This window comes from Pleurodeles waltl, chromosome 2_2 (genome assembly GCF_031143425.1).
Source record: "Pleurodeles waltl isolate 20211129_DDA chromosome 2_2, aPleWal1.hap1.20221129, whole genome shotgun sequence".
In the NCBI taxonomy this organism is placed as follows: Eukaryota; Metazoa; Chordata; class Amphibia; order Caudata; family Salamandridae; genus Pleurodeles; species Pleurodeles waltl.
In genome coordinates, this window is record NC_090439.1 from 251,332,510 (window position 1) to 251,404,598 (window position 72,089).

A 72,089-nucleotide genomic window follows, 5' to 3' on the forward strand; every position below is an offset into this window, starting at 1 on the left:
GGTATGTGACGCCCATTATATCATTACTGACATGGCAGCCAAATTTCCAGGCAATACTCATGACTCCTACATTTTTAGGCACAGTGGGATACACCAACGCCTGGAACGTGGAGAGTTTGGAGACGGATACCTCCTAGGTAGAGCTGAATACACCTTGAAGACATGCACACAGGTCAATGTGCAAACCACCCACGCCTTGCTAACATTGTACGTTTTGTGCCAAACAGGTGACAGTGCATATGCACTACGTCCATGGATACTAACTCCGTACTTAACACCCAGCAATGATTGCGAGAGGCGATACAACAGTGCACATAAGAGGACCAGGAACATGATAGAACGTACCTTTGGACTGCTGAAAGCAAGGTTCAGATGCCTCCACCGAAGTGGAGGTGCCCTCCAGTATACTCCAATAACAGCTTTCAAAATAGTTGTTGCATGCGCTATACTGCACAACATTGCCACCCGACGTGGGCTACCCCTCACCCCTGAAGACCCAGATTCTGAGGATGAAGAGCAAGAGCAACCACATCGCCATCATGGGGATAGAAGCATCGCAAATCAAGGCAGACTGAGACGGGAACACATTGCAAACCAATACTTTGGAAGGTACGTGCCAACTTTTACCATACTCACCAATGTAACACACCAAGAGTCCATGTGTTAAGTGGAAAGAACAAGTGATTTAATAAGTGCAAATAACCAAACTATGTACAATAGGAACAGTTCAGGGACTTCAATAGTCCACCTGGCATGGGACACATTGGCATCATGTGCCCCAAACCCAAGGACAGTGTGGAGCTCACACCCTACGGCGGGCTCGGCCAGCCTGGCTGGTACTAGGGGGGTCAGCAGTGCCCTGCCTTGTGCTTCCACTACGTAGCACCCTGGTGTCACCGGCAGAGACACTGCTGACAGTGGAGCCCTCCTTACTGTCCTGTGGCGTGTCGCCTGTGCCCCTGGCCACCTGCTGTGCCTCCATGAGGTCCATTGCATGGCTGAGACGGCCCAGTCCCCGTGCCACATCACCAGCAAAGTGGCCCATGTCCACCTGGAGGCTGACTGTGAGCCTAGACAGCCCTGTTGTGTTCACAGCCAGCCTAACTATAGAGGAGGCCATCCTGTCCAGGCGTTGCAGCAGCTGGCGGTCCCTGTGCCGTGCACTGTCACTCTGCGTTAGCAGTCCTGCCACTAGTTGGCGCATAGACAGTGCAAGGTCACCCGTGTTGGTACTGATCACCTGCAACTCCGAATGTACCTGCTGCATACTGATGGCATGATAGCGTTCAAAGCGCTGCAATACCCCACTAATCCTCCTTAATTGTTGGTTTTGCAGGCGCTGACCCCGTAGCAGTTGGGCCTCGGTTGGTGATGTGGAGGCATGCCCTGACTCTGCCTGCCGCTCTGTTGTTGATATTCTACATCGCCTGCGAAGCGATGGAGGTCCTGTATTGTCTGCCATGGCACTCTGGCTCGTACCTGGTGCAGGCTCACACACCACTGGTGCAACAGGTGTTTACTGAGAGGGCATGGTGTCGGTGGTGCAGGTAGCAGTGGTGGCTGGTCCTGTTGTCTCCTGTGTGTGCTGGCTGACCATTGGCCCCTGGCTGCTTGGGCTGGTGGGGGTGTCTTGTGGGAGACCTGTGGGACATAGGGAACACACTGTCAGTGTCTACTATCTGTTATCAACTTCCTAATAAACTATTGCCTATGAACTGCCTACTTGACTACATTGCCCATAATGCATCATTCTGGTGTTTGCTACTCTGAAATGGAGCTATCTTGGTTGTGCATGCCCCTGTGTACAAGGTGGGTAGGGGTATGGCATTGATGAGGGTACATGCATGTCACATGGTACTCACCGGTTGATGGTCCTGGCTCAGAGGTGTCCAGATCTCCCATCCCACTTACAGCCTCAGGCTCTAGGGTCTCTTCTACCCTTTCCTCCAGGGGTGTGGGTGGTGGTACCGTCGATAGTCCCCCTCCTGTGCCTCTCATCTCCCGGAGCCGCTCTGCCGCCCTCTCCTTGGTCCGGGACCGCAGGTCATACCACCTTTTCTTCAGTTCCTCCACACTCCGGTGGCTGACCCCCAGGGAGTTGACCTTGTCCTGGATCTCCTGCCAAATTATTTTCTTCTCTGTGTCTGGCACGGTGAGGGCTGCCCTGCCAAACAGCTCGTCATGGTGCTGATAGCACTCATCAGTCAGCACCTCCAACTCCTTTTCAGCAAACTTTAGCTTCCTTTTCCTAGGATTGTCAGCCATGGTTGCAGGAGCTCTGTTTGTTAGCTGTGCTGAAGTTGAAATGGGTGTGGTCCTCCCTCCTCCCAGGTGTATTGGTAAACTTTGTGGCTGTGATGTCATCATCATGTGCCAGGAAGTGTTTTCCTGAGTGTTCTGAAGTGTTTTCCAGAGTGTTCTGCAGCACCTGCATTCAATTTTTAGCACAGTCGCTATTTATCTATCTGCGGTGCGACTCCGTGTGCGAGTCGCAAATTGTCCTCGCACTTTCTGCCTGCATTGCAGTTAGCGAGTCGGAAATTGTGAGTCACAAAGAATCGCAATTTGCGAGTCGCTATTTTTTACCTACCTACATCTGGCCCCATGTGTGTTATGACCTACATCACTCAGAAATAGCATGGTGGCAAGACCATGTTGTGAAAACTGCCTGAGAGCTGGTGTCGGAGATTCATTGACTTTTCACACAACCATCTGAAGGTTAGTTGTCGACTACATGTGTACACTATTGATTGTTGCGGAGCACAATATGGCTCCTAGCAGTGCTATAGGCACATGGGCCCTTAATTATTAGGAAAATTACGGAGTGCGTCGCTGCGGCAAAATTGGAAGCACCATACTCTGTCATGATCACAATTCAATTGAATATGGAATATCCCTGTGTTGCCCCCTGTGCTGGCGTTAAATTTAGCTGCCAGCACCAACGCAGCCATCCTTGCACCATTGTGCCAGGATGCCTGCACTGAGTGGTGTGATTTTTAATGAGTGGGAAGGTGTCCCTTCCTGCACATAAACAATCACTACTGGATATTTGGCGCAGCTGTGTGCAGAAGAATGCAGCACACACAGAAGTGCCAAAGCATATTTGATAAATGATTGTTTATATACAGGAGAGGAGACCTTCCCGCACATAAACAATAATTTCTGGCATTTTGCTATTTTTTATGTGTGCTGCACAGTGGAGCACACATAGAAAAAGCTAAAAACAAACAGGAATGAAAGTATTCCTCCTCATTGCTGCATGCTAACGCCACCCCTGGGTTAGCGTTAGCTCTTGGTGCTGCCACAGGTTCACTAAAACTCGTAAATCTGAGGCAGCGTCAAGCTGCCAGGGGTCTTGCTGTGTGTATAACTTGGCGCTGAGCCACAAATAATGTCTTGATGCCACCTTGGAAATACGGCACATGGCAAGGCACCCCCAGTGTCACTTTTTGTGCTAGGGGCTCATATGTATACCCACTGATATCTGAAGGGTACTGAGTCACCTGTGGTGTATGTCTCCTACATAAGCCTCCTTGAGACCTCTGCAGATATCACCCACTTCTGTACAGTCTTGTTAATAACTGTTAGCTATGTGTAGCACACCGTGATGACAATGATGTTGTGACAAAGTCTTTGTAATCGTGAAACATCATAAACAACAGTTTAGGAACAACACAGACGTGCCCCCAGCAAGCGTAACCATGCTTGCCAGAACAACAAATGCCTTTATCTGTGTGTCTTAACCATGCATGAGATAACCTACACAAATGCATGGTGAAGGCACAGAAAATGGCAAAGTGGATCAGGAGTGGACGTGGTGAGGTAAGTGGGGCGGGGGCAGGTTTGGAGGCTAGTTGTTAGTGGTAGGGGTGGATTGAGGGATTGGGTCAGGTGGGTGAGTCAGCATATTAGGGTAAGGGGATTTTGCGCAGTTATTGTTTTTGGATTCATCGGTGGAGGGTGGAGTAAGTGCTTGGGGTGGGTGCGGATTGGGCTGAATGTTAATTTTAGGACCGGAGGTGTGGGGCCTTAGGTATTTTAGGGTAGGGGGTTGTGATATTTTTATTTTTGAGGCTTGAGGGTGAGGTGGTATGAGGGCTTGGGGTGGTTGGGGGTGGTATGATAGAACAACAAATGCTGTTCCCACACATACCTTCACTAGCCATGCTTTTTCAATGTAAAATCATTGTAAAGGCATGCATGATGAAGGCATGCATGGTAACAATGTGGTCGTTGTTACGACCATGTTGTTAAGGCATGTGTGGTTACAGCAAGCATGGTTCAACATGTATTCTTCGTTAACAGGCATGCTACATACATGAACAGCTGCCCTGAAACCTGTCATAGTAGACACCAATGGATTACTGGCCACCCATATCAATTCCCATGTCACACAATTCCATGACAGCACACGTTGCCCCTTGAAGTACATGCCAGCCATTCTCACTGCACATCATTCCAACATACAAGATGTCACCATCCATTCTCCAATGATATCAGGTCATTGGTCAGCAAAAACCATCTTACATTGCATTCCACACTTCACACTGACTCACACCAAACCCAGGACTTGCACTCATAACGCACAAGATGACACTTTCTAGCTACATCAGGGTATTTAAATTGGGCGACCTCTCCGACGGTGTAGGAAGCAGGTCCACCTGCAAAACATGGATTGAAAACATTGGTTAGTGTAATCTGTACATTTCCATTAATGGACAACATTGTTTACTGTTAACTAGTTAGGCTGAGTGAGCACGTCATTCTAGTGGTAGAGCAGAGCAACTAACCAACATCTGAGATCATTCACTCACACATACTCTCAGATAATGTATACCCACACACCTACAAACCATCATTGTACCTGACACTCCTGTGGTGCTTCTCAGTGCTCTATTGCTAAATGGCATTGTCATGCAGGTGTTTGTTATCTCAACACCTGCATGACCATATGGGACTGCTTGACACAGTTTCTGTCCTGTTGCGACACCAATAGCATTTGAGACTGCCTCAGATGTTGTTGTCATCTACCTCGTAGTCATAGTACACTGACATACTACTATCCAGGGGTTGTTTGGGCATGTCAAGGTGTTGAGGAGTGATGTTATACATCCTTCAGTGACCTAAGTAATCTGTGTGTGCTATCACAAGGCACACACATAAGCAGTAATGCAATGGGAGAATACTTATGTGAAGATAATTGTACGTACCTGCACTTTGACTGATTGTATTCATGGATGTATTGGCAGTATTGCATGTCCAGGCACTGTTGCCATGGTATACTATCATGTGTCCAGGGAGGGATCTGAACATGGGCATAGTACATGCCTCAACAGTGAAACACTTGCTCTGTGGTCAAAGGATGCATTTGCTGGTGGAGGTAACTGAATGATGCACCAGTGAAGGAGCAGATGCAGGCAGACCCATACTGTCAGTGAGAAGGGGCAGGCCTGTGGAACTGCCTCTGCACATATGTGTGGTATTAGTCATAGTATATGGTGTATGTGATACAAAAGGAATTTGAACAGGGAAGTGCTAATAGTCTGGGTCCAGTGCATGGTGAAGCTCCCTTACATGGCATTGGCCAATGACACAAAGGGGTCAATAGAGCAACAGGGGTGCTGCAGAAATTGCATCAATACTGTCCCTTTGGCCCTCAGTGCAACCTTTACCCCACCATGTGTGCGCATCATGAGAATTGAGGTACAGCATGATTCAAGTAGGGCCCAAATGCATCAGTTTATGTGTAGGTAAATCATGTACTCAGCAGAAGTTGCAACAGATCCTCACATCTTCTGCTGAGTACATTGGGGGCCCATCTCATACATTTCATCCACCCAAATCACACCTGCTCTCAGAAGCCGTTCAGAGTGCTGGTAATATTATAGTAAGGGATTTCTCAGCTTACTCAGTAGCAAATATATATACCACCCAAACAGGCTTTGGGACAGCCTTCCATACATGGTGCCCTATGCATGCATCATAACACTTTCTAATGGTGGTGCTGGGAAAAAGGTACATGTGGCCAGCATCGGCTAAATTTCTGTACACCTCACTTGTAGGTCTGAGGTGGGGCAGAGACTCATCATACAGGTAGCATACGACATGTCCACATCCTCATGCATTACATGCAACATTCAACAGTATCTGCAACTGTCATGGACATGCAAAACTACAAACTATACATGGTAAGGTGAGACTTACCAACTGGTCCACAAATCTGAATTCCAAGATGATCCAGCAGATCCTGCTCCCTTCTCACCAAATCTGCTCATTTGTGTTTAAGCTGGTGGTTGTTCCTGCCACTGCCGAAAAGTCTGTTGAGGTGGTGGAGCACCTTGCCCCACCGCGGTCGCCGTGCCTCTGTGGGGTAGCCGAGGATCACATGGCCACTAAGTTCCAGCATAAATGGGAGGTAGTGCTGCACCAACCAGATGAACCCCCCAGCTCATCCGCAGACATATGGGGCAACCTCTCTTTACCACTCATACTGCTAGTGCAGTTCACCCAATAAACTATTTTGAAAACACCTAACTCCGACCCAACTACCCCCAAATGCCCCAACAACTATTCTACCTGAGACAAACACCCCACATTACAGACATAGAAACAATACTAAAACACTACAAAAGACAAGTTTAAAGACAAGCAAAGACAAAAACTACAAGAAACAGCAGAAAAACACTACTAACGCTCCCTCCAAAAATTAGAATTCCATCAACCACACCAGCACCACACACCCTCCTAGAGCCACAGACAAATAGACTGTAAATGAAAGTGAAAGTTAACTCACTGTACACTGTTTGAAGACAGGATGTCCTGTTACATCACTTCCTGGGCCTGTGTGTCACGTTTCTAGTCATGCGTAATTTTCTGACGCATTACGGTCATGCGTTGTATTTTCTCACCATTACCATGAAAAGGTCTATGGGCGTGCGAAAGACGCACAGGGGCTATGTGTCTATTAGCTTAGGGGTATTGTATGGCATATGCGTATGCGTGAAAATTTTTAACGCATGACAACATTGTGTGGATTTTTGCATTTCATGCCTTGAGTAAATCCTAAGTGACTTCACATGTTACACGGGGTGTGCAACAATGAGGTATATGTGGTATGGCAACATGTGGGTGAATTTCCAGTACTGTCATTACGGTGACAAAGGTATGTTGGATCTATGGGTTAGTTTGTGAGTCTGCTGCATGCGATTACTTAATACCTAATGCACATGTGTATGTATAGCTACACTGTGTCCACAGACAATTTGGCACATGTGTGCTATGTGTATATACATGCATACTTAAACTAATTTGGGGGTGGACTATATTGTTATGTCTGAGATATAGATGTATACATGCCAACAACACCAAACGTGTTTGGTGGCCTATGTCCAACACACGGTTACAACCATGAAAGTTTCTACACACAGTACTCAGTGGACTTGGACTGCATCACGTCAACCCTGCCAATTTGCCTGTGTATGTGTGTCCCCTCTGTGGTGTGTTGTTGGATTTCCCTTTATGTTGCTCTGCTACATGTGTGCCATTTGTGCCCCCATGCACTGTAGTTGCAGGAGATGTCATGTACACATGTGTTGGGGAAGACTGGTATCTGCTGTGTGTGTACATGGACATGTGTTTTGTGATTTCTATCACATATGATGACAGTGGAGTGTTCATGGGATGTGAAACCTTACATTACTATCTTCCTGCATGGACACATGTTGCAATTCAACAAATGCATGTATTGTCACATCAGTTGCTACCTATGTTTCCGTATGTTGAAACACATGTGAAGCTCATTTCTGACAGTCACTGATCTAGTCATACCTATGCCCTCACTTTTGTGCTAGGTTGCCTTTTGCTCTCAATACTTACTTATTTCCACGCCAGTGGAACATGTGTGCTGACATATGTGGCATATGTGTGCATGCCATCAACTAGTTACCCACATTTGTCCACATCATATTTGTATTGACTGTCACAAACAATGGCATACCACTGTGTTACAGTGTTGCAGTGTTGGCAAATCTGCCAGCCTACTCGTCATCACAACAGTGTGAGTTTCTATAGCTACACCTACCCATGGTTGCATGTGAAGGGAAAAGTCAAAGAAAGCCCCAGTTTAATCACCCCTCTGTGCACATGCATCAGGCCCCTGACAATGTAATACATTCAAGTAGCTGGAGCAGTGGTGTGTGGGTTCATTGAGCAGGGACCCAGTGCCTTCATGTTTGCTACTCAGAAATACTATGCACGCTCCCCAGCAGAGAGACAAATGCACAATTGTGGTCATACAGTCCAGGATCTCACATTTACCTCTGCCGTACTTGACGTCAGCTTTCCCCTCTCATGAACAACACTCAGATCTTGCACATTTGGGACATGTGACAAGTTTTGATATCCTTAGCAGTTTCCTTGGGCATCTTTTTAGGTGTGTATCTCTGTTGTGACTTTAATATTGGAAACGTGCCAGGGTACAAATGGTGCTGTCTGTCACAGCCTCCTGTCATGATGGCATGTGATGGGCAAATACCATAGTATGCTAGTGGCCAACATGACTGGGTGATGTACTGACCTTGCCACCCGCTCTGTACATATGTGAAATGTTGACATGTAGATATTGATGTGTTGTACAGTCAGTGTTGGTCTGTGTGTCCCTTCTCCATGTATTCCTGAACTTCTGGTGAAGCATGTATTGTCAGCTACATTGCTCCCATTCTTTAGTCTGTTTGTACTTTGTGCACATCTTCTACTGCAACTTTGTCTATTCATACATGGGCATAATGCAGAATGTGACTAGTGTACATAGAAGATGTGTACATCTCCTTCTCCTGTCTACTTGATAGGGATGGTTCCAATTACGGTATTTGTGAGTTGTCATGAGTTCCACACACACATGACATCACTCCTGCCACACCCCTTGTGTTGTCTCCACTTCACCTCCAGTGTTGTATTTGCAAATATCTGTGGGCGTCTGGAAGCAGTCCATCCAGAACATCCATTGTACATGTGTTTGCATTTCTTCCAGCACGACACAACCTAGATTACTCTTACTTACTGATATTGAGGTGTCGCATCATCTCAGTGCTGGAGAGTTCATTTGCCATTTGCAACATATATATAGAAAATACACCCATCCATCAGCATGCACATGTTTGCCTAGATTTGCTCTAGCCATGTGTCAAGACAACAGATTTCTGTGACAAGTGTGCATCTTATGTACAAAGTGAATATTTGCAACTCTGCCTACATTCAACCCAGGTGAATATGTGGTGGAGCATTGTCCAGAATAATACATGGATAGTGACTATGGTCATGTGTTTGGATAGTGATTCTGCACCCATAACTGGTTATGCAGTCAAGGCAACCCATGGTGCACTCCACAGCCAACATGTGTGTGCCATATGTGAGGGAGAGTCCACCATTTGTCAGGATTGTGCACATTGGCAGTTCCGGGACACAAGCCCATGGACACACTGTGCAGACTCAGCATCGGTTATTGGTTACAATCCATGGGCATTTACTGAGGGACCACAGTTCACAATGATGTTCCACTCTTGGCACAAATGTACCATGCAGGCTATGCTACTGTCACCATGAGTTGCAACAGTGTTCTGTTCCTATATAACTTGATATCCATTTGTTTACAGCCCCTACCTTATGTGTGCCCCCCTTGCATTCATCCTGTTATGCATGGTGTTGCTGAGGTAGATTGGCTAGGTATTAGCACCTTGCCCACTTGACAGGACAATGTATGTGGTGGTGCATGGAACTAGACCGTCAGGAGTCACATGCCCGCAAATTGTGTGTCACTGATATTTGAGATGGTGGCAGTAGACCCACTTATGTCACAAATGTTGTTCCTACCTTACTGGTCACCTTTATGTTACACACCTGCTCACTGAGGTTGAGGCACATTCCAATGGAGTATGTAGTGCAGAATGAGTAGACTAAGGAGATTCAGGTGCAAAGTGATTCATTTGTGCTATTTACACTGTGATGTTTAAAGTATAGTGATTATGTGTAGAAGTTCTTCACAATGCGGAGTCTCCTACGAACTTCTGTGCAGTATTCATTTGTTCCCCTTCCAAATTATCTGCTCCATCATCAGCCTCATCCTCGCTGGGTACATAATCTTGTTAATCCCAGGGGATATTTGTTTCGACACAAATGTTGTGCAGGATTGCACATGCCAGTATGGTCTTGCAAACAAGTGGTGGCGCATACAAGAGGCTTCCTCCTGACAGGACCAGGCACCTGAACCTGGATTTCAGGGGAGCCCAAATAACCTATCCACCACATTGCGAGTTTTCCTCTGTCCCTCATTGTAGGCCTGCTGTTCTACCATTGTGAGATAGACAAAGGGGGTCATCACCCACGGCTGTATGCCGTACCCTTGGTCAGCTTCAAAAGATATAGAGGATATGTGTTGGTAAATGTTGATAGCGGTTTAGAACATCCCAAAGAAGTTGTACTTTTTAATTGGAGTGGTGACACAGACTTGTTTGGGGTGAAGTGTATGTTCCTGTTCTTGTGAAATGGATTCTTTGGACTGTGTTGATGGACATGACATTGGTTAGTGGCTCAAGGGCCTGGGAAGTTTTTATATTGTTCCCAAAAGTGATAGTTATGAGTTTGGTACATGTGTTGTGTAGTCCATATTTGAAGCTTGTTCTATTCTTACATGGCACATACCACTTCCTAGCAGCACAATGGTCTCAGATGTTGATACAGCATAGTTTCCCTACAAAGCCAGACTGTGCCACCCACATTACCATGTGACACTATGCATGCAGTGTGACACTTAGAGACCCTTTGTTGCAGATGATGGCTGTGCCAGCCATCAAGTGTACGGGAACGTGTGTCCCACATTGGTAGGAGGGTGTAATTTGGTACAGTAGTATCTCCTAGCTTCAATTACATGATTTCTGACAGACACTTCCTAGATATGCACAGTGCAGGCTTTGGGAGGGGGCACAACTTTAAGGCACATGGGTCCCTTAGTATGGTGCATGTAAGGCCAGGTATCTCCACTATACTCCTACCACATCCTACTATGTCATCCTTGAATGTTAGTGTTTTTTCATAGACTCAACACCATGGTGGACCATTTCTAGTAGTTGCAACAGACATGGGGGGTCATTACAACCCTGGCGGACGGTGTTAAAAGTGCGGTAATACCGCAAACAGGCCGGCGGACAAAAAAAGGGAATTATGACCGTGGCGGAAACCGCCAACAAAGACAGCCACTTTAACACACCGCCCGCCATGGCGGTACAGACAAACAGTGCGGCGGTCACCGCAAACAGACAGGCGGAAGACAATGTACCGCCCATAGTATCACAAACGGCCAATCCGCCACCATTTCCGGGACAGATTCACTGTGGATAAAAACACGGCGGAAACAGTTTCTGCAATGGGAAAACGCTTACCTGAACACATCCCACGAGGAAGGAGGACTCCATGGATCCGGAATTACATATCCTACCGGCCCTTGTATCCCTACTCATCTACGAAGAGCAACGCCGGTGCCGGCGAAGACAACGGTGAGTACTGTACCTATGACATAGAGGAGGGGGGAGGCAAAAGTCAGGGGGACACACAGGCAACACCCCCACCCTCACCAAACATCACAGTAACAACCCACAACCCCCCCGGAAGAATGCAAAGAAAAAACTAAATCAGTTCAAACATTCTAATGTTTCAATATACATGTCTCAAATATATACTGATATATTATAAAATCATTCAAAAGTATATACATTACGAGAAGTAGCGCAGATAAGCACATATCAATGTCCTTGCACCACTAGTCCAAAAATGCATGGGCGAGGCCCACACAAGATACCTGTCCACAAACGGAGAGAACACTGCCGGGCATCAGAGAGAAATACAACAGGAACCTAAGGGGGAATGGAAGGGGGGCACCTCAGCCAGCTCCATGCCCATTGATGTATCCTGGGGAGTGCAAAGCCACAGTCTCTCAAGTCTCTACAGTGGGTGGGTTGCCCACTGTTCAATCCTGGGGAGTGCAAAGCCACAGTCTCTCAAGTCTCTACAGTGGGTGGGTTGCCCACTGTACCATCCTGGGGAGTGCAAAGCCACAGTCTCTCAAGTCTCTACAGTGGGTGTGTTGCCCACTGTTCAATCCTGGGGAGTGCAAAGCCACAGTCCCTCAAGTCTCTACAGTGGGTGGGTTGCCCACTGTACCATCCTGGGGAGTGAAAAGCCACAGTCTCTCAAGTCTCTACAGTGGGTGGGTTGCCCACTGTTCAATCCTGGGGAGTGCAAAGCCACAGTCTCTCAAGTCTCTACAGTGGGTGTTTTGCCCACTGTTCCATCCTGGGGAGTGCAAAGCCACAGTCTCTCAAGTAGATAATAGCCACCACTGGTTCTGGAGGGGGACTGGTGCCCCAACTGGATTAGTCTCCCCGTGACAGTTCCTGTCGCATCACTGTCCCAGCTGCACATGGGATAACGATGCTTGATGTGGCGGTCTTTTCCTTCTTCAGCGGTGCATGCCCTCTTCAGCGGTGCTTAGCCATAGCGGTCTCTGGACTATTCAGCGGTGCTTTGCCATGGCGGGTCTCTGGACTGTTCAGCAGTGCTTTGCCATGGGGGTCTCTGGACTGTTCAGCTGTGCTTTGCCATGGCGGTCTCTGGACTGTTCAGCGGTGCTTTGGCTTGGCGGTCTCTGGACTGTTCAGCGGTGCTTTGCCATGGCGGTCTCTGGACTGTTAAGCGGTGCTTTGCCATGGCGGTCTCTGGACTGGGCATTGGTGTGTGGCATGACAGTCCCTCATTGCCCAGCGGGGCCCTCCTGGGCAATGACTCCGGCGGAGGCGGTGGTCTCCTGACCAGTGATGATACTTGGGCCCTCCTGGGCAATGACTCCGGCGGTGGCGGTGGTCTCCTGACCAGTGACGATACTTGGGCCCTCCTGGGCAATGACTCCGGTGGTGGCTGTGGTTTCCTGACCAGTGACGATACTTGGGCCCTCCTGGGCACTGACTGGACAGCAAACCTGATTTGGTGCCTCAGTGCTTAGTGCTTTGTGGACAGGGATGCTGTAGGGTTCCTGTTGCACCTATTTAGACCTCAATGCAGGATCAGTAGATTCTCCTGGGATCCTTTGGACTACTGGCAAGGGATTCATGTAGGGGGCCCTCGTACATACTTCTGTGGTTGGGTTCCCAAAAGGGGCCTGGTTACTGAAGTCCTGGATATTGCTTCAGCATTCACTGAATATTAACTATTTTATATGGGCATCATCCATGACCACCCTGTTAATGTACCTCACCTCTTATCATTGACCTTCAACTGCGTATGCTTGAGGCAGCAGATGCTACAGACCTTTTTGGAGTCACTGCTCCCTCATTTACTTTACATAGCACTTTTCAAAGAGACCACAACCAAGGGAAATTTCCCAGCAGAGATGAACAGGGCAACCATAGTAGTCTTCCTCAAGGTAGGATGATCCCCTGTGGATTGCATATTCTATCGCCCCATCTCACTCACTAATTCTGAGCTTAAATGTTTTGCCAAAGTCCTAACTAACCCTTTTCACCATGTTATTTACATGTTGGTTCACCCAGATCAATGTGGGGTTATGCCACTCCCAGGCACACCCACTGCATCCGTAGTGGTATGCCATTACCTGCTTTCAGAATCTAATGCTTTTCTCCTTTTAGATTTTGAGAAGGCTTTTGATTCCCTCAACTGGGACTTTCTCTGGCATAACCTTGCTTGGATGGGTATAGGCCCTTGTTTTATTTTGTGTGTGTGCACTCTTTATGCCTATATCTCCCTCCTTCCCACTCTTGCATGGTCCCTGAATCTGATGACCCTCGTAGCTCACATGTGTAAGGATCTGGAGAGGTGGTCTTCCCTACCTCCTACCATTTAGTGTAGAATTTCCTTCTTTAAAATGAAGGTGTTACCATGTTTTCCATATGTTTTGCAAAACGTTCAGTATGCCATCTCCAGGTCCTGGTTTCACTCCATGCAGCCCTTCTAGATTGTCCACTGGGTTCCGCATATCACCTTTGGCAGATGTCTACAGTCCACTTTTGATGGCAGCCTGGTGGCTGCGGACCTAGCGCTCTATTACTGGGCTTCCCAACTTGTGGTCTTGAATGATTGGTTTCATGGCATTTGAGAAGACCTGGCGTATTGAGTGAAATTGTCACTTATGCTTATACAGGTCACCAATTCCCCCTTCTCTCCCCAACCAGACCAAAACTGTATTTGGGGTGCCGCTATTTGCCAATAGAACGACTGGATTGGGGGGCAGGGTCAACTTCCAGACTCCCTTTTAGAGAGGCACAAAGGTCTGCCAGGGGACCGGCTTGGCAGGATTTAGGAAATGTGACTTCATTGGAATTTCAAGTTTAGGTGATTTGTGGAAGGGATCACACATGCAGTACTTTTTGGTCTATCAGGCCAACTTCCAGTTACATCACTCTCAATTTCTTAGATTCCTACAGCTACGTCATGCCCTCTTGTCTCATCAATCCTCACTTGGGGAGGTCCCAGATTTCAGCCCCATGAAAACAAAGGTTCTTATGGCTTCTCTGGGGCATGGTGTGCGGTCGGTCTCACAAATGTATCGTTCATTTGTCATTAACTCCCCGTGTTTGTCTGCACACTCCATGCCCATTGGGAATACTGGGTGGATGCCTTGAAGGATGGGGTATGGAGGGAGGTGCTCATGGCTCGAAGGGATCTGGCCATATCCTCTCAGTTCCTGCTGATTAAAATAAATGTCCTACAGACCACATACCTGGCACCACTGAGGCTTTGGAGGGAGGATAAAATCAGAACGTCCGCATGCCACAGCTGCAGATCTGAATAGGCAGACTTTCATCATCTTGTGTGGCAGTGCCCCATCATATTTAGGTATTGGTCCCAACTCACATTTTGCTCACACTGGGTAGCACTCCTGGGGTGTTGGAAAACATGGGTGGAAAGTGCTTGTGAATTTGGGAACTATGCTCACCAAGAGAGATATAGCTCAGAACTGGCCATTAGCCACTGCTCCAGGCCTGCACACATGGCTGACGGCCATGGATAGGTGTGCCAAGATGGAAGAGCCAATGTATGCAGCACGGAGCTGCCCTCACAAACACCACAAGATATGGAACATTTGGTGTTACTATTTTGGTCTCCAGACAGTGACCTGAATATCCTTTGACATGTGGGCACGTGGTCGTAACCAGTTGATTGTGCTCAGTGTTTATATGAAAGAATCCATAAAAATAATTTATCCACAAAAAAATGGGAAAACAATAATAATTAAGAGTCTAAAACAATGCCTAACTGACTAAATAAATGTGTGTCATGAAATTAGACATTACAAAGTTCATATCTTCTGTAGGGATTAAGGGCCAGATGTAGCAAAGTGTTTGCGCCTCGCAAACGGCGAAAATCGCCGTTTGCGAGGCGCAAAAGCCACTTTGCTATTCAGAAATGCATTTTGCGAGTCGGCTCCGACTCGCAAAATGCATTTCCGACTCGCAAATAGGAAGGGGTGTTCCCTTCCTATTTGCGACTCGCAGTGGGATGCAATTCCATTTGCGACCGCGTACGCGGTCGCAAATGGAGTCGCAGTTACCATCCACTTCAAGTGGATGGTAACCCACTCGCAAATTTGTGAATGGACCCAAAAACATTTTTTCAGGGCATGGAGTGGTCCAAGGGACCACTCCCTGCCCTGAAAAAATACCGAAACGAAAGGTTTCGTTTTTTTTTTAAGTGCAGCTTGTTTTCCTTTAAGGAAAACGGGCTACACTTAAAAAAAAAAAACTGCTTTATTTAAAAAGCAGTCACGAACATGGAGGTCTGCTGACGTCAGCAGGCCTCCATGTTAGCGAGTGCCTATACTCGCAATGGGGCCGCAATTTGCGACCCACCTCATGAATATTGATGAGGTGGGTCATTGCGACCCCATTGCGAGTCGCAGTCGGTGTCTGAGACACCGTACTGCATAGCAATTTGCGACTTGCAAATTGCGAGTCGCAGGGACTCGCAATTTGCAAGTCGCAAATTGCCAAGTTGCTACATCTGGCCCTAAGTCATAGCGTTGTAGGGCAATGATACAATCATAAATATTGGCCAACTTCCTAACTAAACCTGTGTTTATCTTCCAGAATCCCAGTACTTAGGGGCAGCGGCCTTAAAGAGTTCCACACTCCAAACAAATAATATCCAACTCTCCTTAACTTTCCCTGACCTGAGTCCTCTGAAGACAATACTGGGAGAGGTTAAATAATTCCAAGGATGCAAGTAAAGTCTTTGATATGATGCTGTAGATGGAATTTCAAGAAACACCACAAGCAGAAAACATCTGTTTAGATCTCCTCAAAATCAGACTTGAAGGTAATCTTGACTAGAGAGCAAGGAACTCACATGATGAGCTAAACCTGCCTTTTATCAACAGGGAGTAAAGCCAAGTACCTGGACGCACTTTTGCTTAAAAAATATTACCACCTGCTAACGCCATTTATTTGCGCCGTGCGGGCGTCAAATTTATACTTTGACGCAGGGCGGCGCAAACCACTGGTGTGAGTCATTTTTTTTACTCAAACCACTGCATCACGTCATAAAGGAAAACAACGGTAACGCAGCGAAAATGCCTGTGAGCCGGTTTACGACGACGTAAACTTGATACGTGCCATTTTTTTACACAGTTGCATCAAAAAACACCGCAAACACTGCAAAATGTGCATAGGTGAGCCAAAATGGAGCCTAGATGCTTGCACAGACCCCAGGAAGATGACAACAGACCAGGAACCAGCCAGGAGGACCCACACAAGACCCAGGGCAGGGGGAAGAAAAAAAGAAAGTGTTGCTTCCATGCAGAGGAGCAGGAAAATCTGATTAAAGAGGTGACGGAACACCAGCACCAACTGTTTGTCACCTCAAAGTTGCCAATCAGTAGGAGAGGGGCAATATGGCAACAAATTATTGACAAGATCAAGAGTGTGGCAGAAGTACGGAGAACAGTCATCGAGTGCAAGAAACGCTGGCATGACTGCAAGCGCAGGACCAGGGAAAAGAGGGCCAGGAACAGGAAGGCAGCACTGCAGACTGGAGATGGGACTCCAGCACACCAGGAGGCCCTGGACCACATGGAAGAAATGGTCGCAGCCGTCATCCCTGAGGAGATCGTCACAGGGATTCCAGGACAGGACAGCGCAGACTACCAGGAGACAACGCAAATGCAGTGTAAATCGCATGGGTAATTAAAATGCACAAATGTTAACTATAAGCAAGGGGGTGGACATACCTACTACAAAATGCATGTAAGTCATGATATTCAGGGAGTGGAATGGGTAAAGGGGCACGCCATGGGGGCATGGCCCGTTTTGAGGAAACCTGGGGCACACTACTACACAACACCAACAACCTTTGCATGGGGGTATGCGGCCATGCCAAGGATGTTGCAAAGGTAAAGCCAGGCTAGGAGGGCAGGGTACAACGTAAAACTGGCAGCATGTCAGCCAGTATTCTCCCCACATTAACTAGGGCCCAATTAACAACCTCTGGCCATACCTGCAAGTGGAATGTAACATTGACGCCACTACCACCTCTACTGTGTGTGCAGGTCTAGTAGCTAATGGCAGTAACGTCCCCATGGACCAAACACATCCAAATTAGAGGGTTCAGGATGACAATGCTATCAATCCACTGAAATCTAGACAAATGTTCCAATCCTGTCAGATGTGATTTCCCAAAGTTGCTACAAACATCAGCCATTGTCATTAACATTAGGAGGTACACAGCACTAATGTAATACCCATGCTGCATATGTCAGGGTCCACCTGTGCCTGGGTCACAATAACGCCAATTATACCATGCAACATCCCAAATCTCATACTGCTCAGACAACAGCATTGATGGGGAGGACACATGTAACTGATGACAGAAATACACCTGCACAGTCAGAGGTGGAAATAGAACACTGCTAGGACTATCAGTGAAATCCAATGTACCACACATTCCCCAACATCAGCAGTACACTTTACCAATGCTGATATCCATATTGTGCCATAACAAAGCTAGAAATAGTATATGCTACATCTCAACTACATATAGGTGGATGTGAATGATCAGAGACTGGGGCAGGTCCAGATTGTTAAGTATGGTGCTTGTGCCATCAGAGCACCCACAGCCAGTGAAAGGCCTCACCATGAGAATGGAAGTAGACAGAGGGTTGAGTAGGATAAGAAGGTGGCATTACACAATCTGGCCAGAACCAACACCTAGAGGATGTTATGCAGACAAGTCCACAAACTGATCACAATACATGCGACATGCAGATGGGGCATAGGCCTGGGAGAATGCAATATGAAAGACAGAAACAATGAACAGGAACCAAGAACACAATGTTAAAATAATCGGAAGGCAGGCATGTCACGTTACAAAGCCCACAACACAGACACACTAATGTACTGGATCTCATTACAGAGGACGATGTCTCTCCTGCGGATATGCCTGTCCTGGAATTCCCTGATGACATGGATGACGAGCTGACAAACATCAGCCAGCAGACCCTCCAAGATGTCCTTGAAACCCTCCAGAGCCCACCTTCAGTCACAAGGAGGAGCACAGATACAGCAGCCATCACAGAGGATCCACCCACCACCCCAATTGTACGACCTGCCAGCTCCTACACAGCTGGGAACTCCGACAACCCTGGCACCAGCTTTGAGCGAACTGTAGTTGGAGTACAGTAGGAGCTGGCCAAGGAGGTGTAGGTGGGGATGCAAACTATGGCAGCCTGCCAAGAGGGGGTGAGTTTGCGCATGATGTCAACTGAAGAACAGGTAGCAGCTTTGCAAGGACGAACAACAATCATGCAGGAAGTTGCAAAAAGGTTGAAGGAAATCAGCACAGCTGTAATAGAGTTGACCCAACACCTACAACAACAATCCTGTCAACGCGTGCACAAATGCAATGTTGAACCCGGTAGCACTAGTCCCTGCCACATGGCCACCTATTACCAGGGTCCTGTGCTTTGTAACATGCCAGTCTTGCAACAACTGTACTCAAACACTGTTCTTCAACCCACTGTTTATCTTGTCAGCCTGCCCCTGTGAATGTCTCTCACTAACTGATTGGCAGATCCTGTCTCTCTGCACTGTCTGACACTCCACCCCAGCATGTCCAATGACATGTCCTTTTTCACTTGTGTAAAATCACAATGGAAGATATCACACTAATGGACTCACAATCATGGACAATGTACATTCAGCACTACAGCACTTTTAAATAAATAGCACCTACACAACAACTTTGTCTCTGTGTAATGTGACACATCAACCGTGATGTCCATCAGTGATGTTAACCTGAGGTCAATGAGCATTGATTTTCTAGACACCTGACCTGAACGATTCTTGGCTGATAACTATGCACAGTGGCCTGGATTCTACCATCATCTGCTCTCCCTGAGGGTTATTTCAGAGCAAAATATCAGCCTTGCACCAAAGTGCTGTGTTGTACAGAATAACGCCTTCTCAAGGGATGTCTAAGCCAGAAAAAAGTCCCTTCGATTGTTACTGAAAGTCAAAACTTACGTATGTGACATATTTGCTAAATTTTACCTAACACACACCAAACAGCATGAAGGGATGTGTATGAGTTTCCATACAAATAAATAACCGTGCTGAACATTGTAACAAATGATAGGTGTGAGTTATGTATACCATACTACATGAGAGCATACTACCACTCACCTTATAAAGATTTGCTGGGATATCAGGCTGCAGACAGACTTTACACAGTGTCCCCAATACCAAATGTGGTAGCAAAATATGTGACATTGAAAACATACAGCACAAAATACCCACACTTTGGGATCCATAGTAACCGTGAGTGGTGGGTGCAATGGACGGCCAAATCTTAGCTAAATAGCTTTGGTGTAGCTGCCAATGTAACAGCTCAGTTGGGATATGGTTGCAGCATGGGACACAAAAGCAAATACCAAAGAGACACGGTTCACTCATGACAAGGCCCTGCTCTACAAGCATGTGACACATACTATAAAGGATTACCTAGATATTTATTAAACAGTAAAAATAGAAACTAAAACCAGGGGAAACACCTAACCTAACCTATTCTACTCTAACTACAAATTACCCACAACTGTCCCTAACTAACCTAAGCTAAACTTACTTATCACATCTAACTAAACAATATAAACATCAACCCCCCACCCCCTTTATAAGAGGGGACACATGGAGGACAACAGATACTAACCTAAACACATGGGAGGTCATTACAACATTGGCGGTAAAAGCCGCTTACCGCCGTGCAGAAGACCGCCAATACACCGCCACGGCTGCGGAATTCCGCCACAGCTATTATGACACACATCTCAAAATACACACACACATCTCCAAAACACCGCCACATTGGACAATTCCAAATACACACACCTGATACACATACAAACACCACTCCCACACACCCAACACAATATAAAACACACACCCACATCACCCACAAACCCTTATGACCAAAAATTAGTCACGAAGGCCAGAGAGACAGCACTGATTAGACAATCCCACCACACAGAGGCACACAACACCATCACCCACACACCATCCACGCACAAAACACCACACACCACTACACATCACTACACTCATCACCACATACACCACCTCACACATCACACACACCACCCCATGGCACGCCAAAGACACCCCCGCTTTTCCGAGGAGGAGCTCAGGGTCATGGTGGAGGAAATCGTACGGGTAGAGCCACAGCTATTTGGCTCACAGGTGTAGCACACATCCATAGCCAGGAAGATGGAGCTATGGCGCAGAATAGTCGACAGGGTCAACGCAGTGGGACAGCACCCAAGAAATCGGGAGGACTTTAGGAAGAGGTGAAACGACCTACGGGGGAAGGTGCGTTCAGCGGTCTCCAGGCACAACATCGCGGTACAGCAGACTGGCGGCGTACCCCCACCTCCTCCCCCACAACTAACAACATGGGAGGAGCAAGTCTTGACCATCATGCATCCAGAGGGCCTCGGAGGAGTCGGTGGAAGAATGGACACTGGTAAGTCAAATCTTCACTATCATATCCCCCACCCTACCTGCATGCTATCACACACCCCCACCCTCACCCTCACCCCCTCACCTATCACTCCAACTCCTCACTAATGTACTAATAACACAAACCACCCATCCCAACACCAAGCCCTGCATGACACAACTAAGCATGGTCACCGCTCACCAAAGCATGCTCACTGCACATACCCAGAACAACCCCCTAACCATCATCACACAAGCCCCCACACAGGAATGCTAGCACTGGGGTACACAAACACCCACCCATTGCACACCATGACACACACACATGCAATAATCATGCTCTTATGCCCCTGCAGGATCACGAAGGACCGTCACCACACCGGAGGGTCCAGACATCTCCACTCCACCCACAGAAGAGGCCCACAGTGACAATAGCAGCTTTGCCCTACTGTAGCCTGATGACCAGCCCGGACCATCGTGGGCCTCGGGACAGTCGGTTCCCCTTGCACAGGCACAGCCCAACACTGACCTTCCACCCTCTGGTAACACCAGCACGGCACCCACCCAGTGGGCCCAAACCTCCGTACCCAGGACAGGTCAATCAGCTGTGTGTCCACCACTACAGTGAACCCAGGATAACCCACCACCCCAACAACAACAGGGACCTGGGGTCAGTGGTAGTGGACACACGGTCCAGGGGACGGAGGCACAGGAACACAGGGGAACTGGGAGGGCTGCTGTACGACAAGGGGCGGACAGGCCTAGGGAACCCACTCTCCACGAGGCCCTCTCCTCCATCATGGGAGCATACCACCACTCCCAGGAGACGATGGCGACGGTCCTGGTCAAGTTTCAGGAGACCCAGCGCCTGCAGGAGGAACAGTATTTGGGCTTCAGGGAGGAGCTCAGGACCATCAGCTCTGCTTTGGGCACCATCGTAGGGGTGCTGAAGGACATACAGCAGACCTTGAGGGACACCGTGGCACTCCAAGGGGCCCCTGACACTAGCCAGGACGATGAACTGCCCACCACCTCCGCCGGCGCTAGTGGACAGGACGCCCCGCCACAGGACCACCACACCAGCACCCCACCCCCTGCAGACAGACAACCACCACGCAAGCGGTCCCTGAGAACCAGGAACAGGACAGAGCAAGATGGCAAGACCCCCGCCAGGAAATGAGACCACCCTGATTGTCCCCCCACCGTCCCACTTTGTTACCCTGTCCATACTTTAACTGCCCCAGCTCCACTTCCTATGCCCAGATGGGCAGTCCACCTGTGAGACTAATAGACTGGACTCTGTCATGGACATTCCTCCACCATCACCCATCACCATTTTACAACCCCCCTCCAATTTTGAGCACTTAAATAAATACCCTTGAACCACAAAACATTCTGGAGTCAGTCTATGATTTTGTAAAATGTATTATCAATGACAGTGTCAAAATGCTTTTTTAGTTGTCAAGGCAACATACCAATGTCACACATCACAAGTCCTTGAAGGATGCATGCAGATGACACGCGTTGGTAACCACACCTGTGAAACCGTAATGGAAAGGAACAACTCAGTTACAAAATAATCCCATTAAATTACACACAGGATAGAGTAAGACGTGTGACAGTGAATGTAATGTTAAAAATGAAAATGTTCTCACCTGTGTGTCAACGGAAATATTTCTGTATGACTGACTCCCTGTTGTCGTTGTCTTCTTCCTCAGCTTCCTTCTCATCACTGTCCACAGGCTCCCCAGGCTCCACAGCTGCCACAACACCGTCATCTGGACCATCCTCCTGCAGAAAAGGCACCTGGCGTCGCAAAGCAAGATTGTGAAGCATCGAGCAGGCTATGATGATCTGGCACACCTTCTTCGGTGAGTAGAATAGGGAACCACCTGTCTTATGGAGGCACCTGAACCTGGCCTTCAGGAGGCCGAAGGTGCGTTCGATCACCCTCCTAGTCCGCCCATGGGCCTCATTGTAGCGTTCCTCTGCCCTGGTCCTGGGATTCCTCACTGGGGTCAATAGCCAGGACAGGTTGGGGTAACCAGAGTCCCCTGATAGCCACACACGGTGCCTCTGGAGTTGACCCATCATATCAGGGATGCTGCTATTCCGCAGGATGTAGGCGTCATGCACTGAGCCAGGGAACATAGCATTTACCTGGGAGATGTACTGGTCTGCCAAACAGACCATCTGTACATTCATGGAATGATAACTCTTCCGGTTCCTGTACACCTGTTCACTCCTGTGGGGGGGGGGACCAGAGCTACATGGGTCCCCTCAATAGCACCTATGACGTTGGGGATATGTCCAAGGGCATAGAAGTCACCTTTCACTGTAGCCAAATCTTCCACCTCAGGGAAAATGATGTATCTCCTTACGTGTTTCAGCAGGGCAGACAACACTCTGGACAGCACGTTGGAAAACATAGGCTGGGACATCCCTGATGCCATGGCCACTGTTGTCTGAAAAGACCCACTAGCAAGGAAATGGAGCACGGACAGCACCTGCACGTCAGGGGGGATTCCAGTGGGATGGCGGATTGGTGACATCAGGTCTGGCTCCAACTGGGTACATAGTTCCAAGATTGTGGCACGGTCAAACCTGTAGGTGACGATTAAATGTCGCTCCTCCATTGTCAACAGGTCCACCAGCGGTCGGTACACCGGAGGATTCCGCCATCTTCTCAAATGTCCCAGCTGACTGCACCTAGGAAGGACAACAGCGAGGGTCAAGTCAACTTTTTTCCAGGTATGTACCCACAGTTAAACAGAACACGACACCAAACACAAAACCCTTCCTGTATGTGTGTTGAGTGTGGGCCTAGCTATGTGTGACGCAGAAGTAAATGAAGCCATGTGGGCCCCTGAAATGGCGGCTGCCTGACCTCTAAACTGGGACAATGGGATTGTGGGGTAACTGCGTTGCCGTTGCACACCGTCGCAGTAGGCGGTCGTAGACCGCGGCGCAATGCTGCATTGGTTAACATTGGACCCCATGGGTCCCAGGAGCCAATGAGGAAGTGCGCCGGTGGTGATGATACGCACCGCCGCGGACGTCACTGCCGCGGACGTCACCGCCATTTTCTAGCTGTTCAATCACTAGATACCTGATCTTCGACAGGAGAGGACCTACACTGCAAGTGCTGCTGTGACCTCGGTCTGGAAGCGACGATGGCTGCTGCATCTGGGGAAAGGGCCCCTGCCTTCACTGCTCAGGAGTAGGAGAAACTGGTAGACGGGGTCCTCCCCCACTACACGCTGCTCTACGGTCCTCCAGACCAACAGGTTAGTACACAGGTAGCACGTTGTACGGGCTAGGCCTGGGTGGAGAGGGCTGGATGGAAGAGGGAAGGGGCAGAGTTCAGGGAACATTAATGCATGTGAATGAATGTGCCACATGGCTAGGGTAGGGAGGGGGGCCACGCACATCGACGGTGCGGTTGTTAATGACTTCTCTTCTTCCCTTGTGCATGTCATGTAGGTCAGCGCCCACCAGAAGAAGGACATTTGGCGTGCCATCGCCAAGGACGTCCGGACCCTGGGGGTCCACCAGAGACTGGGCACCCACTGCTGGAAAAGATGGGAGGAAATTTGCCGCTGGAGCAAGAAAATGGCGGAGGCTCAGCTGGGGATGGCCTCCCAACGTGGGAGGGGTGCCCATCGCACCATGACCCCCCTGATGTTCAGGATCCTGGCGGTGGCCTGCCCGGAGTTGGATGGGTGCTTGAGGGCATCACAACAGACACAAGGGGATGAGTACAACATAATTCTGGACTTTGCGCGCAGTAGAGGGGTCGGGTGGGGGAGGAGGCCTGTGGGTGTACCTAGGCCAGGCAGAAATAGGTAGACTAGGCCCCTCTGTAATGCAGGCCATGTGGCACTCTACCCCACCGCAGTAGAGTGCCAAATACAGGTATAGATGCCCCTGTGGCATTCATGTGTGCAGATGTCCAATATAGCCATGTAGGCCAGATCCCAGAAATTGCATCTGCAGAGGCCAGGAGCACGGCGTAGTGCAGGGGGCTGCTGTGTCTGTATTGTCCGCCAACGGTAGCCGTATGCCATGCACTCAACCTGTCTTTCTTCTGTTCCCACCCCTTTTTTTGCTCTCCCTGTTCTTTTGTGCATCAGTATCATCAGGCGGAGGTACAGTGGCACCGGAGCACGAGGGAGCTGCATCCCACATGGCCATGGAGGGCCACACCACGGACTCAGAATGCACCAGTGGGACGGAGGGCGAGGGGAGCTTCACGTCGGCTACCTGTTCATCAACCAGCGACACGGATTCGTCCGCCGATGGGAGCTCCCTTGTGGTGGCGGCACCATCTGTGTGCCCCACTTCTACAGGTACAGCCGCCACCTCCCCTACCAGCACCGCCCTCCCAGCAGCCCCTCAGCGTTTGCCCCGGGCCCGCTCACCCAGGAGGGTGGGCATCACCTTCGCCCCAGGCAACTCAGGCCCTGCCCCAGTCACCCCTGCTGCCCTCAGTGTGGAGGCCATTGACCTCCTCAGGTCACTCACTGTTGGGCAGTCTACCATTGTGAATGCCATCCAGGGTGTAGAAAGGGAGTTGCAACACAGTAATGCATTCCTGGAGGGCATTCATTCTGGTCAGGCTGTCCTTCAGCGAACCCCACAATCTCTGGCCTCAGAACTGATGGCAGCCATTGTCCCTGTGTCTAGCCTCCCCCCTCCAACCTCCTCCACCCAGTCCCAATCCCCTGTACCCCAGCCCATCCCAAGCACACCTACAGACCAGCATGCACACACGTCAACACACAAGGGAAGCTCAGGCAAACATAGGCACCACACAACCCACAGGCACACACACAAGCATCACCCACGTGCAGACACAGCAACATCCACTGCCTCCACTGTGTCCCCCTCGTCGTCGTCTCCCTCCTCCCTCCCAGTGTCGTCTACACTCTCTGCTGCATGCACTACATCTACAGGCACTAGGACTCGCACCAGAACACCCAGCACCACACCCCGCTCACCTGCAATCACCACCTCCACTCCCATTTACAAGTCCCCTGTGTCCTCTCCCAGTGTGTCTGTGACGCCCCCTCCCAAAGTACACAAACGTGGGCACCCACACACCCAACATCCATCCACCTCACGACAGCCTCCAGTACCTGCACCTGCACCCAAAACACCTAAAGTTACACCTCCTACAACCACCTCCTCTTCCTCCACTCCCAGACCCCCTCCAACTACCCACCCCAGTGTTCGTCAGAAACTGTCCCTGTGTAAAGTTGACCTTTTTGCCCCCACCCCCCTCCAATTCATCAGTCCCGTCGTAGCGCCTCAGCCAAAAAGCCTCCAATACCAGTGGTGCCTGTTCAAGGTGTGTGGAGTGCACCGTCCACCAGGGTAGGCAGTGTGACCCGGAGCCAAGGCACTGGTAGCCCACCCCCTGTAAAGGCTCTGAAATTGGAAACTGGCCAACGGGACCCTGTGAAGACTCCTGGAGGCAAAACAACTCACAGGTGTTCCAGGGGGATTGCAGAGTCAGCTGTGACTCCTCCAAAGGTGGGGCGGGCCAGAGGAAGTCTGCACAGCCTAGTGTGAGCAGCACGGCGGAGAAGGGCGCATCCTTCCCGGCGGTCGGGACGCCACCGCCAGCACCATCGTCACTGGTCAGGAGACCACCGCCAGAGTCAGTGCCCAGGAGGGCCCAAGTATTGTCACTGGTCAGGAGACCACCGCCACCGCCGGAGTCAGTGCCCAGGAGGGCCCAAGTATCGTCACTGGTCAGGCGACCACCGCCGGAGTCAGTGCCCAGGAGGGCCCAAGTATTGTCACTGGTCAGGAGACCACGCCGGAGTCAGTGCCCAGGAGGACCCAAGTATCGTCACTGGTCAGTAGACCACCGCCACCGCCGGAGTCAGTGCCCAGGAGGGCCCAAGTATCATCACTGGTCAGGAGACCACCGCCACCGCCGGAGTCAGTGCCCAGGAGGGCCCAAGTATCATCACTGGTCAGGAGACCACGTCACTGCCGGAGTCAGTGCCCAGGAGGGCCCCGGCTGCCACAGCCCCGCTGGGCAATGAGGGAACGTCATGCCACACACCAATGCCCAGTCCAGAGAACGTCATGCCACACACCAATGCCCCGTCCAGAACCCACATGGCAAAGCACCGCTGAACAGTCCAGAACCGCCATGGCAAAGCACCGCTGAACAGTCCAGAACCACCATGGCAAAGCACCGCTGAACAGTCCAGAACTGCCATGGCAAAGCACCGCTGAACAGTCCAGAGACCGCCATGGCAAAGCACAGCTGAACAGTCCAGAACCGCCATGGCAAAGCACCGCTGAACAGTCCAGAACCGCCATGGCAAAGCACCGCTGAACAGTCCAGACATCGCCATGGCAAAGCACCGCTGAACAGTCCAGAACCGCCATGGCAAAGCACAGCTGAACAGTCCAGAACCGCCATGGCAAAGCACCGCTGAACAGTCCAGAGACCGCCATGGCAAAGCACCGCTGACCAGTCCAGACACCGCCATGGCAAAGCACCACTGAACAGTCCAGACACCGCCATGGCAAAGCACCGCTGAACAGTCCAGAACCGCCATGGCAAAGCACCACTGAACAGGGCGTGCACCGGGGAAGAATGAAAAGGCCGCCACATCAAGCATCGTTATCCCATGTGCAGGTGGGACAGTGACAGGACAGGAACTTCCACGGGGAGACTAATCCAGTCTGGGCACCAGTCCCCCTCCAGAACCAGTGGAGGCTGTTATCTACTTTGGAAACTGTGGCTTTGCACTCCCCAGGATGGTACAGTGGGCAAGCCACCCACTGTAGAGACTTGAGAGACTGTGGTTTTGCACTCCCCAGGATGGTACAGTGGGCAAGCCACCCACTGTAGAGACTTGAGAGACTGTGGCTTTGCACTCCCCAGGATACATCAATGGGCATGGAACCCCATTGTGGATCTGGCTTTGCACTCCTCCGGCTGAGGTGCCCCCCCTTCCCTTCCCCCTGAGGTGCCTGTAGTATTTCTATTTGATGCTCCGGCAGTGTTCTCTCCGTGTGTGGACAGGTATCATTTGTGGGCCTCGCCCATGCATTTTTGAACTAGCGGTGCACGGACATTTATATGTGCATATCTGCACTACTTCTCGGAATGTATATACTTTTGTATGATTTTCTAATATACCTGTATATTTTTGAGACATGTATATTGATACATTACAATGTTTGGACTGATTTTGTTTTGTCTTTGCATTCTTCCGGGGGGGTTGTGGGTTGTTACTGTGATTTTAGTGAATGCATTTGTGTGTGTTTTGTAATATGTGAGGGTGGGGTGGGGGTGGGGGTGTTGCGTGTGTGTCCCCCTAACTTTTGCCTCCCCCCTCCCCTATGTCATGGGTGCAGTACTCACCGTTGTCGTCGCCGGCGCAGGCGTCGCTCTTCGTAGATGAGTAGGAATACAAGGGCCGGTAGGATTTGGAATTCCGGCTCCATGGAGTCCTCCTTCCTCGTGGGATGTGTTCAGGTGAGAGTTTTCCCATTGCAGTAACTGTTTCCGCCGTGTTTTTATCCACGGTGAATCCGCCCCGGAAAAGGTGGCGGATTGGTAGGTTGTGATACTATGGGCGGTACATTGTCTTCCGCCTGTCTGTTGGCGGTGACCGCTGCACTGCTTGTCTGTACCGCCGTGGCAGGCGGTGTGTTAAAGTGGCTGGCTTTGTTGGCGGTTTCCGACTGGGTCATGATTCCCTTTTTTTCTCCGCCGGCCTGTTTGCGGTATTACCACACCTTTAACACCGTCCGCCAGGGTTGTAATGACCCCCATAGTATCTTACACTAAACAAAGATATATTTTATATATATATATATATATATATATATATATATATATATATATATATATATATATATATATATATATATATTCTTTTTTTTTCTCCATTTTTTAATACACCAAAACCCCAACATTGCCATACACACATAATAAAAAACAGTTGAAAAAAGTATGAAACCCCCACCCACTACTACTAACTAAACTAACAGCCTATACTAACCTAACACTAAGCCCCCTAAACCCACTAAGTTAAAGAACCAGGAAAGAGGAGGGAGGGGAGGGAATCATGTCGGAGTAGAAGCCTACAAGTTGGCCCTCCTCACGATCTTTTTAATGGCACGCACCCTCCGGTTAACTTGTGCCACCTCCTGCTGCAGTCTGGTCAATTTGCGTAAGACAAGGTCTAAGTTCCTTTGCATCTGGGCAAAAGCTGCATGGTCTATGGCTGCAGCAGGGGTGGTCTGGGTGCCATTCGATGAAGTATGAGCCCTTGTGAGTGTCATGTCCGTATGCTGAGGTTCAGGTGGTGCTGTGACTGGTCCTGCAGCTGTTGCTCTAGATGGTCCAGCAAAGGTCCCAGCTGCTGTTGGTGCCACCTGGGTAATAGTGGTGGTGCTGGTGGTGGTGGCTGTGGTGGACACGGAAGGGCCCCCTTGTGCAAATGCCCACCACACTGCGGTCGCTCTCTCATGGCGATATCGTCTTGCTATGTTGCGGTACCCAGACTCCACATTCAGAATGTGGCGGTAACGCATTGCCCTGCGTTGAAACTCTCGAAGCTGGATGGGAGTCATATTGGCTGCTGTTAAGACGAATGGAAAACCAAACATTAGGTACTGCATTGTGTGAAATGGCTCAAGAAGTAAATCAGACAATACATCTAATGTACCTGTAACAGCCCATATCATCATACAGATCACTGATAGTCCCTGAGTAAGTACATGGCAAGACAGCCTACAAATCTCCTATCATCAAATAGCACATCCAAACCCTACAAGATGGGTAACAACTGGAATGACTTTGGCATCATAGTTCTGCCAGTTGTCAGGTAAAAATCATGCTGCATATACTCCACCACTGACAGGCCAACACATTTCTGTGTTCTGGATTTCAATCTAGGGCCACAAGATCTGCGAGTTTTCAATGGACTTGCCAGTATAGAATGCATGTGCTAATCATGAGTGGGTATCCTAGGTTTGGGCAAGTGATTTACTAATTTACATGTCAGTGTACCAAACTTGGATCATCAGTCCGAGGTACACTATTCACAACCCTACGCCTGTGTCTGAGGGGGGTGGACAAGCAACTAGTCATTTCTAACAACAAGGACAACCAGGAAGCTTTGGAAAGCTGTACATGGGTTTGGCCAACACACCACAGGTAAAGAGGAACTCCAAATAGGATACACCCAAACCTTGGACAATCCCATCAACACTAATCTTTGGAAATGCAGACCATCGCCTACATCATTTCCTACCAGTAAGCCATGACTTACAACAAACAGATAGATGCATGCACACCTAGGCCATTGTACTCAAGTGCCTCATACTCGTAACACAACATGTGGAGCATTCGAACAGTGAACCCTCCCCCCCAACCCCCACCCCACGTCCGCCCCAGCGCTTTGAGACCCTCACGAGTGAGTAGCACACTCTATAAATTTATTTGATTGATTGATTGATTGATTGATTGGAGCTACATGCTGCTAGGAAGTTAAACATACAGTCCAACATGTTCATTAGTGAATATGGAAGCTGAAGTCTGTGGGTAAGACTTTGGCATCTCTATTCTGTGAAAATCAGGGTCTGACTTGCTGACTAATTAACTAATATGGTCCATTGCTACATTTTCTGATTTCAAGTTTTATCCACATAACTCATCCCTATTCACATTGCCGTGCCTACAGGACTGACCTAGAATCCCAAACGATGCCAATAGGATAAGGATTGGCCAACTCAAAGATGGTGATAAAATGATACTCCACTGAAGGAACAAAACAGATGATTGACCAGCGCATCACACCTTGCTATATGTCCAACACACAGGAGTCAATCACACACCATCAGCAAACACGACACAGAACAGAAATATCAACACTTACTGGAGATGTCTGGGTCCGCAAATCGAGCCACCTCTCCAATAGTGTAGGGTGCCGGTCCACCTGTAAAGCATGGAATGAAGAAATGTGCTCATTGTCGGTGCACTGTACAACACTTCAAAATACAAATACTATGGGGGTCATTCTCACCGGCCGCCAGGGTCACCGACCACGGGAGCACCGCCAACAGGCTGGCGGTGCTCCTAAGGGCATTCTGACCACGTCAGATGCGGGAAACCGGCGGTCTCCCGCCGGTTTCCCGCTGCCTTGCAGAATCCTCCATGGCGGCGGAGCGCGCTCCGCCGCCATGGGGATTCTGACACCCCCTACCGCCATCCTGTTCCTGGCGGGTCTCCCGCCAGGAACAGGATGGCGGTAGGGGGTGCCGCAGGGGCCCCCGTAAGAGGGCCCCACTCAGTATTTCAGTGTCTGCTATGCAGACACTGAAATACGCGATGGGTGCAACAGCACCCGTCGCACCTTCCCACTACGCCGGCTCAATTCTGAGCCGGCGTCCTCGTGGGAAGGTTGATTTGCCCTGGGCTGGCGGGCGGCCTTTTGGCGGCCGCCCGCCAGCCCAGGGCAAATCCCAAAATACCCTCAGCGGTCTTTTGGTGGGGGAACTTCGGAGGGCGGCCTCCGCCGCCCGTCGAAGTTAGAATGACCCCCTATGTGTAATATTTACTCAGAAAGTAAAGCCTCTCAGACATGATGATACTGCATCCTACATACCACTGCAAACATGTACAGACCCGGGGACTCTAGTGAGTTAAACACACATGTCCGCACACATGCAGTGGCCCTAACTATCATGTGTTGGCAAACATGCTCCTTCATTAGTGAGCAGACAAAATCATGGAGTGTATTCCTCTCATCATGTGTATCCATGAGAGACATCCAAAGCCACTTTCCGTGAGGACTGCAATACCAGTCACCCAGACATTGTGACTAAGACCAATTTTAGACACACAGGTACAATGTACAGACAGTTGTTAGCCCTCAATTTGTATCATTTTCTTCATTTGATGGGCCACAGCTATGGTGAGTTGCACCAACCATAGAGATATGAACCCGTGTGCATACCGTTTGCCAGCCATCCCTAATTGAAATGTGGCACTACAAACTCAAAATATCAGTCTAAGATGTTACCTGAGGTCAGCTATTAATTGTTGCGTATGTGTCAGAATCCAGTTCAGACATGTATCCCAAAACAATTGAGGGACAATATTTCAGAAACATTTCTGGATTTCAAATATGTTTCCTGATACACTCAACGACCACACATGTTTGAGCCACATTACCATCATCAATTGTCGTGAAGCCAGCACTAATTTTCAGGCTCCTGTTGTGTTTAGAAAGTTAGTCTATCTCTTGCGTCAACAAATGACGGTAATGTGTAGGAAAGTTGTATACCTCACAGGCAACTGTGGCTCATATCTATACATATTTTGCACAGCATATGTGTTGCTGTTTGACACAAAGGCGGCGCAAATTCCAAAAGACAATTGTATTTTGTAAGTTTGCACCGCTCTTGCTTCAAAACAGGTCGCAATTGCGGTGCTAACAAAGTAGAAATATGGCCCTGTATATTTCACTAACATTCCACATGTTCAAAAACATTGCCGGCAGAATATGAACAAATCAGGTCCTGTCACTACAGAGCATTTAAACGTGCACATTACTCTGATTTGTACTCACCAATAGGGCCACCAATTACAATCCCCAGGTGGTCCAGCAGATCTTGCTCCCTGGCAACAAGGTCATCCCAGCGGCGCTTCAGCTGGTGGTCATTTCGTGATGTGTTGTATATTCACTGCAGATGGTACAACACCTTTGCCCACCGGAGCCTCCTTGCCTCTGTGTGATAGCCTTGGATCACACGACCACCTGCCTCTATCGTCAGGGGTAGGAAGTGGCACACCAGCCAAATAAACCTCTCCCATCCTGCCAGGACGAGGCCTACCCAACATTATTGTACCAATAATAAAGAGGGGATAAAGGGGAACAAAGGAGAATAGTGGGAAAGTAGGACAGGAAAATGCAAAAAAACTACAAACACAGCCCAACTATACCCAAACTACCACTACCCACAACAGACTCTCAACACAGCAAAGACAAATGTTGACAACACAACTGACCACAAAAACACTCAGACAGGATACCACAGTCAGTTATTATACACAAAAAGACAATTTAAAGACCACACTGGAGACAAAATCACAAAATGCACAAAGAGACAAGTCTATACACAGCCACACAGTCAGGAAATATCACAGACTGCAAAGTGAAAGTGAAAGTACACCCACTGTACCAATTCTGTAAACAGGATATCCTATTACATCACTTCCTGCCTCAAATGCGGTGCGTTTTTCTTGTTATGCGTCAAAATATAATGACGCACATGACAATAAATAACCCTGCATCCATATTGTTAAATATGTGTTATACCTAACCAATTTCCAGTGGGACAGTGTGGGAATTATCGCTCAGGGCCAATGAATGTTTCAGGGCATTGTGCGTAATATTTCGACGCATATGCGTCATTTTTAGACGCATGTGCATCTTTTTTTGATGCATATGCGTCAACATTTCTGTCATTACAGGGTTTGGGTCATTTCTCATTTTGAATGGGACATGACAGTTGTGAAAATACAGAGATTGCACCCACATTGGGCATTATGGTGTATGGGCACATGTAACAGATCATACTACTGTGGACCATTATCGTCCACTTGGTGTACCGGATTTTCACGCATCACTGGCGCAATAGATGGCCAAACGTGGATGACACAATTATGTATTACCCAGTTTGGGCATGTTTTGCGTCAAGAGAGGATAGCAAGGCGACGAAACTCACTACAATAACTCAAAGCCTATGGGTCAATGTTTGTGATTTGGCTACTACTATTGTTGTTGACCAACTGTGTGAACATCACAAGATGCATTTTTGCTAATCTGCTGGTATGCATGTGGAGTCAATGTGTCCAACCCTCAGATGCAAGTCAGTGTGGAAATGAGAGAGGACATGTGTTAGTCATACACATAGCAAGAACTGCTGTGTGCACTTCCTAGGGTTTTTGGAACATAAACACCACCAATGACAAAGCATGAACTGGATAGATAGCAGATGGTTGTTCATGTCAATGTTCCAAAACTTAGCCATCACATGTCCTGGAATGTTGGATACTACTTCCTAGGTACTTGTTTGTTAACCCCTACTCACTAAAACGTACCGGAAGCATGAATATGTCACATCTGGACTACATAAATGTCCTCTATTTAGGTGTTAGACATATCCTGCTCAAAAGGCTACAGATCATTCACAAAGTGACTGCCCGTCTTCTACTTCATATTCCTAAGCGTCAGTCAGTTTCCACCTATTTGGTCAATCTCCATTGGCCTTGCATTGGTTAGCATATGAAACTTAAAGCCTTCCACTTCACTTTTCAAATCTTTGAGAACATAGGACCTATTTCCTTGGTCAAACCACAGATCCGTACCAATACTTAAAGTCTCCAAAACTCAATTTTGTTTTTTTACCCTGGATTCGACAAGGAGAGCACTCTTTTTCTTACATGGCATCCAGGCTTTGGAATTCACTCCCTCATCATTCTTGCTTCTTTAGCCTGGATTCAACAAAGAGAACACTCCTTTTCTTACATGGCACCCAGGCTTTAGAATTCACTACATCATCATGTGCCATTGCCATCCAATGAAACTACATTTTGGAAATATCTGGTTGTTGTAACATGCCTGACTAACCTAACATGTCTCTATCAGTTCCGACCACAATGTTGGGAAGCCTCTGTTGAGTAGCCATACACTTTATAAATTAAAGACACGGGTAGTGAGTGGTAAAAATGCCGCACCTCCGTTCCGTTACAATTCTTGTTAAGGTAACACTGTAAGTAGATGAGAAAAAGAGGTGCCTCTTGGTCAGGTGCCCCACTACCCTGGTAGGCACAGAGATTTGTGTATCAGGATACACAAAAACAGTAAGTACAATTAGACCAAGGCACACAGAGAAGTAAAAGTTCAACAATGTTCATGGGATGAAAGTAGAGCCCAAGTACAACGAATCCGAAGGCGAAGAGTAAAACGATGATTCCGGGTAGGTGTTAAGGGTAGAGTCTTTATTCACAGGTTTAGGTTTGTGTCGTCTTACAGGAAACAGCCAACACGTGTTTCGTCACACAAGTGACTTTATCAAGGCTGGGCCCGTCCGGCCAGGGGCACAAGAAGACAGTAAATTCAGAAAATGTAGACGTGAAGGTTTCCAGTAGTCGAGTATACGGTGATATCCGAGCCCTGATAAGCCCAAAAAGTAACCTGAATGTTGGTCCGGGAGTATCTAATTTGGCGAAGCGAGTCGGAATCATCGTTTTACTCTTCGCCTTCGGATTCGTTGTACTTGGGCTCTACTTTCATCCCATGAACATTGTTGAACTTTTACTTCTCTGTGTGCCTTGGTCTATTTGTACTCACTTTATAAATTATATAAACCCAAACCAAAACTCAAATATCATTGTACCCGAGGAATCGTAAGTTAGCTCCAGTTGAAAATTGTTATAAGGTGTTCCTTACCATATGCTTAATTGTGATCAGAGTAGTTACTATGTATGGTAGTGGGCCTAATTTATAAGTTGGTGGAGAGGAAACTTAGTTGCAACTGCGATGGTGATCCCTCCCTGTCAACAAAGTGGATTGGCTGCCTGATTTAAATGCGGACGAACCATAGGTTAATCAAGGTCGAGACTAATATGTTTCTGCCTTGCTTAAATCCCTCTGTGTCCCTCCAGAATAGGGTCATTCAGAGGCAGGCTTTCAACTTCACCACTTGATTTTGATGGGTAGAAGTAGAGTTCAGTTTTCACTGCCTGTCAGAGCCAAGAAACCCTTGATTCTCATGGCGAGAGGAGAATTTAGTTTTTTCCTTTTCTTTTTTTTCTTTTTGTTCAACAACTTTTATTGATTTTTCCAAAGACATATAGGGGGTCATTACAACATTGGCGGTAAAAGCCGCTTACCGCCGTGCAGAAGACTGCCAACACACTGTCGCGCCGTGGAATTCTGCCACTGCCATTATGACCCACAGCTCGGAATCCGCCAAAATCTAGTCACCCACACAAGTCCGCCACACCAAAGGTCAGTGATAAACTGGTGATAACAAAACCTCCACCATCACGGCAACAGGAATACGCCCACACTATCACGACCCACGAATCCACACAGCGGTCTTTCAACCGCTGTATTCCATTGGCGGTACAAACCGCCGTGCTCAAAATACACACACATTTTCAAAACACAACCACATTGGACAATTTAAAATATACACACCTAATACACATACACACACCACTCCCACACACTCAATACAGTATAAAACACACACCCACATCACCCACAAACCCCTACTACAACAATTGTGACAGCAGGCCAGAGAGAGACACCACCAGAAAGAACAATAGCATCCACAGGCACTCAACACCATCACTCTCACAACATCCACGCAACTCACACAACACACCTCTAAATATCACCCCACAAATCACAACACACACCACCCCACACATCACCCACACCACCCCATGGCACCGCAAAGACACCCCAGGTTTTCTGAGGAGGAGCTCATGGTGGAGGAAATCATCCAGGTAGAGCCACAGCTATTCAGATCACAGGTGCAGCACACCACCATAGCTGGGAAGATGGAGCTATTGCGCAGAATCGTGGACAGGGTCAACGCAGTGGGACAGCACCCAAGAACTAGGGATGACATCAGGAAGAGGTGGAACAACCTACGGGGAAAGGTGCGTTCCGTGCTCTCAAGACACCAGATAGCGGTTCAGAGGACTGGCAGCGGAACCCCACCTCCTCCTCCAGAACTAACAACATGGGAGGAGCAGGCCTTGGCTATACTGCATCCTGAGGGTCTCGCAGGAGTAGCTGGAGGAATGGACTCTGGTAAGTCAAACCTTTAACTACCTTATCCCCCACCCTACCTGCATGCTATCACATACCCCCACCCTCGTCCTCACCCCCATCACTCCAACTCCTCACATATGTCCCAATATCACAAACCACACATCCCAAGCCAAAGCCCTGCATGTAACATCAAAGCATGGACACCCATCACCAAAGCATGTCCACTGCACATACCCATACACCCCCCTAAACCATTATCACACAAGGTCCCACACAAGAATGCAAGCACTGGGCTACAGGGTCACCCATCCATTGCACACCAGGGCACACACAGATGCAATAATCATGCTTTTACACCCCTGCAGGACCTTTACCCAACGTCACCAGACAGGAGGGTCCAGACATGTCCCCCTCACCCACTGAACAGGCCCACAGTGATGACAGCAGCTCTGTCCAACTGGATCTAGATGACCAGCCTCACCCATCTGGGACCTCGGGACAGTCAGTTCCCCTCACACTGGCACAAGCCACAACAGAGCGTCCTCCCTCTGGAAACACCAGCACAGCACCCACACAGCAGGCCCATACCTCTGTTCCCAGGACACGTCAAGCAGCAGTGTGTCCACCATTACAGGGAACCCAGGCTAATCCACCACCCCAACAACACCAGGGACTTGGGGGCAGTGGTAGTGGGCACACGGTTCAGGGGACAGAGGCCCAGGGAAACAGGGGAACTGGGAGGGCTGCTGTGCGACAGGGGGAGGACAGGCCCAGGAACCCACTCTCCACGACGCCCTCTCCAACATCATGGGAGCCTACCACCATTCCCAGGAGACGATGGCAACGGTACTGTCCAAGTTTCAGGAGACCCAGTGGCTGCAGGAGGAACAGTATTAGGGGTTCAGGGAGGAACTCAAATCCATCAATTCCACCCTGGGCATCATTGTAGGGATGCTGAAGGACCTCATCAACACCAGGAGGGACACTGTGGCACAACAAGGTGCCCCTGACACTAGCCTGGATGATGAACTGCCCACCACCTCTGCCGGCGCTAGTGGACAGGAAGCACCGCAACAGGACCACGACACCAGCACCCCACCACCTGCATATGGAGAAACACCCCGCAAGCGGTCTCTGAGATCCAGGACAAAGACAGAGAACAATGCCAAGACCCCGCCAAGAAATGAGACCACCCTGATTGTCATCCTTCTGTCCCACTTTGTCACCCTGTCCATCCATCAACTGCCCCCACTCCACTTCCTATGCCCCTTTGGACAATGCACCTGTGAGACTAATAGACTAGTCTCTGCCATGGGCATTGTTCCACCATCACCCCTGACCATTTTACAACCCCCTCCACTATTTTGCACTTAAATAAACACCCTTAAATCACAAAACAATTTGGAGTCAGTCTGTGCTTTCGAAAATGTGTATTAGCAATAACTGTGGCAAAATGCTATATCCAATGTAATGTCAACATATGTATGTCACACAGCTCTAGTCCATGCGAAAACAAAGCAGAGGTCACACAGTGGGACCCACATCTGTGAAATCGAAAGGGAAAGTGACAACTCAGTGTCCATACACTGGTTGAAAATGACAGACAGATGAGAGGTAGAATAATTAAATCAGATGTAGCAGGCAGTGTTGTCTTCTTACCTGTGTCTCACTGGAAGCATTGCTGGATCACCGTGTTCCTGTTATCTATGTCCTCTTCTGCTGCTTCCTTGTCTTCACTGTCCACAGACTCCACAGCTGCCACAACACCTCCATCTGGACCATCCTCCTGCAGAAAATAGCAACTGTCGTCACAAAGCCAAGTTGTGAAGCATACAGCAGGCCGCGATGATCTGGCACGCCTTCTTTGGTGAGTAGAATAAGGAACCTCCTGTCATATGGAGGCACCGGAACCTGGCCTTCAGGAGGCCGAAGATCCTCTCTATAATCCTCCTAGTCCGCCCATGGGCCTCATTGTAGCGTTCCTCTGCCCTTGTCCTGGGATTCTTCACTGGGGTCAGTAGCCATAACAGTTTGGGGTAACCAGAGTCACCTGCAAATGTCGAGGGATAACAGTTAGACAACACTAACTCTTAGGGACATCCCAAGACACCTAGTCACACTATATTGGGTCCATGTCCTCACCTAATAGCCACACACAGTGCCTCTGGAGTTGCCCCATCAGGGATGCTGCTATTCCGCAGAATGTAAGCGTCATGCACTGAGCCAGGAAATTTGGCATTCACATGGGAGATGTACTGGTCTGCTAAACACACCATCTGCACATTTATAGAATGGTAACTCTTCCGGTTTCGGTACACCTGTTCACTCCTGCGGGGGGGTACAAAGGCCACATGTGTCCCATCAATGGCACCTATGATGTTGGGGATATGTCCCAGGGCATAGAAGTCACCTTTCACTGTAGGCAAATCCTCCACCTGATGGAAAACGATGTAGCTGCACATGTTTTTCAGCAGGGCAGACAACACTCTAGACAACACGTTGGAGAATATAGGCTGGCACATCCCTGATGCTATGGCCACAGGCGTCTGAAAAGACACACTTGCCAGGAAATGGAGTACTGACAGCACCTGCACTAGAGGGGGGATTACTGTGTGATGGCGGATAGCTGACATCAGGTCTGGCTCCAACTGGGCACACAGTTCCAGGATTGTGGTACGATCAAGTCTGTAGGTGATAATTACATGTCGCTCCTCCATTGTCGACAGGTCCACCAGCGGTCTGTCCACCGAAGGATGCCGCCATCTCATCACCTGCCCAGCGGACATACTTTATGGAGGAGAACAGCGAGCAGAGAGTCAACCAACACTGAGGTACGTAAACACAACTTAATCGGAAAATGTTTTTAAATCGACATATGGCTGTATTAGTGTTTAAGCAAGGCCTAGATATGTGTGACGGTGTCAAAAATAATGCCATGTGGCCCCCTGAAATGGCGGCTGCCTGACCTGTAATGTGGGACAAGGGAATATGAGGTAACTGTGCTGGCATTGTACACCGCCGCGGTAGGCGGTCGAAGACCTCAGCACAATCCTGCATTGGTTAACATTGGACCCTAGGGCTCCGAGGAGCCAATGACGATGTACACCGGCGGTGACGGTACGCACTACCGCAGACGTCGCCGCCATTTTCTGTCTGTTCAATCACTTGATACCTGATCTTCGACAGGAGAGGACCTACACTGCAAGTGCTGCTGTGACCTCAGTCTGGAAGAGACAATGGCTCGTGTGTCTGGGGAAAGGGCCCCTGCCTTGAGCATGGAGGAGTTGGAGAAACTAGTGGATAGGGTCCTCCCCCAGTACACGTTACTCTATGGTCCTCAAGACAAACAGGTGAGTACACTGCGAGTATGATGTATGGACAAAGCCTGTTTGGAGTGGTGTGGATGAAAGATTGGGGGGTGAGAATGAGGCGTGCATGAATCGACAGTGAGTGCATGTGCGTCATGTCAAGGGTAGGGACGCAGGCCAATGACTGTGACGGTGCGGACGGTTATATCTTCTCCTTTTCCCCTGTACTATTCCTGTAGGTCAGTGCCCACCAGAAGAAGGATATTTTGCTTGCCATCGCCAAGGATGTCCGGACCCTGGAGGACTACCACAGACGGAGCACCCACTGCCAGAAAAGATGGGAGGACATTTGTCGCTGGAGCAAGAAGACGGCGGAGGCCCAGCTGGGGATGGCCTCCCAATGTGGGAGGGGTTCCCGTCGCACCATGACCTCCCTGATGTTCCGGATCCTGCCGGTGGCGTACCCGGAGTTGGATGGGCGCATGACTTCATCACAGCAGCCACAAGGTGGTGAGTACACTCTCATTCAGCTGATTCAGCGTGCATTGTAGGTGTCTGGGTGGGGGAGGTGGGCTGTGGGTTCCCCCGCCATGCCAGGGCGAGTTTAGTAGACAATGTCCCTTCTTAAGGCAGGCGCTGTGGCACCCCACCTGTGTACAGAGCTAACTACACCTAGACAGGCTCCTGTGACTTCCATGTGTGCAGCAATCGGCATAGCCTTGTAAGCCAAGTCCCTGTGATTGATTAGGGAACTCCAAGTGCACGGCGTAGTGCAGGGGGCTTCTGTGTCTGTAGTGTCCACCAATGGTAGCGGTATTGGATGGACTCAACATGTCTTTCTTCTGTCTTCCCCCCTCCTTTTTGTGGTCTCCCTGTGCTTGTGTGCATTAGCATCATCAGGCGGAGGAGCAGTGGCACCGGAGCAGGAGGGAGCTGCATCCCACATGGCCCTGGAGGGCGACACAACGGAGTCAGAATTCACCAGTGGGACGGAGGGCGAGGGGAGCTCCACGGCGGGTACAGGAGCTGAGACCAGCGAGACCGACTCCTCCTCTGATGGGAGCTCCTTTGCGATGGCGGGCCCACCACATCTACAGGTACAGCCTCCACCCCCCCTACCAGCATCACCCTCCCAGCAGCCCCTCAGCGTGTGCCCTGTGGCCGCTCACCCAGAAGGGTGGGCATCTCCTTCGCCCCAGGCACCTCAGGCCCTGCCCCAGTCAGCCCTGCTGCCCTCAGTGAGGAGGCCATTGACCTCTTCAGGTCCCTCACTGTTGGGCAGTCTACCATTTTGAATGCCATCCAGGGTGTAGAGAGGCAGTTGCAACAGACCAATGCCTACCTGGAGGGCATTCATTCTGGTCAGGCAGCCCATCTGTGAGCTTTTCAGACTCTGGCCTCAGCACTGATGGCAGCCATTGTCCCTGTTTCGAGCCTCCTCCCTCCAACTTCCTCCACCCAGACCCAAACCCCTGTACCTCAGCCTATGTCAAGCATACCATCAGACCAGCATGCACACACGTCAACACACAAGCACCACACATCCCACAGGCATTCATGCAAGCATCATACACATGCAGACATACCAACAGCCACTGCCTCCACTGTGTCCCCCTCCTCCTCGTCTCCCTTCCAGTCTCATCTCCACTCACACCTGCATGCACTACATCGTCAGCCACTACCTCCATCACCAGCACACCAACCACCACACCCCGCTCACGTGCAGTCCCCACCCCCACTACCATTCACACATCCCCTGTGTCCCCTCCATCTACCTGCCCCAGTGTGTCCAAAAAGCTTTTCCTATCAAATGTTGACCTCTTCCCCTCACCTCCCCCACCCCTTCAGTCTCCTAGGGCCTGCCTCTCCAGGTCCCAACCCAGCGCCTCAGCCACAACATCTGCGGGAACAGTGGTGCCAGCAGTAACCGGCTTCTGGAGTGCGCCAGGCAGCAGGGCAGCCAGTGTACCAAGGAGCCAGAGCATGGACAGCCCCCCACCTCAAAAGCACAAAAAGTTGTCCAGTGCCCGGCGGGAGAGAGGAAAACAATCTTCCACCAAAGCCTCTCCCAGGGGTACAGTTGGGAGTGTGGAGTCAGCTGCGCCACCATCCAAGGTGGGGAAGGGGCACAGTAAAACAGGCAAGTCTGGGAAAACCTGCATGGCGGACAAGACCGCCACAAGCACCGCTGCCAAGGACACCGCCGCCACAAGCACCGCTGTCAAGGACACCGCCGCCACCAGCACTGCTTCCCAGGACACCGCCATCACCAGCACCGCTGCCCAGGACACCGCCGCCACAAGCACCGCTGGCAAGGACACCGCCGCCACAAGCACCGCTGCCAAGGACACCGCCGCCACCAGCACTGGTTCCCAGGACACCGCTGCCACCAGCACCGCTGAACAGGACACCGCCGCTACCAGCACCGTTGTCCAGGACACCACCATCACAAGCATCGCTGGCAAGGACACCGCCGCCACCTGCACAGCTGAACAGGACACAGCTGCCACCAGCACCGCTGAACAGGACACCGCTGGAAAAAGCACCGCAGGACAGTGAGCGGCAAAGATTCTGATGCTACTGAGGCCACCACGAGCAGGATGAAGCACTCTGGGCACAAAGCCCCCTCCAGAACCAGCAGAGATTCACAATCACTACCTCTTTCCATGGCAGGATGAAGCATTCTGGGCACAAATCCCCCTCCAGAACCAGTGGAGAAAGGCATCCACTTGAGAGACTGTGGCTTTGCACTCCCCAGGATAAAGCAGTGGGCAAGCCACCCACTGGAGAGACTTGAGAGACTGTGGCTTTGCACTCCCCGGAATGAAGCAGTGGGCAAACCACCCACTGGAGAGACTTGAGAGACTGTGGCTTTGCACTCTCCAGGATGAAGCAGTAGGCAAACCACCCACTGGAGAGACTTGAGAGACTGTGGCTTTGCACTCCCCAGGATAAAGTAGTGGGCAACCCACCCACTTGAGAGACTTGAGAGACTGTGGCTTTGCACTCCCCAGGATACATCAATGGGCATGGAGCCCCCTTGTGGATCTGGCGTCGTGCACTCATCCGGCTGAGGTGCCCCCTCTTCCCTTCCCCCTGAGGTGCCTGTTGTATTTCTATCTGATGCCCCAGCAGTGTTCTCTCCGTTTTGATCGGGTATTGAGTGTGGTCCTCGCCCATGCATTTTGGGCCCAGTGGTCCACGGACTATGATGGTGGAATACCTTGGACTTGTATTCTTGGTGTATATATTTGTTTCTAGTGTAAATATATGTATATGAATGTATATATTTTTGATTACTGTTTTTGAATAGATTACAAACGTTTGACTCATTTCCTTTTGTACTTGCATTCTTCCAGGGGGATTTGGGGGTTGTTAATGTCATGTATCAACATGTACTTGTGTGTGTGTTGTAGTGGGTGAGATTGGGGGTGGGAGTGTTGCTTGTTGCGTGTGTGTGTCACTCTGTTTTCCCTCCCCACTCCCCTGTGTCGTGGGTGCAGACTCACCGTGGTCTTCGCCGCCATCTTTGTTGTTCCTGGTAGAGAAGCAGGAAGATAAAGGCTGGCAGTATCTGGTGCTCGGGTTCCATAGCGTCCTGATTCCTCGTGGGGTGTGTAGAGGTGAGCGTTTTCCCTTCCAAGTCCTGTTTCCGCCGTATTTTTGTTCGCGGTGAATCCGCCCCGGAAAAGGTGGCAGATTGGACTGTTGTAATACAGTGGGCGGAACCTTGCCTGTTTGTTGGCGGTTAGCGCCGCTGTGTTTGTTTGTACCGCCAAGGCGGTCGGAGTGTTAAAGTGGCTGTCTATGTTGGCGGTTTCTGCCATGGTCGTGATTCCATTTTTTTTACCGCCGGCCTGTTGGCGGTTTACCGCTGCTTTAACACCGACCGCCAGGGTTGTAATGACCACCATAGCCTGCCGGCTAACAATTTATAAAACAACAAATGGAAAGAAGAAAAATATGTTCATCTACATCCACATGTATAACATGACCTAGCCCCACCCCCTTTTCCATAATTACAGTGCAGAATATATCACAGGAGAACCTGAAGACCATTCCCCCATGCCATATCCTCCATGTCCCACCGTATCCCACAACTTGATCTGAGTCATCATTCAAATTATGTCATAGACAATGGACGGGTTCCCGCACCATACCCCTATAGCCAGCCCATGTCAGCCATACCTTTGCATGTTTCTGTTAGTGCCCCCGGGCTTTATACAGCACCAGCTCCAGGCCCTTGCAATAGTCCAGGCCACACTTCAACACTGCCAGGGACAGAGAGGCACTGCCTTCCCCACCTTTGCTATAGCCAATCTCGCCAGAGTCAAGTCAAGAAACACAAAGATAGCTTGTATCGATTGCCCCCTAGCATGTCTGAGACATGAAGAAGATTAAGGTTCGGGTCCATGGGAAATGACCAACTTTTGACTTTTGAAAAGAAAAAAGGAAACAGTTGATGTAAGGCTCTGCTGTGATGGCAATTACTGCCAATGCCTTAAAAATTACCACCTGCTTGGTGGTCACTTCTAAATTAGGCCGGTGACATCTCCAACAGGCTGCCTGCCTCCATTTGAATTAGGCCCATACTGCTCATTAAAGAGCAAGAACCTTCATCCAAGAGGTCCATATATACCACGCTATATCAAGAACATTATTGAAATAGTTCCTCCCCTGATTTATGTGAATAAAAGAGGCGAAAAGAAGAAATTAAACATTGGCAAAGCCCAAAGTGTGGAAATGAAGGCAGCGGCTCAATGATTAAGATATTAAATTGAAAAGAAAATCCTCAAAATACATTTATTTTATTAGAGGGATTGCTGTGATAATTCTGTATCATACCGCAGCTTTAAGAGCAGTAACCTGCACTAACCACAATGCAAAAAACGTACAACCATTTATTGCTTGGTAAATGCATGTTAACAGAGCAAATTCAATACAAAGTAAAGTAAAGCAGTATCACAGGCGAGCATTCAATGTCACAATGCCCTCTTGACAGCTAGAATGTCACTCTTAACTTTGTGGAATTCAAGATCACTTCATTTTGTATTAGAGAACTGGACTGCGATAAGAAATTCAAATAAAGCACTTTGATTTGCTAAATGTTAAAGACACTGCATAGGTGTTTGCTATATTATTGACAGAAAAAAGAATGGGCAAGACATAGTATTAAGTGAGAGCACTATAGTGATAGTTACAATAAAGTATTTAATTTGTTCTTAGAGCTATAATGAACCAAAAGCTTTAGTAAACAATTTGGCAGCAGGAGGGCTTGTCAACATGTAGGATAGGCAGTAGAGTAACATTAGAGGCCGCTGGCCCTGTGGTGTGGGGAGGACCCTGAGCTCCAAGGAGGCCCCCTCACCACAGTACACTGACTGGGTCTGGTGCCAGTTAGTATTAGTTTGATACACTCGCTTTTTTGGCAGTGGGGCAAAGTGGTAGGTGGTGTAGCTGGGGGAGGGCCCGCCTAGTACTTTGCAGGGTGCCTCCCTCAAGTTTCATTATGCCACGGGGGACAGGTACGAGGAATAAATTATGCTGAGCAAGGGAAAAAAGGAATAGGAAAGTTGGGGTGCTCGCTTAGTCAGTAATAAGGGTTCAATGGCCAATTCAAACATGGCAAATATTGTTTTTCTAATTTGGAAATACAAACAATATTCAGGTTCCGTTTACTGCTGCACACACTTTCTTCAAAATTTATTGTTTCTGATATGTTTTACCACAGAAACTGAAATCTAGATTTTGATTCAGATGCAAACACTAATTAAGTTATTGGATGAGTTGGGTGAAAGCCCCACTCAGGCAACTTCCATAATCCTTGTCAGGGTGAACAATAAAATATCACTAAATTAACCCATGCTTATTCCTCTCCTAGCTTGGCAGAAAGCAGTCAGGCTTAACTTACAGGCAATGTGTAAAGTATTTATGTAGCACACAAACAGTAATATAGTGAAAACAAAACATAAGAAAAATTCTAAACCATTTTAGTAAAGTAGAATAAATTTTAACACCATTGTGCCAGACCAACAAAAGTCCAATCAGTAGAACTGGAGACATGAAATTTCATTTTTTGTGTGAAAATAGGTTCTTAAACACAAAGCGCCACTTGTGGTCATCTGGTTGAACTATACCAGGGAAAAATCACAAGTTCAGGCCGACAGCAATTGAGCTCAGGTATGCTACATGACCAAGTTAGTCCCGCTGAAGAGTTACCTACTGTGTCTGACACAAAGAGTTCCATACCTGGTGGAAGAGGCAGCAAGGAGCAGGTAGAGCATCACTGATGGTGATCGCTGTAGTGTGAAGAGAAGGCTGAAAAACACAGGCTGTATTCTCTGCAGTGCAAAGAACTGGAAGAGCATCTCAATTGGCCATTGCTGTAGCTTTGCGGTGACGATCACCACGGGGTGTCATTGCTGTAGTGGAGACTGACCATTTCACATAGCTGGTTGTTGCTGGAGGTTGCTCTAGCATGCAGAGCTCTTCTCATAGGAGCTTCACTTTGGCGGTCATTGTGGGTGGAAGAGACTTGCCACAAATGGACCTGTAAACCATCACAAGGTGCCCAAACCTCAGGATCTTCACCTGTGCTGGCAGAGGAGTACATTCGGATGCCTACTAGGGGTCCAGAACCTGAGAAGGCACCTCTTTGGAATCAGAGACTCATTCAATAAGAGGCCTGCAGGGCTCAGGGAGATCCCGTTGCAGGGCCAGGCAGGTCCAGCTGCAGAAGGTCAGCTGGGTAATTGCAAGGGAGCTCTGAAACTTGCTGTGTCCCTGTAGCTCACATTGGAGGTCAGTCAAATGACCTTTGGAGTTACTTTGAGTTAGCCTGGGATGAAGGTAAGCTGGTCCAGTCTTCCTTTTCAGAAAGCAAGGCATTCCTCAGCAGCAGGGCAGTCCTCTGGCACCAGGGATGTCACTCTTTTGTCTTAATCAGGAAGCTGGCTCTCTATATAGTGTACGAAAATGACCTGCTCTGTGCAGAGAGTCCAAGCAACCCCACTTTGGTATCCAGGGGTAAAAAGCAGACCACATAATGTTCTGTTTTTGTGGTAGTGTGGGGGAGCAATTAGGTTAATCCAGGAGATGTGCCAAGCATTTATTGTACTCACAGTATAAGCACATGTGGGGACATACTCAGAAGAGTAACTCAAGATCAATTTACAAAAATACTTCATATTTTAGTAACATTTTTAACACCAAAATCACCAATAAGTACTTATTTTCTTATCATTTTACAAAGTTTAGAAAATATTATGTTTTTGTGCGTAGTTACGCATCATAGGAATCAAGGGGAAAATCTTTAAAAATGCATATAAAATTAGGCAATGCTCCCATAAGTGTCACCTTCTGTTTTTAGGTTGAGGTTGTCGATAGGTCCTAGGGGCCAGCTGGAGAAGTTCGGGTGGTTCCCAGTTCAAGCGGGAGTAGCGGCTGAAGGTCATGGAGTTGGTGCACAAAGAAGAAGGGGGAACACTTGGAAACATACTGTACAGAGGGACTTGAAGGTAAGTCTGAGGGTCCCCCAGGAGGGTGGAGGTTTTATGGGCTTGGGGACCATTATAGCACAGCTGATTGGTCAGTGCAGGGGCCAGGAAGGCCTGGTGCAGAGCACATATGTCAGACAGGAGCCATAGATCATATAGTCCTTACAGTCAGAAGCAGGCAACTTGGAGGGTAGATTGCAGGTCTGCAGGGCCACTCAGGCGGGTGGTTTTTGGAGTCCTGAAGTCCCTTGACTGGTGCTTGCTGCTGGGTTTTTGGAGTCCAGAGTAGACTTTGCTTCTGGGTGTCTGATGTTGGGGCTTTGCTGCCCCAGGCAGTGGCGTGCCACAGGCCTAGAAAGTCCTAGTGCGACCAAACATGCCTCAGAAGCGGGTCTTTTCCACAGGGACTTTTGTACAGATGTTGGCTGTGCTGCTGGGTACAGGTCATTGGTTAGTGTTAGAAATGAGGTTACCCCCATCCAAGCAAGGACCCTCACTCTAGTCAGGGTAAGTCAAACACAATCCAAATTATTCTGTGCCCACCCTCTGGTAATTTGGCACTGAGCAGTCAGGCTTAACGTAAAAGGCAATGTGTAAAATATTTGTGCAATAAACCATACAATAACTCAATATAGCACCACTAAAATACACCACACAGTGTTTAGAAAAAATATATAATATGTATATGGATATTTGCAGGTCACAACGATCAAAGATGCAATAAGTAAATGTAGAGATATCACTGAAAAGTGATATTAAAGGAGTCATTTTGACCTCGGCGGTCTTTTTTGAAGACCGCCGAGGGACAGCTGTGCGGAAGACCGCCATTGGTGGCGGTTTGCCCCTCGGCCTATTTTGACCATTGGCAGCTCTCCGTCCTTTTACGGATGGAGAGCCGCCAACAGCCATATTGGCGGGAGGCGGGGAAGTGGAGGTTGCTCCACCTTCACGCCAACAGAACACCGCCCAGCGAATCTCATCCTGTGATTAGCCGTGGCGGTGTTCTGTTGGCGGTGTGGTGTCAGCGGAGCTGTCCCCATGGCTCCCGTCCCCTCCCGGAGGATCGTCGGACCAGGTAAGTCGATCGTACATGAGGGGAGGGGGGTGGGGGGCTGTTGTGTGTTGTGTGGGTGCATGGGGGTGTGCGTGTCTGTATGTAGAGTGGGTGTGTGAGTGCGTGTATGCCTGCGGGTATGTCTGTATGGATGTGTGCATGTATGTTTGAATGTGGGTGTGCGTGTATGACTGTGTGTGTGGATGTGGGCATGTATGTTGGCGTGTGTGTGGGTAAGTATGCAGGTGGTGCCTGCGTGCGTGTCGTGTGGGTATGGGTGAAGTGATGTTGGGGATCGGGGTGGGGAGGGGGGCCCTGCCACCTTTGGGGGGTGGCAGGGGTGGTAGGGGAGGGAGTTAGGGTGAGGGTGGGGGAGACCCCTATCAGTGCCAGGGAAGGAATTCCCTGGCGCTGATAGTGCTTACCGCCATGGAGTTCATGGCGGTTCAAACTGCTGGAAATCCACGGCGGTAAGCCGGGTCCAAATACCGCCGGCGGTATAGTGACAGCCGCCGGGCTGGAGACCCAGGTCTCCAGCCAGGCGGTCGTCTCTGCCCTGTGGGGCGGAACAGAGAACCAGCGGATGACCATGGCAGTAACCGCCATGGTCATAATTCCACAGAGTAAGACCGTCAGCCTGTTGGCGGTCTTACTGCCGGTTGTCCACCTTCCGCCAGGGTTATAATGACCCCCTAAGTGTCTTAAGTCTTTTAAAAGCAAACAAAGTCTCTTTCAAGCACAAAGTACCTGGTCCGCATGAAAAATCTCTGCAAAGGGCCGCAGAGGAGGAGAAGCGTGGCAACGAAGGGGTATGCATCAATTTCTCGGGCTGCACACAGCAATTAATTGTTTAGTTTCCACGCAGGGACAGCTGTTCGTCAATTTCCAGTGCTCGGTCCTGGATCCTCTTCGGGTTGCGGGGTTTTCAGATGCTCCGGGGTCTGTGTGTGGAATCCTGGGCTTGGGGAGAGAAGTCACAAGCGCTGTGTCGTTCCGGTCGGCATTGTGTGGAATTTTCTCCCGCACGGCAGGTGCTGCGTCGATTCCCCTCTGGAAGTCGGGCTGCATCATCCCAGGTCGGCTGTGCATCAATCTGGTGGACTGTGCGGCGAATTTCCAGTCGCAACGCTGGTGGTGCCTCGATCTTCTCCTTGCAAAGTCACGCTGTGTCATTACGGTTCGGCGTGCAGTGAATTTCTCACCGCCGGGCAGGCTGGGCGTCGGTTTTAGCAAGCTGTGCGCCAAATGTTTGCTGCACAAGGAATCCAGTTGCAAGGGAAAAGTCTTTTTGGTCCTGAGACTTCAGGGAACAGCAGGCAAGCTCTATCCAAGACCTTGGAGAGCACTTCTTCACCACAGCCAGAGAGCAGCAAGGCAGCAGGGCAACAGCAAGGCAGCAGTCCTTCACAGAAAGCAGTCAGGTGAGTATTTTGGACAGCAAGGCAGTTCTTCTTGTAGGATGCAGGTTCTGGTTACAAGTTTCTTCTCCAAGAAGTGTCCGAGTTGGAAGGGGCAGAGGCCCTGTTTATATACCCACATGTGCCTTTGAAGTGGGGGAGACTTCAAAGAGTGGCTTAGAAATGCACCAGGTCCCCTTTCAGTTCAATTCTGTCTGCCAGGGTCCCAGTAGGGGGTGTGGCAGTCCTTTGTGTGAGAGCAGGCCCTCCACCCTCCCAGCCCAGGAAGACCCATTCAAAATGCAGATGTATGCAAGTGAGGCTGAGTATCCGGTGTTTGGGGTGTGTCTGAGTGAATGCACAAGTAGCTGTCAACTAAACCCAGCCAGACATGGATTGTAAGGCACAGAAAGATTTGAGTGTAGAGAAATGCTCCCTTTCTAAAAGTGGCATTTCTAAAATAGCAATATTAAAACCAACTTTGCTAGTCAGCGGGATTTTATATCACCATTCTGGCCATACTAAATATGACCTTCCTACTCCTTTCAGATCAGCAGCTACCACTCAAACAATGTATGAGGGCAGCCCCAATGTTAGCCTATGGAGGGAGCAGGACTCCCAGCAGTGTAAAAACAAATTTGGGGGGTTTACACTACCAGGACATGTAAACTACATAGCTACCTGTCCTGCCTTCTGCCTACACAGCACCCTGTCCTATGGGTTATGTAAGGCATACATTAGGGGTGTCATATATGTAGAAAAGGGGGATTTTTAGGCTTGGCAAGTACCTTTAAATGGCAAGTCGAATTGGCAGTGAAACTGCACACACAGGCCTTGCAATGGCAGGCCTGATACAAGGTTAAGGGGCTACTTAATTTGGTGGCACAATCAGTGCTGCAGGCCCACTAGTAGCATTTAATCTACAGGCCCTGGGCACATATATTGCACCCTACTAGGGACTTATAAGTAAATTAAATAGTCCAATTTGGTATGATCCAATGTTGCCATGTTTAAAGGGACAGAACATATGCACTTTAGCAGTGGTCAATATTGGTAAAGTGCATAGAGTCTAAAAACCAGCAGAAACAGTGTCCAAAAAGTGGACGGAGGTAGGAAAAAAGTTAGGGGTGACCACCCTAAGGCTATCAGGTCTAACAGTTAGCAGTTGGTCACTTATCTAGACTTCAGGGGTTCCTTGCCTGCAGGGTGCAAGAGACTGAGATCTTCACTCAGAGTGACGTTCTTGGCAAGTTTTGGAAGGCTGGAGGTGCTCTTGGGTTTTGTTTAGTCCTTCAGGTATCCAGGCATCACCTCAGTTGTTATTGTCGAGTCCTTGGAGCAGCAGGCAGGGTTTGGTGCCTTTTCTTTGTGTAGCAGGACTTCAGTTCTCGTGCCTTGGGTCTTTTACATCCTGGTCTTCTTTGTGTCCATCAAATCTGAGGTCTTGATCTAGGGATGCCTTCTATATATTGAATTTAGGGAGTGTTAGGGGGAGTACCTGGTAGTGGCCAGTGGGCCACCATCTTAGGGTGGTTACACCCACTAAGTGACCACTTCCAGGGGCAGGGCGACCCATCCCTGACCCAGGTGGCCACTCCTCCTATAATTGCTAGGTTTCCTGTGGTATTCCCACCTAAAGTGGGGGTAAAACCATTGGACGGCCATTTGCTGCTAGCACCAAAGGCCAGATTTCAAAGATGGCAATGCCTTTGAAGCTGAATGCTGGTGCAGGGTGACTGACTGTGGTAGGATGTGTGACATCTCTGCCAGGAAAGGCTTTGTGCTTTGGATCCTGAGAGCAAAGGCTCTCACCCCAGGAGTCCAGAATCATGTCTGGTGGTGCCAGGCTGGTTAGGACCAGTCAGCAACACTACTAGGTTTTGCAGGGTGCACCTCTAAGGTGCCCTCTGGGTACATTTTATAATAAATCCTGCAATGACATCAGTGTTGGTTTATTATTCTGGGTGGTTTGATACCAAGCAACCTGGGGTTCAGAGAGGCCACCATATAGCTGGGAAACTAATAATAATCAGTGTCCAGCACATCCATTTACTATGGCTCCCCCATACATTTACTATGTCTAAACATTGGCAGACACAGTAGGGGCATATTTGCTCATGCACAAATATACCCTCACATGCATTATAGTGCATCCTGCCTTAGGGTTGCGAGGCCTGCCAGAAGGGTGATATCTATATTGTATACAGTGTTAGTGGACATGGCACTCTTGGTGAGTGCCATGTCAAGTTCAGAACTTTGGGTACACCTTGTTATGCACTAGCAATGGCAGTCTGCATTATGCTGATATGGGGCCTCAGAGAGTGGCACAATTGGTGCTGCAGCTCAGGAGGCCCTCTTCAGTACTCATGCCCTTTGTACCAGGGGTACCATTTACTAGGGACTTACAAGGGTGGCTGAAGTGCCAAACATAGTACAGTTTTGGGGAAAGAGGTCTGGCCCTGGGAACCTGCTTAGCAGGGGGTCAGGGCATGTACACTTCAAAACGACATCATTTTCCAGGCAAAATGTGTGTGTGGGGGGTTAACCACACCAATAGAGGCTCTTTCTCACAATTAACTTCCACTGGTCAAGGACTACTCTGATGAATGGCTCTGAAGGTCGCAAATTTACACATGGTGCCAGCATTTGTGTGGGAGGTCTCCTTGTCTAACACCCACATCTGGTTCTGGAACATTCTTCCCCTTTTCCTGTAAAGGCTCAAACTGTTTACAGGTGACAGGGCAGGGCACATCTGGTGTCAGATTTCTTTATGTGTGCAGGAGACAAAGCACTTTGAAGTGTCATTTGGGATGGGTATCCATCCTTCCCACACCTATGTCCCCTTTGTGTTACTATCTGGAAACAGTACACAAACCCCAATAGAGAGAGCCATTCACAGTCATGTGACCGAGGACACTTGCAGAAAGCACAAACGGTTGGAACAATAATATGCTGACTTTCTAAAAATGACATTTTCCGGAATTGTGACTAAATATCGACTTCAGCATTTAAGAGGGTTTAAAATTACAGTTCATGGAAGTGTAAACAGTAGATTTATACCTGATCCCAATCTAAAGTTGTCACTTATAAAACATAACAGAGTAACTCACTGTTACTCAATGGGAGAGATAGGCCTTGCAAGAGTGAAAAACAGCTTTAAGAGTTTTTCACTGCCCAGACTTGCAAAACGTAAGCACACATGTCCTACTTTTTAAATACATTGCACCCTGAACCATGAACCTTTAGGGCCTACCTTAGGGGTGACTTATATGTGTTAAAAAGACAAGTTTAGGACTGGCACAAAAGCTAATTTTGCCAGGTTGAAATGGCAATTTAACACTGCACTACAGGCTTCAATGGTCCAGAGACATGTTTTAAAAAGGCTACGAGAGTGGGTGACACAATGAATGATGCATGCGTACCAGTAGCGTTTAATTTACAGACCCTGGGTACAAGTAATTTCATTTATTAGGGACGTACAAGCAAATTAAATGTGCCAGTTCGGTGTAAATCAATGTTACCATGATTGAAGGAGAGAGCACAATCACTTTTGACCTGGTTAGCAGTGGTAAAGTGCACAGAGCTCCAAAGGCAGCAAAAATTATATCAGAAAACAGGAGGAGTACAGGCAAAAAGTTGGGGAAATACCAAGTAAAGGATGTCAAATCAAACACACACTTCAGGAAGTGGGTTATTATTTGCAAGGGACTTCCTTTTCTCTCTAGGAAGTTCAATCTGGCTAGGTCACAACACAATTCTAAGAAAAGGTCTGCTCAGCCCTATTAGCAGGAGCACAAGCCGGAGACAATTCTACAGAGAAGTGCTAGTGAAGCTCAAACAGTGCAAAAAAAATGAAAATCAAAATTACAATGACATAAAAATACCAAAGCAATTTTTACCAAGCAAAACAATTGAAACCAGATAAGGAGAACCAGAGATATGCATTTTCAAAATATTAAGGGAAAAACGTACCAAGAAACCTCAACGCCTCAAGTGAAAGTCACATTTCGGGGTTGACTAGAATGCATGTGCCTTTCAGGGTGTATGTCGATAGAAAACCCAGTAGATCACATTAGTGACAGTTTTTACCTTAGAACTGTTGAAGCAGATATGCTAATTAGAAAATTATTAATGAATGTTTCTGTGTTTTGATTAACAAAAAGTTCATAGAAAAATTAATTTTAGAAAAATGAATGTGCATGTTTGAAAATGTGCCCATGGGGAGTGGCAGCCAGGTTATGCGAAACTGTACTAAATAATGTCTTATATTAAGATGTATAACCTATGTTTTGCATTATATTGTAGAGTTACCTTAGCCGCAGTTGCGGCCTTGTTGCCAGGCCTCATGCAGAAGCTGAATTATTAGAGCACACTGGAGGAAAGCAAACGTGTTGAACTAATCTAGACCACTTGTGTTAATAAAATCTGCTTTGCTAGAATTTTCTGCAACGACGAGCAGGAGATGATGGAACTGAAAATGTAACTAATTTGGTGTAAGACAGACTTGATGCACTTTCCCAGGACTCGAACAATAGAGACACTGACTGAAGAAGAAGGTGCAACATTTTTGATACCTGACTAGATAGATGATGAGGACATCGTACAGTGAACCAATCAATGAAATGAGAACGGTGTAATATTAGAATTCATAGATTTGCAAAATTAATATTTTTGGATAGAGTCATAACTGGTGATTAATTGACCAATTAGGAATTAGGGGGGGTGGACTAAAAATCTCTAATAAAAAGTCATGACAAGGGGTAAAACTTCAGATGTGAGGGGAGAATTGCTTATGTCAAGAGACACGATCTGCGATTCTGTCATTGGGTTTATGCGCTTGAGAGCCTGATGCGTTGCTGATTGATTGATGATCTGAAGACGAAGACTGATTTTGTTGCTGATCCATTCCGTGGATAGGTAGCTATGACAATGTGACTGATTAACTTTGTGCCTTTCTTTCTAGGTACCAACTGCGCTGTTTTTTTATAGTTTATCTTCTAGCTAGAAGTTTTCCACATTCATGTTCTAATTTGTTTCCGCTTGAAGTCCCACATACTAAATGCTAATCTGGGTTAGGTAAGAATCCTTTGGGTGACGTTGACAGTGACAAATGATTTACAAACTGATTGCTGAACTCTGCTATTAATGTCGATACATTCATCTTTGATTGCTTATGTTGAAGCATTAGAGCATATGTTTTCTCAAGTTTTGATTAGATTATGTTATTGGTGGTCGCTAATTAATTAATTCTGAACTGATTGAATAAATTTTGAATTAACTGATGCATTAGAATTGAAACTAATAGGGAAATAACATTTTTTTAAATGGATATTGAGTTGTGGTCATTCATGGAAATATTGATCTAATTGGCTAATGATTAATGATTCTCTTAGTGGTCATTGTTTATTATAGTGCATGTTATTAACACTGGTCACTCAATGGCTAGGATACTCCATGCGATCCAAAAGGTTAATCGGCCTATACGAGTCCCCTTGTAAGTTTACTTACTAAGGACCAGGCGCGCTAGCAGAACGTTCACCATGTCCTCAAACAGTGCAGGGCAGGATGCAAAGCCAGCAATTTAAATTAGATATACTGCTGTCAAACTCCCATTGGTCACGTTCCTTTTGGCCCCAAAAGCTTAGATCAGGACAAAGCAGGATTTTGTGGCCACTGGGCTAGCTCAGCTGCTGGGGTGGATTTGCTGCCTGTCTCCAAACCCAGATTTTACTCTTGGAATTAAACCCTCTTATGGTTTTCAAAATGATTGAGGAAGGCTGGAAGCTGTAGTTGGGCAGGGCTGTATACTTTTATAATTATGTATGTTGAAGTATTTATGTTTGCAGCAAGATTCTCTAGTATATATCCTTTGCCAGCCGAGAACGTGTCCTGATAGGAAAAGCGTGAATTCCTCGTACCAGTCCTCTGGAGGTGGCAAAAATGTCTAATTTACAATAACTTCTTATTGCTAGAAAAGTTCACCCTGTCACTTCTCCAGGCCTCAGAGCAATCATCAAGGCATAAGGCCTTTCTCCAGCTCGAGCGCCTGCAGTGTCCAGTCCAAGTTACAAACAGCTTTTAGTTCAATGTGGCATTATATATGATCTTAATATCTAGCATGCTCCACTTTTATTAGGTTAAGTCCGACAGGGCAGTGGTCTGCAAGACTATTGTTACAAATTCCTTAAATTATACATACAGTGAGCATTGGCTCCACGCATGGAAGTATTTCTATCTCATGGCATTCCTTTGGCAGAGTAGGGGTAACATTCTGCCTGCTTTAGAGAGCTTGTATTGCAATGAATGAGGTACTATCTTACTTTTGAACACCAAATCATCAAACTGTACGTTATTTATTTCATGTATATATATATGTACACATACATATACAGAAAACAGTCAGGGTTTTGTACTGCACCAAGCAATTTTTAATGTTGTCAGTGCCAGCACATTAAGTACCCAACATAGTGGGCTTACAAAGCATGCTCCATAGGTAGTGACTTAGCTGATATCCCAACGTAGGTTTTTTTACATGGAAAGTAATTTTCCCATGTCATGTGACAATTTTGTGCTTTTAAACTGCATTCGAGCCAGAGCACAGTGTTGATCCCTGGAGCCATACACTTTTGTCGTACATGTGTAAATACACACTGCAGTTCACTTATGGCATTTGACTTCCATGCCAATGGTGCATTTGTTGTGCTTAAAGGGAAAGTTAAATAGGCTGTTTATGTGAAACCAATCCATGGTACATGTTGTAGGGGTCTAAAGAACATGAGCTGTGACACAGTTTAGCAGAGTCCTAAAAGCAGCAAAAGCAGACAGTAACAAGTAGGTGACAAAAATGATGCCCTTTATTACAATATGCATAACATTAACATGCACAACACTTTGGTGAACATGACTAATGTACTAATTTACATGCACAGGGCATTGTTTTGGCAGCATAATGTACTGGTTTGTATGCAAAGGACACTAGTTTGTGCGTATATTATACTGCCTTGCATGAGTTAACACACGAGCGGACTTGGTTAGTGTACTGCTTCAAATTAAAAGTAATTTGATTTACCCAAATAATATACTGATTAGTACACTCAAAATATTAGTTTAAATTCATAACCCGTTGGTTTGATTACACAATATGACGATTTGCATATATAGCCTATTTGTTCACAAGCAAAATATCCCTGCTTGCTTTCATGCATTCTGGATTCACTTATATAATGTGTTGGCAGTCATTTATGTTTGTATGTCTTCCATGGATAACAGATTGGTCTGCAAGCACAATATACCTGTTTTTGTAAGCAATTAACATCGCATACAGTTTTCCGTGTCAGGTATACGGTCATACATTTCTTGTATGCAGATTGCACAATATTTATTTTGTAAAGTGATCACATTGCATAATTAATCGCAAATGGCTTGATTTGCATGGAGCTTCCAATCATATCTATGAGTGGTATGCTGGTTGGCCTTTTTGTTAAAAAGGTTTGCCTCATGGAGGTTAGGAGACAAACCAGTCAGGTGGTGCGTGAACACCAGAAGCTTTGGGGCATATTTATCAATGTGTTGCATCAACATTGCGTCAAGCAAGGGGGTGCAAAGGCAATGTAACACTAAAGAGAGAGTTATCAAGTCATGCAAGGCCACCTTGCATGGTCCTGAGTGGTTTGATATGTCTGGAGTAATGCAACACAGTGCAAATCACTGCGCTGCATTATGCAATCCCAGGGAGGCATTCCATGGGTGGAATGTGGGGGCCCCACACATCTACCCATGGATTTTGGCATATTCCCAGATTTACCAACATTGGCCAACCTGAGAAAGTGTCAAAATGCTACACCTCCCTAGGCGAGGCCGAACACGGGTAAATATCTTCATTTCTCCTCGTTGTGTCCTCTTTCTAAGTGTACTGCAGTAAAATGCCTCTGAGGATTGTTTGTGTGCAGGAAGGTGCCCCATCCTGCACAAAACACTCCTGCCTACAAAACAGGCACCTTTGGACCATAGGCAGCCAAAACAGCACCACTGCAAGGAAAGCACAGGAATGCTCTGTATTATGTTAAATATGATGCATTCCTGCCCTTTTCCTGTCACGCAGCGCTGCACAGCAAGGTGGCTTGCTGTGCTGAGTGAAACCTTGATAAATGAGGCCCTTTGTGTTTTGATGTCTTGGAAGAAGTCACTTACTGTGAAACTCTTGCTTCTTAGTCTAAAGGCATAAATGCACATTGTCCTTTTACTTATGTAATGACAGCAGAATAATATACTTTTTATCAAAAATGATGTATGTTTAAAATGTTTTTGCTTTGCACAGCTGAGGCGTGCTTCAGTAGATTGCAAAATAGTTTGCATTTAAATATTAATTTAAAGTGTGTTCCGTATTTACCCGCTGTTTTCAACTCAGTCGCATCAATAGGATGCACAGTGCTTAAAGCCAGCTTCACAACTTAGAAACTCATAAATTTTATATAGAAATTTAACGGCATCTCTTACTGATGTTAATTCTCACTTCTGTCAGCTCCCCAACTTTCTGGAGAATCTCATCATATTTTTCTGGCCAGTATTTGTCAAGTTATTCCTAAAAGCAGAAGCCTCGTAATTTTAGGGAAAATATGTCATCTCTGTTTTGTTGAATTGAGTAGTCTTTGTCATTTGCATTTGTAGTAAGTTATTTTTGGAACAGGGAGGGCAGGGCCTGGTTTGCATAGCTTCTCCATTACTCCTCTGCCGGTGCATAGTAGTGGGAATTGGGGGAAGATGATTTTAGAGATACATTACACAAAATTATACACAGGTAGTAAAAAATATAACAAGGATGTTTTTCACCTCAGGATTCCAAGTGACCTCAATGACAAATCAAGCTTCCTTTTGTTGTCTATTTTATGTCACTCAGAATACCTCAGTAACCAATATTCCTGTGTTGCACCTGGTACCCTTGTCATGGTTTCATCTGTCTTTTTGCCTCTGCCTCCTGTACTTTTGACTGTGTGCTGGATTACATTTTTGATGGTTTTGATATTCTAGGCACTTCACCACTGCTGATGAGTGTTAAAGTGCAAGTGCTCCCTGTGTAAATAGTGATTTTGACTGTTTATCCTTGATTGGCATATTTGATTTACTAGTGAGTCCCTAGTATAGAGCACAATGAGTGGCCAGGGCCTGTAAATCAAATGCTGCTAGTGGGCCTGCAGCACTGATTGAGCCACCCATATGTATAGCACTGTAAACATGTCTCAGACCTGCCCTTGTAGTGTCTCTGTGTGCTGATTTAAACTACCATGTCGTCCTGACAAGTGCACCCACTTGCCAGGCCCAAACCTTCCCTTTTAGTACATTTAAGGCACTCCTAAGGTAGGCCAAAGGTAGCCCCATGGGCAGGGTGTAGTGTATTTAAAAGGTAGGACATGTACTGCTACGATTTACATCTCCTGATACGAAATACTGCCACATTCGGTTTTCATAATTGCAAGGCAATTTCCCATTTGGAGCAGACAGAGATATTAGGCCAGATATAGGTAGAAAAAGGTTTGCGAATAGCAAATTGTGAGTCGGAGCGACTCGCAATTTGCGAGTCGCATACCCATATGCAGAATGGTGTCTCTGACACCATCTGCGAATCGCAAGGGGGTCGCAAAGACCCACCTCATTAATATTAATCAGGTAGGTCTCAATTTGCGACCCCCTTGCGATTCCCTGCACTCACGGGGATGGTGGCCTGCTGGAGACAGCAGACCACCATGTCTGTGAGTGCTTTTTTAATAAAGCAGTTTTTTTTTTTTTTTTTTTAATTGCAGCCCGTTTTCCTTAAAGGAAAACGAGTTGCAATACTGTACACTCGGGAAAATTAAACCATTTGGTTGAATTTTTTCAGAATAGGCAGTGGTCCATTGGACCTGCTCTGAAAAAATATTTTTTGCCCCATTCACAAAGGAGAAGGGGTCCCATGGGGACACCTTACCTTTTGCGAATGAGTTAGCACCCACTTCACATGGGTGCTAACTGCAAATTGCTTTGCGACCGCGTTCGTGGTTACAATGCAATTCTGCATTGCGGTGCGACTCACAAATAGGAAGGGGGACGCCCCTTCCTATTTGCGAGTCACATTCCCATTTTGCGAGTCGGTACCAACTCGCAAAATGGGAATGTGCATCGCGATGCGCATTTTGCTTGGCGCAAACTGCGAATTTCGCAGTTTGCGCAATGCAAAACAGTTCCTACATCCTGCCCATTGAGCTTTGGGTCTTTGCACTCACAATTTAAAAATACATCTTTTAGTGAAGTTATTTCTTATCTTGTGTGTATAAAAATGCCAATTTTCGAAAGTGGGCATTTTCTTGCTTAACCATTCTGTGCCTCTGCCTGGCTGGGGAATACACATCTGGGTGAGGATAATAGTTGGGCTGGTTGTGAATTCACTCTGGACAATCACACAAAGGGAGGTGAGTTGTGCCCTGCATATCCTGATGGGTCTTTCTAGGATAGAGTGGTGGGATGAGCTGACACTTGCCTCTGAATAGGGCTGTGCCTGTCCTGACACAATGCAGCCTCCAACCCTCTAGAGTATGTCTGGGGCTAGGGAAGGAAAGGCAGGGTCTTGTAGACTACAAAGACTTTCCTTTGAAGTTTGCCTTCTTCAAAGGCAGAAATGAGTATATGTATTGGACACAAAACCCTAGACTTTTAGAAGACTTCTGAATCAAGAGGATACTCTGCCAAGGAGAAGAGCTGAAGAACTGTGAGGATGAGTACTGCCCCTTTGCTGTGTGTGCTCTTTGCTGGGTTGGCCTGCAGTTGCTGCTTCTGCCTTGAAGAGCACAAAGACTGGACATTGCAGTATATCCTGCTTGTGAAGTTTCTCGAAGGGTTTGGACTGAGCTTGCTTCCTGGTAAGAAGACTCAGGGACATCAAAGACTTCACTTGCCAGCCCCTGGGTTCTCTTGCTGAGAACCCTGACTTGCCAAGAGGTGCCCACTCCAGTTCCTGGGTGAAATCTGAAGAAGAACCAGGCACCCTGAATCGAGATGACTCCAGAACCAGCACTGCTGCCCAACTCTGAGCCCCTGTCTGCACTCAAAGCTGTGGTCCCTGCTGAAATGTGACGTCTGTGACTGACACCGCATGCCCAATGCTGCCACAGCACCTCTGAAGTCCTGCAACACAGTGAGTCCTGAGTGTTATTTCACTAATGTCTGTGACACCCAACAACGCTGCAGTGTCTGTGGCTCCCTGACCCCAAGAGGTCACCTCATCACGTCTTGACACTCTGGACTCATCGAAACGGCCGGATCGAGAGGGACCGCTGCCTTGCCACGGATGCTGCATCATCTTTGCTGCCTCTGCAAGGAACCGCTGCCTCATCTCCCCTGCGTAGCAGTAATGAACCAACACCGCACCGCCTCCAGTGATGCCTCGCCTGCACTACTCCATGCCACGTCTTTGACTCACCTCTTTTATAGGATACTGCATCTGGGAGCTGTGCGACTTAGTGACCGACGCTGCACTCACTCACGAGTGTCATCAGACGGTTGGGAATGATTCCGTCACCACACCGTGATAGCACCAGTTGGAGCTATTGTTTTTCTAAGCTCTTTATATGAATTTAAACTTAAAAAAATTATACAGCTTAAGTCTGTTCACCAGTGAACAACCAATGAGTGTTTACTAAAACCAGGCTAATTTTGCCTGCTAGGCTATGTAGGCCTTGTGGGAATTTTGTCACAACTGACATTTCTCTCATTTTGTAGATCCTTTTGTCATGATTATGTATACAGCACCCTAACACCAAGAAATGCTACCGCTAACAGCAGCCAGGAATAGCACAGAGGGAATCAAGGAAGGCTATCCTTTAAAGATTACAAAGTGGAAAGATGTCCCCAAGTCAGGATACTAAAAGGATGGCTCAGATGAGCACACAATCTGTATTTTGAGTAGTTCCTAGGGATTTGGAACTGAACAAACTGGACCAAATGAAAATTATATGGGAACTAAGGAACAAAGAAAGGATTTTGAAAATGGCATGCTTCTCATCATTGTTCTTGATGTTTAATACTATGAGAGTCTTCACCAAAATGGTCTAGATTGGATTCTAATTAAACCGTGGTCTCTGTGTCATCTTGGCACCTTTCTCCATTAAAACGCATGCACACTCTGAGCACATTTCAAAGAGGCCTATCCACCAATATCATTGAAAACAACAGAACAGCAGCACGGGGTCATCACCTATTTAAAAAAGCTGCACTGATGAATTACATTATTGCAATGTTACACGATATATAGGAACCTACCTACAAAGGTCTCTCACCAGGTATCTCTGTCATATGTGAAAAACATTCAAGTACTATTCAAATATGTTCATACATGCTATAGATAATTGAAATGCACTAGCTATATATCAAAATGTCAAAGGGGTAAAACCGGAAACAGAAGAAATAAAGAATATGCCTAACCATTGTAGAGATTAGTTATGTACGATTTAATAATAAGCAATATCAAAGGAGGTCCAGGAAAATCTATGGAAGGATATAATCGTTCTGACTCTGGATAAAAGTTAATTACCTAGAGGCACAATGAGCCATTTGAGGGTCATTTTTTTTTACACTCGATTGGCGCAGTGTGCCAGTCCATGTGTCCCATGGTCAAGGCCATTGAGCCCAGTGCCATGTAGGGGGGGCCCAAGTTAGGCCCCCATCTGGCACGTCTTTATAAAAATAAATATATTTACCTGTACTTCCCTTACTCGCCAGAGGATGGGGTCCCCCATCCTTTGGCGTCCCTCTGGTGTAGTGTGGCTGTCCCTTGGGCTAGGGAAGGGCACCAATGGGCACATTCCATGGTCTCTGTCAATGGAAATAGGCCCACAGGTCCCCTAACGCCTGCCCTGACCCAGGCGTTAAATAATGGCACTAAGCAAGCTTAGCGCCATTATTTAAGGCCCCTTCCACCCATGCTTGATTTTAGCACGGGTGATAGATATTGCGCGAAGGTCTTATCGTCATGTTTCGCCCAGGGGCGCCTATCTCGCATCTCATTGGCTCAAGGTAGTTTCCCGCTAGCATAAAATGACTTTAACTCCAAAACGTTCGGTCTAGCAGCAATAGGTTTGTGCCGAATTTGAGCCGACGTATGCCGTTGGGGCCACCTGCACTTATTTCTGGAGACCGGCACTTATTTTTTTGCATCAGATTTCCCGAGAGCAAGAAAACCACACACGGAAATACTTTGGAAGACAAAGACAGAAAATAGGCTCGCAAGAGTGAAATAAAGGATCAGGAAGTGTCTGGCAGAATATAAAAGAGCCACGAGGTGCATTCTAGCATCAGTCTTGGTATTCGGCGCATCGATTGCCAGTGGCCAATGCTGCGACATTATGTTAAGATACAAACAACACTCTGATCATCAAGTGTGACTCATAAACATTTGGGTTTCCTCAGAGGTATGTTTGACGCGATATATAATTCATCGACAATCTAATACAAATGTTTTCAACCAATACAAAAAGAAAAAATAATCATTGATTATTGGTGCAAAAGCGCCTTGCGCTTTTTTTAAAAGATGGCATTTTACATTGTAAATTAAAAAAATTGCAATTAAAAACTGAGTTTTACTAACATTGTGGTGAATTCGACAGAATCAAATTGACAGCATCTGCATTGTTTCTGCTAAATAAATACAGTTGGATGTAGCTAGTACGTGCTATTTCTTTGATCCGTTGTAAAACGTGAGGTTCCTGGTTTTCACTGCTGGGGATCTTGTGAAGCATAGCTAATACGCAGTTAATTATTAATGTTTAAATGCCTGAATCTTAAAAGCTTTCCTCAGGTTAAGTACACTGAAACATTTATGTTGAAATGTGAAAAAGAACTCTATCTAATCGCTAAAATATTTAAGAAGGTGAACTTTTTATTTTTCTTGAAAAAGTATTTTTCCGTATTTCCTTCCTCGTCCCATGAAGCACTTGATTTTTGCTTCATTTAGCAAATGATGAAACATTTTCTGAAAGTGAGGTTAAGAAAAAAATATGAAAGAGGTACACGAAAACATTCTTAAATTTCGGAAGCGCTACGTTTTGCAAAAATGTGAATGATTTACTTGCACCATAAAAGACTAAGGGCAAGATGTACTAAGGTTCTGATTTGCAAAATTAAACCATTTGCAAACACAAAATGGCCTTTTGGTACACATAAAACCCAAATAGTGGTTCTGTATCAAGTTACCCAATCCCAAATTGTGTTTGAAACCACATACCGGATCGCTATTTCAAAGAGACAGTCGTTTCCAAATAGTGATTAGCAATGAGATTCATTCATGTTTTTGGACCGAAATCCAACTGAAAAACATTAATACTTTATGAGTACTGAAAGGCAGTAGTAACCTATTTGGAAAGAGGAAAGGGTCACCCAAAAACCTCTTTCCCTTTGGGAATGTTTAATAAAAAAAACATAAGAGTAGGCAATGGGTCACTGGGATCACTGCTTACTCATAAAATGTTTGTTAAACGTTTTTTTTTTCTTCTAAATGTATCCTATTTTGCTTTTAGGGAAACGGGCTGCATTTAAAAAAAAAAAATCATCGAAAGCAGTCACACAAATGGTTGCCTGCTGACTGTAACAGGCCACCATCCCTGAGACTGCAACTACGTGTAGATGGTGGCAATTTGAAATCTACCCCATGTATTTTATTGAATTAGGTCACATTTTGCCCTACTATGACAAATTATATCGAGAATCAACCTAGAAATAGATAGGGCGGTTCGCAAAATCAGAATCGATTTGGTAAAAGCGTGTGTGCAATTTGTGCCAGCTTTTATCAAATCAATTCTTAGAACTTGTGGCCCTTAAATATGAATATAAGTATGAAAGGAGAACAAGTGACCTGTGTGCTGCAGTATTCCAAACACAAACAGCAATGGGAGGAACACTTGCAATTTGTCAACCACTGACACTCGCTCAGGGCAGCATGCCAACTCATCAATATTTTGCTCATCATACCAACCCAGATTAGAAGCTACCATATGCAAATCAGCCATAACACCTGCTCCAAAAGGAACAGTCCAGTCCGAACTGTGGAGCCAGATCCTCTCTGAACTGTAACAGAAGCGACCCAAGACCAGTTTCACCATATTGGGGCTCATCAGTCAGGTGCAGCTTGGTTCCAGTGACACAGTGAGCAAGGAGCCCATGTCTGAGCATACCCTTGGACATGTAGGGCATTACATCAAACACACAAAATGTGACTGGAAGAATGCTTGTAATTAGTCTAACTTCTGGCAATAATTTGGAGTAAGGTCCAACCAATCGTTCTTTTGCCCTGGTATTATATCAGCCACACAAAAAGTGATGGGAGGAATTCTTGCAATTTGTCTAACCACCAGCAACGGGATTGGTTAGCATTTCTTCCCATCATCTATTTTAGCATAGGCAGTCAAGTAGTCAATTAGTTGCAATAATATGAATATTCAAGAGCCTTACCCAGCTCTATACAAGTTCCCAATTTTTTTTTTTTAAATGCATGTATACTCATTACATACAAATAATAAAATAATGTAAAAGTTGCTTAAGGAAGATACAAACCAAGACCTAATAGACCTGAATAAAATATATGAATACAGCAAATAATGAAGGGTGAACATGATGGACATGATTACTAATAGAAAAGATTATTTAATTCCAAATTACAGTATTATATATATATATATATATATATATATATATATATATATATATATATATATATATATATATACATATATATATTTATATACCTAAATTACCTACTGGCAATTGCCAGTAGGTAATTATATTTAGGACCATGTTTCCATAAAAAAGTGTTTTTTGGATTGCCTATATCTATTGCGCTGTTTGACAAATCTTCACAAAAGTTTTTTTTAAACATGCTCCTAAGAATCTTGTTGTATATGGGAAGTTTCTGGGTGATCCGTCCAGCAGGGCTGAGAAAAAGGGGGGATCAAAAAAAGTGGGTTTCTCATTTTAATTCACAGAGATTTTAGATACGACTACAACCTGAACTGCTGGGCAGAATTACACCGAATATGGCAGGAAGGTAGCTGGTGGTCCAGAAAGAGTGCTTTTTGTTATTTTGTGTAAACCCATTCAGTATTTTTTGAGATATTAAAAGAAAAAATATGTGGCTATCTTGATGCTCGAAGGCTTCACAAATAATAGCAAGCTTATCAGAGATCTGCAGAACTCTGACTGGCTGCCAACACTTCAACAAGGAAGTGTTGCCAGCCACCTTGAGACTCGGCTTCAGCCAAGTCCCGGAAACAAAAGATAAAAAATAAGAAAAGTGGGCAGGGTAGGGACACCTTAGCTCTGGTACAGATGTCCCTGTCAAGGCAAAAAAGCACTTTAAAAAATGTTTTTGCTGTGGATTTGTGAACATGTGTCAGGGGTTGCTTTTGCTCATTCATGCTACTCCTCTTCTGTACATATCCTTCTCTACCCAGAGTCTCTAGGGGAGTTTGGGAGGTCATCTTTCAATAAGGGTCTAGTACCCAATGTCCTGGTAAGTAGGGAAACTAGCACTTTCACGCATGATATTGCTTGGCTGTCCCTGTGAAGACATGGATCAGGGAAAACCCTCACAATTATAATCCCTATTCTAATTTCCACAAATAGTTTCTTGCACTAAAGTCTTTCTTCAAGCATGGTCATAGGATAGAATCCAACATTTTCCTAAGTTAATTAGAGGGGCAGGCAGTAGGACTTAAAAATGAATCATGAGAAGTATTTCCATTATAGCTTTGTTACCAAAAATGATTGCATTGATCTTGATTGTGAAACTGTTTTACTCCTCCCATGGGGATGAAGTGTGGAAGAGACAGCAATGTTTGTGCCCTTGCTGTGTGCTATCCCTTGTGCTCATCACTTCTATCCTCCAACTTCTAAGATACCGTTTACTGGGACAATTCCTTATACCCTTCCTAACAACTCTGCCTACCTGCGTGCCAGTGTGACTGGACTCAGAGGTGGGTGCTGTAACTTCATCCCCAGACATCCTGGTACTTAGGGAAGGGCTTGCTGAGCTAGCAAGGGCCAGGTATGTCTAGTGGTTAGGTTAGGTGTTTAGGCATGTGACTTGTGACTGATTGTGCTGGCTGAGGCTGGCATTCTTCTGTACCTTGACAATTTTAATTCACATTTGCCCACGTTTGACTGTGTAGTAAAATCGAAGGGTGCAGTGACGTAAATTGGGGAAAGAGAAGATTTGTTGGAGGACAGCAGTGGCAAAACAGCAGTGACTAACTGGCAGGTCTGAGTCATAGTTGATGTGGAATTAGTGAGTTTTACAGCTGCAGGGCCCAATTCACAAAGGCCAAATTAGACCAAGGGGGTGATTCTCACCCTGGCGGGCGGCGGAGGCCGCCCGCCAGAGTTCCCCCCTCCAAAATACCGCTCCGCGGTCGTGAGACCGCAGAGGGTATTCTGGCTTTTGCACTGGGCTGGCGGGCGGCCGCCAAAAGGCCGCCCGCCAACCCAGTGCAAAAGAGCCTTCCCACGAGGACGCCGGCTCAGAATAGAGCCGGCGGAGTGGGAAGGTGCGACGGGTGCAGTGGCACCCGACGCGTATTTCAGTGTCTGCAAAGCAGACACTGAAATACAAAGTGGGGCCCTCTTACGGGGGCCCCTGCAGTGCCCATGCCATTGGCATGGGCACTGCAGGGTCCCCCAGGGGCCCCACGACAACCCATACCGCCATCCTGTTCCTGGCGGGAGAACCGCCGGGAACAGGATGGCGGTATGGGCTGTCAGAATCCCCATGGCGGCGCAGCGAGCTGCGCCGCCATGGAGGATTCTAAAGGGCAGCGGAAAACCGGCGGGAGACCGCCGGTTTTCCGCATCTGACCGCGGCAAAACCGCCGCGGTCAGAATGCCCTGCGGGGCACCGCCAGCCTGTTGGCGGTGCTCCCGCCAACCCTGGCCCCGGCGGTCCATGACCGCTGGGGTCAGAATGACCCCCCAAATGTCTAAGTTTAGACTAAAGTCTGACTTTACTATTTCTCAGTATTCATAATGGGACTTACGAGTAGTACCTTTATGACTGCGGAGTTTCCACACTCGGGTTGGAGGTTCCGCACTCAGGATTGAATCTTTGCACTCAGGGCAGAAACCTACACTCAGGGCGGACTTCGCTTCTGGGGCAGAATACAGCACAGTGAATGAATATAGATGCACAGATACACACATTGAAGAGGGCATTCATTGATGTATGCCTCAACATATATGCCTAGATGCACACATTATGAAATTTATGACATTTAGTTGTGCAAGCAACATAGCACAAAATACCTCAATTAAAATATAAAAGAGCTACATGTCAGTACCGGGCTGTTACACATATGTCGGGAGTGTATTGAAGAGATAATTGTGATGGCAAAAACACACACCACTAAAACAGTGTACAAATATCATGTATGAAACAATACAGAAGCCTATACATGTGACCCTTTAAGTGGCAACCTGAACATCACAAGTTTCTGTATTCCTACTATAGTTGCACAATTATCTATAAGTCATATGTCATACAGTGTCTTCCATAAACAGTCCAAAAGTGACTGTAAAATACAAGTCAAAATCTCCCATCAAGCCTCAGATTTCTAACTTTCTCCCAAGCACACCACACACACCTGTGTCAGTAGCTACTATCCCCCCACCCATCTCCAGATGAAATTAATTAGATCAGCAGCACATCCCAGCCTGATTGCATACATACACTTAGAGTTGCCACACACAAAACCATTCAGACCTTCCAACATGTTGCTGTATGTGTTTGTTGGTTTCTCCTTTGTGATGCGACAGATTGATATGAGGAAAAGGATGAGAGCAGGAAAGATCTTCAGGCATAGGATCAATCTCTTTGGGATGTCTAAGATGTTAGTTGGAGATACTTTTTCCTGTGATGTCTTCTTGGACATAGATTGTGAGTGGGAGCAGGATCCTAATTATGAGACATGCCACTCTCATGCCATCCAAGCCTATGTCGAGATCCTAGCAGCTCTCCATTTCTTTGCTACTGGGTCTTTTCAGAGAGTGTCCAGTGACATTGTGGGCATTTCTCTGGCAAGCCAGTCCCAATGCTTGTATCAAGGTTTCAGCTGCATCAACAGGAGTGTGCATCTCTACATGTGTATGCCACATAGACTGGTAGGGAGGCAAATGGTCGCTAGGGATTTCTACCTCTCTTCCCACTTCCCACGTGTGGTAGTTGCAATTGATTGCACTCATGTGGCACTTCAGCTACCTCTCCACAATGCACACATCTTTCGCAACAGACACTGTTGGCACTCTATCAAAGCAGAGGGTATCTGTGATGCCAGTGGCTGCTTTGCAGATGTTCATGTTGTGTTCCCAGACACTACACATGACAGCTAAATATTACACAGGTCACCTCTTGCCTGATGGCTGATATCAAGAGATTTTGGCAACATGTGGCTTCTGGGTAAGTACTCAAGCACCAGACAAGTCTGATATGTAAAATTGTTGTTTTAATCTTCACAACCATTTTCAATTTCTCATAATTGTGACACGTACATGACCCCAACAAACACTGCATGTACCATTTCTTACATTATAAACTATATAGATGAAAGCAGGACATGTGCAAATATTTCCTCATTTTTCTTAGGTGATGCTGTGTATGCACTTCCCACTCATCTCTTCACACCATATAGACGTGCCAGCACTGTTCCTCAGCATAGGTGCAACAGGGCACAAATACATACATAAGCCATCGTACAGCACACTTTGGGCCTCCTAAAGTCACAATTCAGATGTGTTGACTATACTGGGGGAATGCTTCTGCACTCCCCTGAAGCTGTGTGCAAGATAATAGTATCCTGTTGTGTCTCGCACAACATTGCAGTAAATCGTGACTTCCACATACCTGTGAACCCTCACTTAGGTCTGAAACCAGGGAACAGGGCCATTGTACAAAACAGAGGGCTGGGTAAGCAGGTGCATGACTGGCTGGCTGCCACTTTTTTCTCTTCAGTAACCAGTTGTGTTATGGCTTTTACATGTTTTCACAGACTGTTGTCATTGATGATAGGTGGACATTTAACACTCTGTCCATAAGTTCCATCCTGAGACTACTCTGAAAGCCACATATAATGTATGCAAACAACAATTGGTTTAAAGAGGCAAAAGATTGGTCATTCAATGCATTTTGTGCATGTTAGTGATTAGTGTAGACAATGTTTCAAAGTGCTCCGTTGCCTTAGAGGATTAAATGTCACTGCATTGGTGGGACCTCCCTAGACAGTGGACATCTGAAAACTGTGTCAGCACCAAATGTCACAGTGATTCATGTCTATATATAGAGTTAGTGAGGATTGGCATTGTGTACAAGATGGAAACCTACAGGTATATGTGAAACAGATGCGCTTACAATTAGGTGTTAACTTTAGAAATCTGGGTTATAAATACTGCAAACAATTAAACCTTCCTGATTGTTCGTATGTGGCTTTCTGTGAGGCACATTGTACTTTGCACAATGGTCCGTACAAACATATGTGACATGTGGGTGATAGGCAGTGTTTGAAACTTATTGGTTCACTCACTAAACATGTTTTGGAAAAATAATATACAAATGTAACAAATCAAATATTGCATATTACAATACAAATTTAGTGTTTGAGACATTGTAGTTATGGTGCTGACATAGTGAGGCTGGGATTGCTCAACACTTTGTTGGCCATGATCTACTCTTTACCCATGTTGTATCATGATGGCTAGCAAGATGCCATAGTAACCTAGTACATGTAATGTATTAGGACATTACTGAATGCACAATGGTAAGCATCGATGTTGAGTTGTGTGTAGAATTTGTATCATGTGGTTATGCCTAATTTTGGTTGCACCATGTACTACAGGAGTGACATAATAATGTAATCGACAATACATACATTGTGTGCTTTAACATTACTAATGTAAAGTGGAGCATCTAAATTGTATTACTGAAAGTTCATTCACATTGAGGAATAAGAAATTCCTATATATATGTGTGTTCTAATATTTGATTTTAACATGCTGAAAAGTAGTACTCGTGCACATTTGTATTTGTGTACTCTGATATGGTATTATGGTGAAACTGCATATAATCATGTTTTATTTATAATTCTTGTTTCCATTTATAACTGCAAAATGCACTCATAACCATGTATTTCGAGTGTGCATTCAATGCCTTATTAAGTTAGCATGACCAAAGGCCTGAAACATTTGGAGCTGAATTTAAGAAAAGTGGCACTGCATCCAATGCAGTACAGTTTTCTTGCATTCCTTTGCTCCCCACTAACGCCACCATGTGTGAGCCGTATTTAACATACGGCGCACCATGGATGTAGTTAGGGAACTTGCATCAACATTTTTGACACTAGTTTGGTTCTTTGCAGGATTAGCTTCAAAAATGTTGACTCTAGTACCTCAAAGCACATCGAGGACCATTGAAAACAATGGTGTGCCTCCTTTTAAAGTTTGCCCTGTGTAGACGTTAAAAATGCCACTAACAATGGTGCAAATAAATCTTTTAGAGTTCATTGTGCCATTTTTGCGGTCCCCCTAATAGGGAAACGCCCTACTTGTATACATTATGCCTGGCGCAGACATAATCTGGCTCAAGGGGTTACAAAGTGGTTGCACCACTTTGTAAATATGGTGCTGCATATTTGCCATAAAATCGTCACATTAGCATAAAACAATTATGCTAATGTGGCGATATACAGCGCTAGGCCCTCTTAAATTTGGGCCTTGATTTCTTGTGTTTAACCTTCAACATGGAGTTTTGCTTGTGTTGCAATATTCTTTCTTTGCAGGTGTGTTTGTGTGAGTCTACAGTTAATGAAAGGCATGTGTGTGTATTGAAGATAGTGGAGCATGGGAGGATACTTTGGCAATGACAAATGAGTGCTAACAAACTGAGAAGAAAAGACTCCT